The 63,280-nt window shown below is 50.8% G+C and overlaps 1 protein-coding gene across 1 annotated transcript; it reads right to left on the bottom strand.

Moving 5' to 3' along the window:
* Window positions 1–5,141: 5,141 nt before the first annotated feature.
* On the bottom strand, window positions 5,142–39,921 carry CASQ2 (calsequestrin 2). The gene is made up of 11 exons (XM_005433328.3): window positions 39,500–39,921; window positions 25,918–26,002; window positions 24,410–24,510; window positions 22,109–22,220; window positions 20,838–20,911; window positions 20,264–20,394; window positions 15,557–15,602; window positions 12,989–13,043; window positions 12,190–12,290; window positions 11,767–11,841; window positions 5,142–8,000 (listed from the first exon to the last, which is right to left on the bottom strand). Exons 1-11 carry the CDS (start codon window positions 39,731–39,733, stop codon window positions 7,797–7,799), a joined length of 1,218 nt encoding a protein of 405 aa, XP_005433385.1. The 5' UTR covers window positions 39,734–39,921; the 3' UTR covers window positions 5,142–7,796.
* Between the last annotated feature and the right edge of the window lie 23,359 nt (window positions 39,922–63,280).

Raw genomic sequence — 63,280 nt, 5'->3', positions numbered from 1 at the left:
TAACCTGTCTGCATGTAGGTAAGGACGGTGTCGTGGGGTGATTGAATAATTGCGTATGCATAAATCACTGTCTCTGAACAAGGTTACCTGAGTTGCTTTGAAATGCCGTAACGAGTTTTACAGCCCTGCTGTGAGTGTGTGCGCTGGTTACACCGACAACGTTGTGTGCAAAATGGAGAGGACTTCAAATGGGAAGGCTGTTTTCCTGTTTCTCCCCATCTCCCTGTCTCCCTTCATCATCAGTTTGGAAAAGGTTGTGGACTGGGTTTTTTTCCCCTAGCTACTGCTCATATGGACCCCGCTGCGAGACTGCTAGCCTGCTCCAGAGCCCTGAGCTGCTCCTCCCTTCCTCTAAAATCTGGGGAGCTGAACTAGGTGAAGATGGCCACTTTGTCCATGCCTTGGGGCTTGCCCTGGTTCCAGCTCAGCTGATGCAAATCCCCTGGGGATGCCAGGAGCCCTGACCAGCGGTACTGCTGCTTGCCAGCCTTCGCACCCATGGGTCCTGCCCGCGGGAGTGGGAGAAGCGTTGGCTGGTGGGGCCAGGACAGGGAATAAGCAGCCCTTGGGCTCCATGTGGGCAGCGCTAAATCAATTCAGGAGAAGAAGAAGGGATATAACTTTTACCTTGTGGGTGTGCATTTGGGATAGCTCAGTGTGTCCACCTTGCTTGTCTATTAAAATACGAGACGGTAAGACAAGGAGGAGGCAGTGTGTAGCTGGTGGAAGAGACCTTGGAGAACAGGGTGTGGTTTTTCCCTCCAGCATCCTTAGAAACATGAAGGTACAAAGAATTTAAAAACAGAGACACCAGAAATTGCTCTAGGCATGAAGCTGCTCTGTAAATTGAAACATTTTAAATCTCTTCCAAAGGCAAAAAACAGGCTTCCAAATGCTTAGACATCTACAGCCTTTTCTGTCTTTTATTTGCCTTTTTTTTTTTTTAATTTGCCTTTTTTTTCCCCCTCTACTACTTGAAAAAGTAGCATGAAGGAAAAGTGGATGCATAGAGAGAAGGGAGTTCTTGATAAAACACATTTGATTCAGCCTCTCTGGAAGTTTTAAGAGACACTCCGAACTTTTTCGCTCTTTGGACCTCTCTTCAGCATGAGTCGGATGCTCTGGGCAGGCTTTAAAAGAGAGAATGGGAAGGAGCTGATTGTATCTGGGCCACAGATGTGAAACAGATCTGCAAACCTTTTAGCTTCTATTTTGTAAAAGCTCATTCTTGAGTAGTCATAATACCAGATCCTACAGTTGATTATAATTTTGCTTTGTAAGTGGTTGGGAGAAACTGGTTTAGTAATTCAGTAACTAGACTGTGGGAAGCTGTGCAAATTCCTCCAGCGATTTCATTTTGCGGGGACTAAAATGTTCTTCAAACATTTAGTTACTTTTTGCCATTCAATAGCTTTTTTCTTTGTCGTTAGCAGGAGCAGGGCTTTGGCATGTTGGATTGAATTTTAAAGCAAAAATCTAACACCAGGCAAATTTCAGGGCTGCTCTCTGGTTGAACATAGTTTTATTTTTACCTGTGTTACTGAGGGAGAGGAGGGACCTGATTCAAGCTGGGCTTCCTCCGGATCCAGAAGTGGAGGATGAGGTCGCCCATGGCCATTTAAAGTAATTTTCCACCCATGACCGAAGGTGGGCAGGTAGTTGGTTTTCTGGCTGCTGTTGAAGTATGGGATAACACCGCCAGCAAACTCCATTTATTTAACCCTTGAGGCTTACTTCTCACATTGTGAAGTCATGCCAGTTGTCTTCTGCTCAGGTGGTGCAGTGGTATGGTCGCTGGTGGGAATGGGGGTTACTGTTCTCTTCCCGCAGTGGCAGCGGTTGGAGCGTGGTTGTAGGGTGATGGTTCCTCATCTGGATTTTGGGATGATGGGAAAAGATGCCTACCAAAAAAAAAAAAAAAAATCCTGGTATTGCCTCAGCGCCCAGGCTGGTGAAACAGCTTCACCTTGAGCAGGTCCCACCTGTCCCCCCCGCAAAAGGAAAGCCAGTCTCAGCCTTGTCCGGTTGGCTTTCTCCTCAGGAGGGAAATGTTACGCCCCGCTGTGTTCCCAGCCATGGCTCGTGGCATGGGGGTTCACCGTGGCTGGTTCCTGGCAGTGCTGTGAGGGATGCTGCTGTCTTCCTGGGCTGGGGATGAGCTCCAGCAGTAGCGACAGGGGAGGGCTGTGTCCTGAAGTGACCCTCAATACCATATGCTGTGGGAGTGGGTTGAGGAGAAGGGGAAGACGGGCTAGATAAAAATGCGAGAGAAAAAATATTAGGGGAGCCAGTGAAGATCAGAAGAGTAGGAAGTGAGTAGGGATGAAAGGTGAAAAAGCTACATTTTCACCCTGTTTTCTGTAGCGTTAGGGACAATACCAGAAACCGTTTCAGTGCTTTGCTGATCATCTTCATCACGGGGGCTCACAACAGAAGGGGGGGGGGGGGGGGGGGGGAAGGGGGGAGCGGGCCCCGGAAGGATCTTTGCCTCCATCCCAAAAGCTGCTTGTAATCTGACTCCAGAAATGGGTCTTCAAGCTCCTAAGGAAGCTCTGTGGTTTTGGGTTTTTTTTTTCCCTTTCCCTCCCTGCTTTAAATAGTTTTAACACCTTTTAAACCTGGCAAGGAGCATTCTGGCACCCGGGCCAAGAGGGCTGGCTCTGCCCTTGACCCTGGCCCATGGTCTCCATCACCATGAGACACCTTCTTCTGCCAAAGAGGTGTGAGAGTCGTCCCACGCCTGGCCCCGAGGGGTGCTCACCGCTGAAGGGCTGCTTTGCCCAAAGGCCGGTGGTAGACAGGAGCGGGGAAAGGCTGGGAATGCTGCAGCGCGGTGGGTTGACACTCAGGATCGTGGGTCTCAGGTAGGAAACCGTCCTGCCGCCTCATTACCGAGGTTAATTATCCTTCCTGCTGTGCTCTGCTGCTTCCAGTTCCTAGTGGACGGTGTTGCACTGCACAGCGTAGATGTACCGGGGGTGTAAAAGTAGCCAGGAGGCAGCTGGTTTTGCCCTGGAGGGCTTTGGTGCTCGTTGCCTGTTCACCCATTGCCCCCCTTCAGCCCCCCAGGTCCGGGCATCAGCGTGCACGTGGCTGTGTGCAGCCTCCCCAAGCAGAGGGGGACCCAGATGCAGCCCCGGCCTCTTCTCACAGGGCTGCAAGTCAGCGGCAGCTGGGAAGTGATATGTTCCTGTCTAATTAATTATTTCCCTGGGAATAAAAGGCAAAGTTTTTTTGTTTGGTCTCAGTAATGAATCAATCATTTCGGAGGTACGGCATGCAGACAGACGCGGAGGAGCAGCCGGTGTCCTCCACGGTGCGTGCATGTTGGCATCTGGCTGAGCAGCTTGGTTCTGGGATGGGAAGCAGCTGAGAGCTCTGGCTTCACTATGGGGCTGTTCTTCTCCCAAGGGCAGCACATGAGACCCTTACCACCCCTCAGAAACATCACAAAAACCACCAACCCTGAAAATACAGTAATCTGTGACTTCCAGAGTTTCCTCCCTTGTCCTCTCCTTCTGGAGTTGTTTCCTAAATGCTTGACAGAAGCTCAGAGCGGTTTTGGGTTCACAGAGCCTCTCCATCAGCATCCTTGGTGCTGCAAAGGCAAAAGCTTTCTCCTTCATGCTTCTGTTACAGCTGCAGCGCGTGGCTCTTGATGGGTTTCCCTCTCCCTCGGCCGGTGCCCGTGAGCAGTACAGACACAAGATACAAAACCCTCTTCTGTGGCACACTGGCCACTGGCCCCCTGTCTGGCACTGGGAGGAGGTGTGTAGGACTTTGTGTTCTTGCCACATATCACTTGCGAGGGGGGTCCTCGCTGTCGCTGGGGAGACCAGGGGTTTGGGCACTTTGAAGGGACTGTTCCACTTGAAGCACTTGCAGTTAGATGAGGGCAAAATACAGTTCCTTGTCTTTATGTGTATTAAGACCCATTTAATACAAAGTCTAACTAATGATTTGCAGAAAAAGGAACTACTGGCTAAAAGAGGGACAGGACAAGGGGCAACAGGCATGAAATGAAATGAAGACAGTTCCATCAGAATATAAGGAAGAACTTATTTACCTTGAGGGTGACGGAGCACTGGCTCAGGCTGCCCAGAGAGGCTGTGGAGTCTCCTTCCCTGGAGACATTCAAAACCCACCTGGATGCCACCGTGCAACCTGCTCGAGGTGAATATACAGGAGAAAATAGCTGATCTCCAGGGGTCCCTTCTCACCCTGACCACTCTGTGATTCTGAACAGACTTACCTGCAGAAACACCCAGTGCTGCCCACATGCACAATTTTTTTGTTTGTTTTTAATAAAGAAGGGATTTTGTTTATGGTTCCTCATCCAGACATGCTGACCTTTTGCTTTTCCATGTGTAGTGGGCAGGGTTAGGCTGACTTTGCTCCTTGGGGCCACCAGTGCCTTTCAAATGCCAGTTGTGCTGAATTCTGACAGAGGAGCCCCAGAGTGCCCGTGCCTGGGGTCCTGTGTGTGATACCTCCCCGTACCACCATCCTTCCTGTCCTTGCAAGGAAGACTCCCAAGTTCTGTCTTCTCCTTCACAGGGGGTATTTCCTCATTCAGTGGTTCGGTCACCGTGAACTCAGGGCAGATGAGGTGAAAGGCAGAGGCTTTGCTGCCCACTCATCTTCATTGCCGCAATCCTTCCTCTGCTGCAATGTTTTCTTAAGGTTTTATGTTTTTATCCCAAAAGCTGATGATAAGTTCCCGTTCCTGGGCGAAGAGAATGATGAAAACCATAGCGGGGGATGAGGGAAAGGTTTGTCCCATCAAGGGCTGAGCTGGCATCCTGAAGGAGCAGCAGCTGTAAGATCAACCCTTCTTCTCATAACTCCAGGGAAACTTTCCATAAACCACTGACACCAGCCCGCCAGCCTCAGTGGCCTCTGTATAAGCCTGAGCACCACTACATGGATTACTTTTTTTCCCCCAGAGCTGTTGCTTTATGCATTGGAACACATGCATGCCTGTGAAACACGTGCGCACTTGAACACGTGTGTAGTGCTGTTTGCAGGGTCTGCCTGTGTAAGCTCTGCCTCTCGGAGCATCTAGAGAGGGGCGCATCAGAACAGATGGGGGGAGAGGTACATGGAAAGTACCCAGGCAATCGGGATGTCCCAGACAGTGCCAGCTGGGAAAGGCAATAGAGCAACTCTTCCTTTATTCTTTAGGTTTATAGAAATTCACAGCATTTTGCAGTGACTGATCTGGAGTTGCAGCGTCTGGCCAGGCTGTTACCTTACGCAGGGTGAAACTGTGCACGTTTTACTCCTGGGAATAGCCCCAAGGTAGAGATAAACAAGTACTTTTCTCAGGTCAGCATTTGTCCGTTAACCACAGACTAGGAGACTACCAAAGGGCTGGTTTTGCCTGTTCTTGCTCCTTACGGGTGTGCATCAACGAGACCCTGAGTGCTGCTTGCTCCCTCCCTCTGAGCTGGGGTCCTCCAGCAAAGCTCTCGAGGAAACAGGTGAAAGAAAAGAGCAGAAGGAGGGTGCTGGGCACCCCTCGGGCCAGGAGAGAGGAGGGGGTGAATGGAAGAGAGGAGGAGACCTCGAGGCTGAGAGCACACTCTGCATTTTAAGGCTTTTGGAGGTCTCCACCAGGTCCTCTGGGATGGGGAGTTATGAGTTGTTCATAACCCCAGTGTGACCAGGTGGATGCTCTCCCCAAACACACTTAGTTTGAGTCTTCCAGGCGGTGCTTGTGTATCGTAAAGAAGCAAGAAAGGGCAAATAGTTGACCTGGGGGCTTTGCTGTCCTGTCTGTTCTTCTCACAGACTGTGCCTTAGAATCACGGGTTGAATGTTTGATGTTCCACGAGGAGCTAACGTGGCCTACAGTCGTATATCGTATAAGCACAGCATTCATTCGTATACATAGAGATGCACAGATATCCAGCTGTGTGTTGTTTGTGCTGGCAATTTCCACTGAGAGGAGATGGCACACATAGGAACATATTGGTACTTTTTTATACCAGTAGTTTCAAATTTCTATTTCAGCTAATGTAGAGAGAGTCAAAGAGACTGATCAACAGGCAGGAAAAAAAAAATAATCTATAAAATCTTGCTTTGCAGTTCATCTGATAAAGGAGATATATAGTGTGTAAACCTTGTTTCTCATCAGGCTGATTCACATTTGTATAACGAGCTCTGATTCTCCTGTCCCTCGCACTTTTATTTCCCCTAACGTCACTTACCTCTGACACAAGCCAGTATAAGATAGGTCAGAACAATGTTTTTCATCTGTAGCAAGAGAGGACATGTGTACCCTACCTATGCTAACAAGTCTGAACGACTGGAGAACATATTTATAAATGTATTTATAAAGATAAAACTACCTCCAAACTCTCCATTCATTGCACTATTGTCAAACCTAATAAGCTAAGACAACTGAAATCTGCCGGCACGGGGAAGCAGGGAGACCTAACGCTGTGGCAGTGACCTGCACATGGATGGTGCTGCGCTTGCCAGGACTGAGTTGCTGACCCTTTGCTTTGTGAGTAACCCCCTTGACCGAGCTCCTTCTCTGTCTGCAGTCAAAAGAGGCTTCTCACAGGCTACCACGGGACAGCCGAGTCTCTAAGCAGGGAGTAACTGTGCAACTGAATACTTAAACGCCAAACAGCTTGCATCCTTTCGCTGCTCATTGCCCGACGCACGTTACCCAGCATCTGATAGGGTTGGACAGATGTGTTCCCTCCCAGCATCTTGGTCATGGGAAAAGATGCTCTGCAGGCTTTGGGTTAAAAGTCAGCTAAAGCTGGTAGGTGATGTGGCATAGGAGGGCTTCAAGGTGGGCCCCTATGAATGTTTCCGCTGGCAGGAGTGTGCTGTCTGTCTCATGTGCACCACCTTCAATCCAGCTGAGGTTCCCCTAAAAGGGAAGCTTGGCCCAGCCCAGCCCTGGCTGCAGATGTTTGCAGCTGGCCTGGAGTCTGCTCTGGTGTTTCTTTGGGGTTAAGAGCAATGGTTTGGCTTGGTGCCATGATCTTCAGCCACAAGAGCGTGGGCTCAGACCTGGATCAGCCTTTCCAACAGTTCGGGAGCTCACAAGCTTTGACGTCCTATATCCCACCACCTGCACTTACCCTAGCTTTGGCCTGAGCCTTCAAGAAGAAAGAGGTTCAGACAGGGACCGTGGTGTTTGGTTTTACCTTGTGCTGCCAGACAAGAATATCCTGTCTTTATATGGGATCACTGAAAAATTAAATAGCGTCCCTAAAACCTTCCTCCCCTCCCAAAGCTTTTTGCTGCTCCTAGCATGTTAATGAGTAGCTACAGGCTCCCACAGCAGAACTTGCAGGGTTGAGTGGTCTTGGCAGAGTAGCTGCAAAGGGCATTGTGTTTAATAAAAGGACTGAACTTTACAGTCACCTTCCCTATGTCTTGAAGGGAGATTTGGTCTTTGGATGTTAAGTGCTGGGCCGATGAGCATGGAAAATACAAATTGGCTCCCTGTGTCCCTCTGGCAGCGAGCAGGCAGACACTTTTCTCCTGCCCTGGGACACTCGGGGCAGATTCCCTGCAGATTCCTATTGTCCTTACTAAGGAGGCATGATTTGCAGCGGTGCTGGGTGCCTGCAGGCAGTCCTGGCCGCTCAGCACCGCTGAGAATCAGGCCCGGGGGGTCCCGGCAACGGCAAGGGCAGGGAGAGCGAGGCAGGGGGGGAAAGAGGAGCAGCGGTGCTTGCTGACGCTCAAACACAGGTCTTCCGATGGAGGGACCTGCCACGGGCGGGGGGGCTCTCAGCCCCCACAAGTCAAACAGCACAGAGTCACAGTTAGTCATCGTCGTCATCGTCGTCGTCATCGTCATCGTCGTCATCATCATCGTCATCATCATCATCATCGTCGTCATCATCATCATCATCATCATCATCTTCAGTATTTATCTTCCCAGAAAGCACATCCTCTATCCAGTCCTCCAGCTCCTCGGCTGTGGGCAGGTCATCATCATCCCTGATCTCCATCCAGATGCTGTCAGCCTGCAGGGACAGGTCGTGGGGAGGGGGGGGGGGTTAGCCAACCTCAGAGACACAGGGAAGTGGCCAGGTTCGCTGCTACTGGTGGGGTAAGGGTTGGACCCGAGGTGGGATGCAGGGGTAGGGGGTGGCATCAGCTCCCTCTCTGCCACAGCCTGTGGGCAGGCTCAGCCACCGTGTCTCTCCGCCCACGCGTTGGCTGGGGGCAGTGGGACTGGGCAGTGGGTTCACATGGATGTGTGGTACTTTTTGCCCTGTTAGATGTGTGCCCGCTGCCTGTTCCTGTCCTGCACCACCTACACCTGTGAGCAAAAGCGTCGCCCACCTGATGCGTCATCCTCACCCTGTCTGGCCAGGTCTGTAGACTCCAGGTCTACACAAAGAGAGAAAAAAGAGACCTATGCGAGCTCCCCCTGCATCACCCCGGTTCACAGGACATCACAGCGTTTTCCTTCTCCCTTCCAGAACCCTTCCGGGACCTCCTCCTTTGAGCCTTTGCACCCTGCTGTCAGCACCCCTTCTCTCCAGCCTCTTTTTACCATCACCTTTTCCTCAGGACATTGCTCTGGACCCTCCACATGTGATAATGGTTCCTCCTCTTGGAAGAGCCTTTCCTCAGATCATCTCAACCACACTCCAACTGAAGCATGGTGAAAACCACCGATACCCTGGACTACAGGTGCCCCCTGCTCTTTATTTCCAGCTGTCTGCATTGCTTCCATAGACTGGAGGGGATGTGGGGATTTAGTAAGAAGATGCCGTCTAAACTGCAGTGAGAAGATGCTGTCCAAACCGTGGCTGTTACCCGGGGACAGGAAACATAGCTTAGGTGGTCTCTGAGGCCTGGAAATGAAAGATTTCTCTCTGTTTTGCTATAGGTTCCTTGGGTAAACGCCTGGGTAAACACTTTTCCCTTCACTGTCTCCCCTTCATAAAATAGGATCAGCCTCCTCTTTTCCAGAGGTGCTGTGAGGTTACCTCGTTTAGCGTTTGATGTTGCAGAAACAAGTGCTTTTCATATGTCAGAAGATAACGACTAGCTTTTGCAAACGCACCCGCTTTTTTCCCCGTCTGCGGTACCTAATTGTCTGGTTTATGGCTTGCTAAAAAGCCTGGCCGATTTCTGCTCATTGAAAGCTGTTTTATCCTTCCAATATTTTCCTCCTAAAACCCCAAAACTGTAATAAAAAAGATCCACAGCTCTTGCTTCATGCAAATGGTCTTGTCTTCAAACCTCAGGACCGTTTGTGTGGCAAAAAGGGACCCCTTTAAACAGCTGGAAGTGGGCCCATCGCACCTGGGCAAGATGCTGTGCAAATGAAGCGGCGATAATTTGCAGAGCATCGTGGCCCTGGTCCTGAGCCACCACGCTGTGATGGGCTGGTGGGGGCCACTGGGAGCCCTGCTGTTTGTATTGGCAGGTTTTTAGAGAAGCAATGGGGTCACAGGGGTTATGTCCACCTAAGCCAGCAGCAGTGTTTGTTTTTACTCCGTTGCGCAAGCCCCCCTTTGTACCTGTGTAACTTGGCTGAATGCGGTGATGTAACACTGAAATAATGCAATGAGCTCACTGTTTGCTTTAGATATCACCCGCCAACCCAGAACTTTCTTAAATCTCTCTCTCTTGAGGAATAGAAAACAGACTTAAGAGGAGTGAAATAAAAACTGCAAATACTATAATCAACAACCTGAAACATTTACTGTATCAAAGCTAGATAATGCATGAGTTTTTACAGGTCTCTCAGCGACTGCTGGATAATAAGGCATATATTCCTGCCTAACACTGCTTTCTATGTGCTTGTCTTGCCGCTGACAATCCTACTTCCATGAATTCCCATGGATAGCTGTTTAATGTAGCTTTGACATGCCTTAAACATGGCCAACTGCGGTAAATATAATGAAGGGAGATACAGCAAGCTAGTAATAAGGGGAAAAGACTGGAAGACTTGAGCTCTATTTCTGGCTTGTCTGTTCATTTTTCTCATGATCTTTGGTGACAGGTGCCATCTTGGCCCTCTTCCCTTTTGTCTCTCCCTTAACAATTCTGCTAACAAGTCTTAACCCACTGGGTCCTCACTGCCAGTGTCCGTCCCATGGTCTGGCAGATGCTGCTCTGACAAGTAAAGCCCCTCTCACACCCAGCCAGCGCCACGTCCACGCCGTGACTCCCAGGCCAGCCTCTAATTCCCCTCAATGGGACTGGCGAGACCCAGGGCTTCCACTTTCTTCATAACACCATCGCTCTGCTTTCCCTACCACGTCTCCCATCTTACACTCTTGCAGCATTTGTTGTAACAGGAGGCACAATCATCTAGTACAGCCTCACCACCCCTCTTTTTCTGGGGAGGTACAGGAGAGAGGATGTGGGGGCTGGGAGCAAGACTGGTGGTGGGGCCAGGACCAGCGCCCAGCCCCAGACAGTTGTCCCAACTCTAAGTCCCTATCTGCTCTCTTGTAATGAAACATCAGATTCCCATACAGCTGAAGCTTCAAACACAAAGTCATGTACCAAATTACAAACACTTCTGCAGTGGAAAGATTTCTGCTTCCAGACACATTTACATACCCACACAGGTTCATTTGAAAGAGATTAAAACACCCAGCACTTAACCATCAAAAATAGCCTAAGGTAATAAGCGAGCCAGGCTGGAGCACGCTGCACTATGTGCTCTCTGATCATCTGGACTGTTGTTGTCAGAAAGAGGAAAGACGGTTTCTCTCCACAGGTGTGTCAGGGCTGTGATGCACATTACATCGCGCTCAGCAGCTCTCCCCATATCTCTGCTGGTGGGGGTCAGCTGGGTCCCTCTCCCGTCTGCCTTAAAAGCTCACGGTGTGCGAGCAACCTGACATCAGCCCCATGGCTTTCTGGCTTGAAGGTAAAAACAGTAGGTGCTAGAAAGGCAGCCCGACAGGACAGCTGTGGGTGCTGTGGGGATCAGCACCACCGTGGCTGTGCCCAAGCAGCAGCTGCCTGTGCAGTTCTCCCTCTGCAACACTGCCAGCTGTGAGGTGGGGTGGGAACCCAACGCTGCCACGGGGCATGGGGTGGACATGTCTCCTCTTCCCACCAAATCCCTCCAGCACTAGCTGAGGAGGAGGAGGAGGAGGAGGGGGGCCTGCATGGACCCAAACATACCCTCTTCATCCCAGCAGGACCCCTCCGTTACCAGTTGATGTTGTACTCTTATTAAAGCTATGTATTTATTTGGGGGTTTTTCCAAGCTGTGCAGTTTCTCCCTGTCATCTATTGGGGACCATCTTTCCCTCCTACACTCAAGCTGTGCTGTTCTGCTTCTGCTGCAAACCCACCCTTCTTTTCCTCCTCTTCCCCTCCCCTAAGCATGGCTTGCTTCCCCTGCCCCGTCACACGTTGCTTCACCAACCCAGCCAGGTGCAGGCAGAGCAGGGCATGGACAAGGCAGCGCGCTGTGGGTCAGGGTGGAAATGTGAGACCCTGAAACAAAAACGGGGCAAATCCCTGAAGCTCAGGCCACAGGGGCTGGTCCTGGCCTCAGCCGATGCGGCTTGTGTGCCACTTGGCTGCAGAAACATGCTCAGACCCAAGCCCTGAAGCCCGGCATTGGAGGCATTATGAACCCTGCTGCACGTGCCAATGGTGAGGTCCTTACACTTTTTCCCTGAGGAAAACGCCTGGTCTACCTGCACTTAACAGCAGGAATCCCCGTGATTCCAGCAGACCTCAACTCCCATCCTTTCTAGCACCATAATCCTGGAGCGCTGGATTTTCTGGGCACATGCTACTCACGTCAGTCACGTTCACCACTCCAATCTGTGGCCTGAACAGGTCAATCTTGAAGGTCTTCTCCCAGTAAGTGATCAGCTGCAGGAGTGAGAAACAAAGCTCAGACAAGGGTGTCTGCAACACCCTTTGCATCAGTTCCGCCGGCTGGGCTGCGCTGCAGGGAGCGCGCATCCATGGGTGCACCCAGAGAGCTCGGGCTGCCACACACGGCAAAGTGACAACTCTGGGGATGCTCCCAAGACACCATCTTCATGGGAGGCAGACCCAAGCGAGCGGCTCTCAGGGATCACCCGTGGTCTGGGTGTCCCGTCCTTCCCCGTCCCAAATTCCCTGGGGCAATTCCTGCACTTGTGCACACACAGGTACACGCACACACTCTCCATCCATGAATCAAACCAAGAAAGGCGAGGAGCCCCCACCACTCACCAGAGGAAAGTCGTCGGGGTCAATCCAGACAATGCTCAGGTCGGGATTATCGGTGTTGTCCCTGGCAACCTGCTTCAGGATTTCCAGGAACTCAAACCCATCTGAAACGACACACAAACCGCTGCAGCTCTCTCCTGCAAACACGCAGGCACGTTTTGCTTGTGGGGTTTTCAACTTCCCTCACCCCACCATACACGCAGGAGTTGTTTATAGTTCTCATTAAAATGCTGTCTCCCAGATCTTTCTTCTGATAATAAGGCTTTTAATTTCAAGCATCCTCCCCGGCTATTGAAATTAGTTACACATGAATTAAGACTCGTAATCCTTCCATGGAGGGGAACAATGTCACTATTTTCTTGTGGCGAGGGAGGAACCGAGCCCCCGAGAGGCCAAAGCTTGTTGGCATGCCGATGGCACCGAGAAGCATCCACACAATGGCTTTTTAGGAGCTGATGCCCACGGGTTTCCCACTTTCCCATCACACACCCAGCCCTCAGCATTTTCCTGGAGCCACACAGCAAGGTAGAAGCAGAGTTAGGGAGCAAATCCTGGCCCCAGGATGGAGGGAATGACTTATGACATTTTTATCCCAGTCAGCTGGCTGCTTATAATCCAGAACTTAAATCCAGCTGGCACACCTGCTAGTGTGAACACCCAGAAGCATCCCAGCTCCCCAGCCCGGTGGGCTGGGGCTCCCATTCCCAGCCAGGGCACGAGGCTCCACAGTGCAACCAAAGCACATGAAGCTGCGCTGTCCTGAGTGACGGAGAGTCACACACAGAGGAAAACGTCCTCCTACCTGGGTCATCTTCTTCGGCAAAGGCCACAATGTGGATTCCCTCCATGTCATCCTCCTGGAAACAACAAAACCGTTACTGATGGGCCGTGAAGGGAGGACAGAGTCCCGGTGGTTGCTGGAAATGAGGAGCAGTGGGATGTCATCAAACAAACCCGACAAGGCTTGACTGGAGCCCCACCAAGACACCAGAAATGGGAGCCGAGGTGAGGCCAAGCCATGGAGGTATTAGACACCAAAGCGGGTCATCGGGCTGGCGATGCTGAAAGCCTTCAGCTAAAAATGAGGTGGGCACCACGATGGCAAAGGTGAGGGAGCATCTGATGGTGTGGGGCAAAACCTTACCAGCAGAGAAGGTCAAGGGCTCTCTAGCATGGGAGTATGGGCTCACCGTCTGTGCCTGAGGCCACCTGCCCTCATAGATTTGCAGCTGCCAGGGAATGGATTGTAGGGAAACAAATACCTGGCACCATGCTCAGCCCCCCAGCATGCTCCTTCAGGGCCAGCAAAGGAGGTTTCCTCACACTGTGAGAGGCAAGGTGGCTCACTTGGGCCCCTTTCAGAAGGTGGCGGGTCTCTGCTCTAGGTGCAGGTCTCCATCAGCAGCGAAGGGAATGGAGTGGGAGGCTCATTTCGGGGCTCCAGTGAGTGGAGGACAGAAATGATGGCCTGGCTGACTGCTTTCCTCCGTGACGCGTGAGTAATGGGTAACAAAATTGGCAAAGGCCAATGGGTCTGCCAGCTGGTTCATCATCCGCCTGCTATGAATGTCATCTCTGAATTATCCCGCGGATCGGCTTCGCCTTCCTCGCCCGCTGCCAGTCCTGGTTTCCATTTCAATTGGTTTTAATGTGAGGAAAAAAATTCCCATCTAAATGCTAATTTCTTTTCCCTTCTGAGCCCAGAGGTGACAAAGTCACCATCAAAAACTGAAAGGGAAAAAAAAAAAACCCCTGAAAGATTAAGTGGAAAACATTATCTTTAAAAACAATAGCGGATGCTGGGCCTTTGCTGGCATCTTCAGGGAATATGTTTTCACCGAGGCGTTCTAGGCAGATTTACTTGGTATTCAGACCATTTACAGCTGGGAAAACCTTCACTGTTGTTCTTTCTCCATATTTGCTGGCAGCATTGTCAGACAGCAAAATAAAATACATACATACATATATATATATATATATATATATATGCACGATATATAATTACATACACAGCTATATAATATAGGTCTATTCTGACTTCCAAGGCAGCAAACAAAACTGGAGTAACTCCAGTAAAGGCACCGAGGATGTTCTGAATTTGCAGCGAGATCAGAATCCAGCCTGTTGTCTCCTGTAGGTACGAGTTTTGTGCTTGTAGCAGAGGCAAGCTCCGTATTCCCAGGCTGCTGGTAAAGCGAACAGCCCACCGCTGAGAATTCACACTTTTCCTGAGGTTATTTTAGAATATGTTCAGCATGAAAGCAAAACCACTGTGTGTGAAATTTGGGTCCCACTGAAACCCCATGAAAAAACTTTGAGGGACTTCAGGTGGATGTAGGAAGCTGCCTTCTATACAGGATCTGTATTTCAAAACAGAATTTAAAGCTATCATGCCCTTAAGTGCCTCATAGGTCCTGGTTCAGTTTTATTACTCCTTGCCTTGTGTTAAAGACTCCCAAGGTTTTGGTGCTTCAGAGTCCCGCAGTGTTTCATGCTACACAGCCAAGCAAGGTGGTCTCTGAATGCTGTTAAAAATGTGCCGAGGTTTTTAGAGGAGTAACTGCATTTTCTTTAGCGCCTGTAAAGCACGTGTTCAGCTTTGGTTTTCAGCATTTAGCTGGCACTTGAAGGTCCCTGAGTGGCTATTAACATCGTACTCACTTATGGCAAAAGGATAATTAGTGATGCACAGATTTTCCTTCCTTTTCCACCCTTCCTCACCCTTGCAGACCAGGAGAGTCCTCTCTGTGTGATAGGTGCCAAACTGCTGGTTAGTTCCTCATAATCGCTGACTTGCGCTTGCTCACACTGAGAGAGGTGCAGTCAATGCACGATTTGCTCCATAATCTATATAATTAACTGAACTAACCGCCCTCACTTGCATTTTGAGTGGTACAACTGCTCTGGTACAATTTCCATGAGTCATCTGTTCGGTACAATCTCTGTAGCTTGCCCAGTGAGCAGGCTGCTGAAATCACCCCACCAGCAGCACTGATGCCCATGAAGTGAGACAGCATCCTTGGGAAGGATGCTCTGCTTGCCGAGGATGCTCTCCACGGCTATATCACGGCTGCTGCAGGGGCTCACCACCTGCCTAGCACACTTGGTTAGCTTGCCCAGTTCCCTCTGCAGAGCTAACAGGACCCAGCTCAACTGTCCACGACTGTTGAGCAAAGGAGTTGAGCGCACCGCTCGAACTCGGGCACTGGGCATCACAGCCAAGGCTTTCCCTTCTTCCCAGAGGAGGGAAAGTGGCTTTCCAAGGAAGGAAAGATAATGTTTTGCCCAGCCAGAAGCCGGAGGTCTCAAGTAGTGTTTTTTTGTTGGAAGCTCACAGGGGATGCAAGGCTTCCCACCCACACATGCTTACCCACGTCTCAAACATGTCTTCTGGGCGCAGCTTCCGCAAGGTGGCCCTGGAAGGAAGACAGAAACGCTCTTTGAGGACATGCCTAGCACCATCACACATGACGCTGCCAGCATCACGGGGGAGGTCACCGTGGCACGTTGGGTCGGTGGCTGGAGTCAGTGCCGTCAACCACTGTGTTTTGAATGCAAGGACAGGGGCACAGGAGGTCAGCTTATGCTTTTATTTATGGTGATAAAACCCTGCCCTTGCCCCCATGGAGTCATTGCAGCCACTGTGCTTGGGAAGATGAGACGCCTCTCTGTGCTGGCATGTGCTGGTGATTTAGCCCACACATGGCAGATTGTCCTGTCCACCCTGAGAGCATGAGGTGACCCATTCACTTCTGTCTTGCAGTCCCTGGGACATTCCTAGTGGGCTCTGTTCCCCTTTTCTCCTGGTTTTACCCCAGCATAATTCCACCACAAAAATCCTCCCAAACTCTGCTGCAGTAAAGAAGAGAGAATAACCTCAGGGAAGAAAATTTAGATCCTAACAACCACTGACAAGAAAATCTTAAACATAAAACTGGCCAAAGCAATTTTTTTAGAAGTAGTCCATAAAGGACAAAAAAAAAAAAAAATTAAATGTTTTCAGACACATCTGCAGCAGTCAGCCTGGCAGAAAGCCTGGTAGGCTGAGAGCTGGCTGGGGTGTTAGAGGGGCACCAAAGGAACACGAGGCCATAGTAGACAAGCCCAGGTAATCCTTTGCACCTCTGCTCACTGTGGCACCAGAGACTGGCTCCTCCAGCAGAGCAAGTCTGTCTCCCTGGCTGACCAGCCCCAGGAGCTGTCACAAAGAGAAGTGTTGGTCAGTGAGGTCCTACAACAGACTGGTAAAGGGGGCAGCAGCGTTCTGATGCCAAAACCAGGTGGCATCAATGAGGTGTGTAACCTGTCACTTCAGTTTGCCTTACAGCAGAAACAAGGAGCATTTTTCAGAGGTTCCTAGTGCCACAGATCTGGAAGGGCAACTTCCTTATGGGCGTAACGCTACCAGCAAAAGTAGAGTTAACAGGCATTTGAAGGAATATGATGCGATGGCACAAGAGATGCATGGCCTTTAAGAGGAAAGTCATGGCCATGGATCTGCTGAAGTTCCGAGCAAGTCAATGAGCGGGTGAAGGTGTCCTGGTCCATGCAGTGAGCTGCCTTCAGAGGCCCATTGGACAAGGTCCCTTCCTGCAGGCTCTCAGAGCAGCTGAGCTGCAGTTAGATCAGAGGAGGGGTCCTCCTGTGGCTGAATGACATTGGGAGATGAAGGGGGGAGATGGATGGTCAGTTTTCACAACAGAGGGAGTTAACTGATCAAGATTCATAGCATATGCTTTGGCATGGTCGTATGCATAACATATTCTCATATAATCTGAAAAAGATGGGAAATAGGAATATGGAGGCATTTGCTTATCATATTCGATTCTTTGACGACCAACACAGGCCTGACTGTGAGGAGAGACAGAGAGATCTCCTGAGGCTTGAGTGTCTGCGTGATAGATAGACATATAGGAAGTAACGCACTTGCAGAAAAATTACCCTGATTAGACAGGTGCAACAATGGGTTCTAAATTAGTTATAATTAATTACTGCCTCTCAGAAAAGGGGCCTGGGTGTCACAAATTGAGAAAGCAGAAGCTCCACAGGCAAAAGGCAGAAAGAAGGTTACAAACAGTCGGGAAGTGACTAAGGAGTAAAACACACCATACTGTTATGGTGATGGACAGCTGCACTACGCACCTCCAGGGTGGATGTACGTGTGGCTCTGGTCATCTCATCACAGAAATGATATGGAACAACTGAAAAAGGGATGTGGAAACATGCCAGTGGTGAATGAACGTATGAAATGACCTCTGTTTGATGGAGATTAAATAGAGCAGAACTCTTTATATTGTAAAAGAGGTGACTGAAGAGGGATTTGACAGGGGGTCTAAAAGAATCGGGAATGGTAAAAAAGAAAAAAGTGAAACAGGGAATGGCTAGTCATTGTTCCTCTTAACACAAGAGCTGATAGGTGCACAGCGAAATTATTAGGTAGCACATATAAACAGAACAAATAGGAATGCTCTTTTGATGCAATGCATAATTCAGCTGTGAACCCATTACAATTGGATACTTTCAGCATCAAAATAGAAATGAGATAAAAAATTACTATAGAAACGAAAGAAATAGCCACTAAGCACAAGATCAGGGATAGAATTTTTGATCCAGCATGTCTCCTCATTACTGATTGTCAGAAACTGGAGATTGTATCGGGTGGATGCGTAATATGTACTTATGCATACTTGTACCTGGCTTTCAAGCCACTTTCTCTAGCCTTTCTCTGGGAGCAGCTCTTGGAGGAAGAAAACTCAGTGAGAAGGATCCGTTCACACCCACGTGTACTGATTTCTGTGGAGTTACTCAAGATTTACTCTGGTTACTTCCCTGTGCTGGAGGGAACAGGGTAAGTGGAGTTTGGGTGAGTAAGTGGGAGCAGAATCCAGCCCCCACGTCTCTACACCATAATCACAGAGAACGGGGGTAGGAGTTGGGTGTCCGACCCCAGCTTTTTGTGTGTGAAAGAGGCGTAAACACAGAGGCCTCTTGCTGTGGGCAGAGGAGCTGCCGTGTAACTTGCATTTGCACGGGTTTTTTGGCACAATTGCAAATTTTTGCACAATTGCAAAATCTGGATTGAGCCCTTGGAGTCACAGCGCCTGGCCAGCATCCCCAGCTGCACACCCAGCTGGCTGTGCAGCCTTGGAAGAGTCACCCCACCGTGCTGAACGCTGCCTTCCTGACCTGCTGGGGAGGGATGAGCTTTCTCACCAGCGCCTGCAGCTGCCCAGGCTGCGTACGGGCTCCTCCTGGGCACCTGCTTCAGCTCCTGCCTCGAGGCCGCAGTGAAAGCTCAGCACATCCCGATTTCTGTGCGGGGCTGGAGGAAGAGGTGGTGAAGCCTGCCTGGGCACAGCAGCCGGGAGCCCTCACTGGAAGGGCTGTTTAAAGCATGCCAAAGGGCCTGGTACTGCGGACCACTGGGAGCTTTTCCCAGCGAGGTGACGGGGCTCCTGCTATGGGATGGAGAGGTGGCAGCAGGGCTTTGCAGCTCAGTGGAGGCATAGCCCCTGCCCGCCGGCTGGGGTGGAGTGAGTCTGCTGTGTGAGGGGGACGAGGCGAGTGGTCCTCTACACCTTCCTGCAGAGGAGAAGATGCTGCTGAGTTCTCTACAGGGAACAAGCAGGTGGCAGCTGCTGAGGTCATTTTGTTTTTCTTGACAGGCCTGATCATCTCCGTGCCTAACTCCACTCCCAGCCTTCAGCTTTAGGCCTTTTACTGGTGGCAAGGCAGGAGAAGCACTTTTCTCTGAGGGACTTCCAGCACTAACTGCTGGGAACATATCACTGTCATCCCAGAGTCTTTCCTCTGCCATGGCAGCATCATGAAATATGTAAGGGGGGGCGAGGGGTTTCCACTACAATTTTGTGCTGGCAAAGACCTTGCCTTATTAGCCTGGCGTTTAGCTGCCTGTGTTTAATCAGCCTCCTGATGCTGCTGCTTGACAGAAAGGGCTTGTGAAAAAGAGATGGGAAGGACTGAGGTCAGGAAGTCCAGGAGGTCAGCAAAGTGACCTCTGAGTACATGGGAGATAGAAGACCCCTTCATATTTCAGAAAAAGCAGAGATCTGTTTCCAAGTCTGGTGACTTGTGGATTCCGGAGATGACCTCCTGCCTCTAAAGCCCTGGGTGCGAACACAAACCTCCAGCTCAGCCCGGTTTGGGGTCCCCTAACCCCGGTTGATGGCCCTGCTTCTCTTGCACTCTTTTCTGGTCCCTTGATCGTCTGCTGCAAAATGCAGTTGCAGGAGCAGCAGACAGCCCGTGTCACTATCCTGTGCTGTATTTTTAAAGGTGTAAAAATACAGCACTTCATCGGTGGTGGTGCCCTTGTATTTAACCCTGTGCTTTTACACGGGATCAACCTTTCCAGTCACTTCCAGACTGTTGGTAGCTGAGTCCCTAAGCACCTAAACTATCCAATAAACCTGACTGCAAAAAGCATGGAGCATCCACAGCTCCTGTTGAGATGTCAAACACTGTAGGTGCTCAGCACCATTGCCACATGAGGCCCAACACAGCCAGAACAGCAGTGCCTTCCTCTATGTGCCTGTGGTCACCAGGAGCCTCTCAATCCATGATGGTTCCTCCGAGCTTGGCCCAAGCTCAGAGCCCACCTACAGACACATCTGACATCAGGAGAGGGATGTACCATTAGTGAAACTGTTTTGAGGAAAGTTGGGACTGGGCAGAATTTGGATTTGGCTTGAGAGGCCTTGGAGAAGATCATCTTCTGTACGGACCTAAACTAAAAACATGGGCAAGTAGGGCAAGGTTTCAGCTCTCCACTGCCTGCAGGCCTCCCTGCTCTTTGGGGGAGGACTGGTCAGGGAGGAGGAGGAGGGTAGCTGTGTTGTCACAGCCCCATGGTGGTGGGCTCTGATGGTGGCACAGATAGGTGCACCTCTGGTGGTAAGAAATGACCAGCCAAAAGCTCAAACCTGGGTCAAAAAATCACCAAAAAGTGGTCGTTATCCTAATTTTTTCTGAGAGGGATGCCCTAGAGAGGCAAGCCTGTGATGACAGACACCTTCATTTGCTTCCCATGGCCAGGAGGGTCCCATATGCTACGTACCTTTTGTGCTCCTTCACAAATTCAACGAGCTCCTCTTCTGTGTAAGGCTTATCAGGGATGTGAACAGGCTCGTCCATAAACGGTTCATAGAAGTCCACCTCGTTCATCTTCAGACCCAGTTTCTTGGCAACCTGTTGCAGTGCAGATGGTCAGAGGTGAGGAGCCTGATGTGCCTCTTTGCCTGCCCAGCATCTCTCCTGGTGGCAGAGCTGAGGCCAAGGTGCTTGCACTCTTAGGGGTGGCCAACAAAATAAAAACGGATGTTTTCCTTGATTAAAAACACACCAATGCTCTCGGCACTACTGGTCTCAAGCACTGAGGGCAGAGCAAGGCCAGATCAAGGTCCCACAAACCTAATGGGGCTGGTGTCCAAACCTGGATCAGGACCTGCCTCCACACTGCAGGAACAGCCTCTTGTGACAGGGCCAAATCCAAACGCGGACACCAATACCACAGATTACAGGAACACTGACAACGAAAAGCTGGAGCCAGATATTAAATCTGGGAACAGCCTGAGCTTCTGGAAAACAGGTGGTGGAGCCTGTGAGCTCCCCTGGAGACTGTGGATGCTTACCCCTTTGTCAAAGGTGGCAAAGAATTTGATGTAGGGCTGGAAGTGTTCAGCAGCTTCTTCAAATGCCTTGTAATCTGGATGGAGAAAAAGGGAATGAAGAAAAGATTTCACAGACAGCTGGCCGTGCTTTGATCAGCACAGAAGGCATCAGGGAAGAACAAACATAAATTACTGCAAAATACATCAGATGATGGGACTATGTTTCTTCCACCCTTCCAGGGCTTACAAACAAGGACCATTTCATGTGGAGCGAACAGGACACGTTGCACAGACCCACAGTGCTTAGGAAAGCTGCAGATCCCAGCATGCCACGCTTAACTGGGGCTGAAATCAGCAGCCCTGTGAAGCAGGTCCGGGGGCTAGAGCTCCGGGCTGTTGATAAGGGCGTTTGCCGCTGCCCTCTTGCACGAGCAGTAGTTCAGCCTGGGAAGAAGATGGAGTTGCTCCAGCATTAGCAATTGCTGCCATTCCCTAAACAGTCAGCAAGCGCCATGAGGCACGCTCCCCCTGCTGCAGGAGGAGGGGGCAGGGGGCCGGAACCAGGGGCATTTTTACTGTTATTGGTATCAGATTCTCAGCTGGGGTCAAGGAGGATGCTCCGAGCCTGCTGGGAGCTCTTTACAACAGGTATTCCCCACCTTTCTTCAAAATACTTATTACCGAACAGCGTTACCTGCCCAAGCTGCCCATTCTGAGCGGGTGGGGAAGCTGAAGAGAGAGGTGGATGGACTGTTGTGGTGCAGCAGACTTGGTGGCTGCTTGTTCAGGTAAGAATACCTGTCTTTTTGCTAAAAGCAAGCCTTGCAGGCATGGGGTGCATGCTGCCAGCACCGTCCGGAGAGCACAGGGCTGGCAGAGGAGGCTGCCAGGGCTCGTTAGTATTTTATGTGCAGCCTCCTCTTTCCCTTTGCCTCTCTCCCTCTTTCTTCGACCTTTTGGGCTGACTCCTTACAAGAGGGAGAGCTTTGCTCCTTTTAGGTGCTCACCCAGTGTAACTGTAACCTCAGCTGGTTTGGGGTGAGGCAGACTCGCTTCAGGAGCCCCTGGATCATTGCCCCCTTGCAGACGGGTCACCACTGTTGGTGTAGGAATGGGCTCAGGCATAGCAACAGCAGGAACTTGTCTGCACCCCATTTCGTCCTTGGGCAACTCTGGCACTGTCACAGCCTGCCACATACCCCTCACACCCTTAAGGTTCATGCAGAACCAGTGCCCGGCCCCCGGAGCCCCCAGCCAGGCTCCAAGCCCCGTGAGGAACATATTCATCTTACGTTCAGAGTCTTCTCCTTTGAAGTAGCCGATGAGTTTGATTTCCTCGTCGATTTGGTCAAAGGCCTGGAGCTCCAGCTTGCTGTTTATGATCTCCACAGGGTCTTCTAGCAGCTGCCATGACAAATGCATTTGATAATGCAACGGTTTGCAGCACCAACCTATGCCTGGCAGGATGTGTCACTAGCAGCCTAAGTGGGGAGAAAGAGGTCACCCAGTTTCTCTGCTGCTGGGAGCCCTACTCAGTGCTCTCTGCTGTAACGTGAGGGACCCAGAGATGTGGGTCACCTTCAGAGGGAGCCGTTAGTAGGCTCACTGCATAGGTTGAAGCATCAAGAGGGAAGCTGAGTGAGCTCTGGGTAACCCAAATGGATGCTGAGGGACCTGCTGTGACGAGAGAGAGCAGGGCAGCAATGCAGCTGGTTTTAGTGAGGCTGAGAAGAAGGGAGAGCAGCTGAAAGGGGCTGGAATGGGGAATATGAGCTTCTGTGAATGACGGATATATTTGTTTTCAAGTGTCATTTGCTGGAAGAGATCATTGCAAAGGACTTGCTCTTGGAAAATATTAAACTCAGCATGCTAGAGGGTGGCCAAACAGCATTTGGGAGCCACAGAAAGTCTGGATGTGCATTTGCCTGGCTGATCCTCCTACGCAGAACAGGTTCAGCCTATGCTTTGGCCCCAGACACCTCACAGTGTTGACGAGGAAGACCTACCTGCTGCTTCAGCCTGTCATTGATTCAGACTTTGTTTCTGTTTTCTTAACTAGTCACTGCTGGTGAAAAGATTCGGTCTGATTATTTTGCCCGGCAATACTGGTGTAAATCAGGTGTGGCTTTGCTAGTACAAAAAATGCAGAGAGGCCACTGTAGAGCTCACAGAGGAGTAGGGAACCTCTGGGTTTGTTTTCTTTTGAGATCAGGCTGCCAGGGAGCGACAGTTGTGTTTGTTTTTATTTCCCTGCTTTGCTGGGTATTTTCCCTCTTGAGTGGAAAACACACAAACAGAAATCTTTGTTCTCTACCTTTGTTCACAGAGCACGAATTTTCAGTGGCACACCACAAAGCACAGCAAGCGAAACCTCACAAAGAGCCTTACGCCGCTCTCCTTGCGAGAGGAGATGCTGCGGCGTGAGGCTGTGCCTCTGCTGTGTCCGCAGCAGCCGGTGCAGCTCCCTGCTCCACAGTGGCCTGAGCCATGGGAACCAGGGAGCCCACCCCTGCTGGCGTCACAGCAAAGCCCTGTCTGTGCCACTTCTGGTGGGGCAGATGCCCCTTTCTATCGCTGAAGCCACTTGCATCTGTTTGGGCCACAACATCTGATGCACGCAGCACAGACGTTGCCATAGGAGAGCTAAGGTCCTAGGGAGCTGATTCTCTTCCCTGGCCATGCCTCTCCCCACAGCGCTCCTGCACTGTGGGTGAACATTTAGGCAAGGTGCCACCCTGGGAAACAAACCCTGCCAGCTCCGCTGCTCATCTGACCTCCCTTATCTGCATTATTGCGCGGCTGCTCATAAAGGGAGCCTGATATCAAAGGAGAGCCAAGCTGCTGTAAAATGTTTCCACTAGAAAGCAAAGACCATGTTTTTGGGCGGTTGCCTCTCCTAGGAATAAAACATAAAGAACGAGAAGTGCAACATATTGATGAAGGAGTCAGCACCTCTTTTGCATTTCGGCACAACAGTGAGTTGGTAGTTGTGCCTGGGCACAAAATGACCCAAAAGCACTAAATCCTGGGACCTTAATCTTCTCTAACTCTGGCCGTGCAATTCAGAAAGTTTACTGAAAAGGCAGTAGTACACTACGTTGTTTTTGCGATCGTGTCTAGGAAGAGGCAAACAGCAGCATATACTTTTTTCAACAAATTGAGGTCTTTCTAGCTGCTCTTGAGAATGCTACCTCTTAGATTTTTATTTTTTTAAAAATAACTCTTCCTTTTAAAAAAAAAAAAAAGTGAGATTTTACAAATGGCTAAGCATTTGCAGGCCAGCTTGCCGAGTAAGATTGGGTGACCAGCAGTCAGTTACGTGGCACTGTTATTTGCTTCCAATCAAATCCTTCATAAACAGGAAAGAAAGCAGAACATCTTTCAGATATAAGTGGTTGGTGGCATATGAAGGTGCCAGCTTTCCTGGGAACTCATGGTCAGGCAAGTATCTGGGAAGCTGGCAAATGTCATCTCTACCAGTGTGTAGCAAACAGGGATGGAATTTCAAATAAAGATAAACCTGTGGTTTTCAGCAAATTATTTGCAGTCTTCTCTAAGAGGCTTTATCTAGCTCTGAGCTTATCTGTGCTTACATCCAAGAGGAATTCCACCAAGACATCTGTGGCCAGTTCCCCATCAAATTCAATCAGCCGCTCCTCCTTAAAGACATAGAGACTTCCCTCTTCAACCAAGCCTGAAAGAAGGAGACAGGAAACATAATGTGGTCAACAAGTCACTAAAAACATTTTTACTATGGAGTATCTTACTTGTTGTTCTAGCAACACCTCCTGGGAAAACGCAATTGCCAATTCGCCGTGTTGGTCCAGTTAGAAACACCCTGTGCAATCTCCTGCCTGATGTTTTATGGCACGAGGGACAGACCCCAGCCAGAACTTGTGCTAGATTCTTCCCTTCCCAAACGCTGAACTTTTAATTCAGGTCACAGGTTGGCCTCAGCTGGAAAAATTCTGTACCAGGAACTTTTTTTAGCTTGGCTCTCTATCTTGCAGTAAGTAATACTGGGCTCTAACTGACATCCCAAATTTTAACAGCCTGTCACTAGATGGAAATGGATTTCGATGTAAGTTGTGCTCACTGCCCAGAGAAGGCTGAACTATGTGGACATAAACAGTGACCTGAAAGCCAAAGTGAGCTTCAAACTCTCAGGGGCTTAGCTAGCCTTGGCAAAAGGGTTAGAAACCTATGGCAGAGGTGCTGCAGACGGCAGGCTGGCAGGTTTGCATGGTGGATGGCTGGACTGAGGGCTGGATGCCAAAGCATCTCGGTGGCAGGGCACCACGGGGTAGTTTGCTCCGTCTTGGAGAGGCAGAATCTCTCAGCTTTAGTTTAGCTTCCACCAGCATACACAGCCTCTAATCTAGGAAAGAAAACCGCAACCGGTGCACAGTCCGGTATGCTTAGTCTCTGACCTTCAGGCTAGTGGTATATTTGTGTAATGTTGTATTTATGTATTCCCATATTGCTTTGGGGGCTAAAATATGAAGGGACTGCCAGCCCCTGGATGGCAGCTCTTACAGGGGTGGGCAGTGCAGCAGTCGTTCACCTTTACAGCAGGTTTCCTCTTCTGCTCCGGGGAGCAAAGGGTTGGCACCTGACTCCCAAAGCACTGCAAGGCTGTGGCTCCTCTGTTAGTGGCCGGGGATCACCCTGCCATGTGGCTGGTGACATCTGGGAGCCTGTGTGATTTCCCTGTAGGTTTTGGTTCTGAGATGCTGTGTCAGACCTGTCTCTGCGTAGGAAGAGCACGGAGTTACTCCATGGCACCTATTTACAGTTCCTGCTCAGCGAGCTGTGACCTTCCACCCTGTCATCGCCATGGCATGAATTGGCTTTCTTCTCCACTTGGTTTTGGTTTGGCACTCCCAGCCAGGAAGCTTTTTGCTGTAAGGCTCTCAGCTCATCGCTTTCATCCTTGACCCCCCAGCTTGATGTTGCCCATGTTGGGGAGGGCAGGTGGTCAACGGAGTCACCCTCCCCATCCTGGTGACAATGATTTGGCTGTCCTCTACAGGGCTGGCTGCTGGGCATCACTCCCATTCTCTCTCCAAGCTATTCCAGAGATATCAGACATGGGACTCACCTAGCTTTTTGGCAAGTTTGGCATCCTTCTTGGAGTCCACCATCCCGAAGCCAATGCTCCTGGGCTCCAGGACCTGAGCTGCCAGCTGTGGGAGGAACCAGAGAGCCCAACATTAGCAGCATTAACACCACAGGATATCTAAAGGGCATCGTGCCCTGCTAGCATGGCACAACAGACACAAGCAACCCACACTCTGCTTTCGGACAGCACCAACGGGTGCAATGCATCACATGCTGCCTCCTTGCTGAGATAACGCTGCCTGGAGGCTACAAGGGTTGAGTTCCTTCCCACTGTGTCACAGCACCGAGTTTGCTGGTGATACCACATGCTGTTAGCTGCTGTTTGTCATTTGGGCGTCGGGAGAGGGCTCCCAACCACACTGAGGGCACCAAAGCAGAGGGCATGGCTGGGAGAAAGACCTGTACCACCAACACAAAGCAAAAACTGTCTCCTCAGTTGTGTCTCAGTGGCCTCCTGAGGGAGAGTGTGACATGTGGACACTATGGACATTTTAGCTCTGAAAGTGTTTGGTGCCAGGCAGCAGTGGCTGAAAACTGGATGGAATGCAGGGCACTGCAGCACCACATTTCCTTCATACATGTGACGGGGTGGCCAAAGCAGGCTTCCAGCAAAATAAAGCAGAGGGACCTGTGGCTGTGCAAAAGCAGTCCCTTCCCCTATGAAATGCTCTAAGTCACATCTCCTGTCCAGGCTTCAGTCACCCCTCGAGTTCCCAGTCCCCTCTTTTTCCTAAAGAAACGAGTTTAATCCCAGGCACGCTCACGTTTGCCTCCTTGCAGCTTTGCAAAACCACTGCCCCCCGTTCACACCATTTTTGACGAAGGGGCCTCTTGAAGGTATCGGGTTCCTGCCTGTTTTGTGAAAATAGATATCTGAGGAAAGAAGAGACGCTCTGCAAGTGCCCCATGGTGGGAGCGGCCGGGTGAGACCCTGTGAATTCCAGATGGGCTCCATAGAGAACGCAGTGACCCTGGGAAATGAGCCCACTTACTCACCAGATGATTGACTTATCCCCACCACAAGCATGCCAGAGATCATCCAAGCCAGCAATGATGCTCTGAGACCACCAAGCAGCTGTAAGAACCCCGTCCTGCTCCCTCTCCCTTCCTGCTCCATGAATGCCTCCGATGCTGACAGTCTTCTTGCTGTCTCCCCTTCCTAACCCTGCCGGATGTGGGGGGATGATGGGGGTGGGGGGTCAGGGGCCTCCGGGACAGGAATGTCCCTATTAGGGCACAGCTGCCTGTGCTCAGCGGTGGGAGGCTGGCGGAGGGCAGAAGAAAAGCCATATCCAGAGAAATGGCGGGCTGATTTATGAGGAACATGCTCCCCCAGGACCCATTTGGCCATCCCCTTCCAGCCTCAAAGCCAGTTTGAATGTCACCCAGCAGCGCTGCAACCACAGTTGTGCAGCCCCTTGGCTTCTCTGCTATAAATAGCTTCTGCCTGTGCCCGGCCATGGTGAAAGTGAGGGATAATTGAAAGCATAGGGGAGCAAAAGCAGTGGGGTAGCCCCCTTGCCTGTCCGCCAAGGTGTCATGGGGCCAGCCAGCTCCCCATGCCCAGCTCTTCCCTGAAATCCTGGGGGATGATGGTGGGAACCCTGGCAATCAGGGTGCTTAGGCAAAGGGGAGCAATGGAGAACGTGGTTGTCTTCTTTCTTCCACCAAATACACATCCCCAGGCCAGTCCCAAAGTTCTCCAGAAGGACATATTATTCTCCACCCACCACCACAGCATCACTGCAGCCTTGATCCCACTGTGGCTACCAGCTCTGCTGTCTTTATGGGGAAATACCACCATCTGAGGCAAAAGGGGTGCTCATGTTATGCGGGAAACAGGTGATCTCACTGTTCTTTCCTTGCTTTCTGCCAGTGACTTGAAAAAAAGGTGAGGCTGCGTGTTCAGGGCTTGTGCTTACAATGGATACTGCCTGGACAGGGCAGAGCACTGGCCTGTGCACATCCATTGATAAGGCATCCAAGCACTGGTCAGACTGGTCTGGCATCCCATCTCCTGGCTCAGGCCATGGCTGTCCATGTCAGAGCACCTGAGAGCAGCTGGTACCCAGTAACGCGGGGAGGGATGGACACCCCTTGTGAGCTCCCCAGCCATCCGCAAGCAGGTGGTGGTGAGAAGCTGCTTTCTGCTCCCCGTCATGGGGATCTGCTTTTCCTGGACAAAAGGATGGAGCCTGTAGGATCATCAGCTTTTGGGGACTTTGTCAGCGTGTCCCCGCTTGTTGGTAGTTGTGTAGACCATTCCTCAGAGTCAACACCTGAGGTTCTGGCTGCACGGTGACCGGAGGAAAAACACAGAAAGCCCAAAGGGAAGAAGGCTCTTCAGTCACGTCCAGTCCAGCCCATACCTGTTAGCCACGTGCCAGGCAAAGCCCAGGCAGTTCAAGCCCACGGGAGATGGTTAGGGTTTCTTGGGGGTGTTTGAAGCAGCTCGGAAATGTGCACAAAAGCTGCAACACCTGCCACAGACAAGTGGTTGGGTGTGAGCGGGGGAGTTTGCAAGAGAGGAGGCACTGATCAGCAGGAACGTATGTCAGCATGCAGAAGGTAGCTCGTCGGAAGGGTGTGGGTGCAGCCGTTTAGCTGTGAGCATGGGATCTTGCTGGGAAAGGGTAAAAGTGTCAAGAAAACGTGGGTGATGGAATGAAAGCCTCTTGGTGAGACTGTGGGAGTGTGCACCTCGTTAGGGCTTGGAAGGCAAAAAAGGTCACAGTAATGCTGGAGGTGTGCCCGTTGGTGTGGCAGGGCTTGTGTGGCTGTATCTGGCGAGACTCTCTTGGGAGGGGTATGTACTGTGGCTGCAAGTGTTTGGAGATGTGCCTCTGCAAAGGTTCATCTCAAGACGAGATGTGCAATGGTGCGTGTATATAGGAGGGTGCATGTGCGCATGTGCCTGGGGCTGGAGCTGGGAGCGCAGCGGGAAGCCTGCCTCCTTCACTGGGACCTTCATGCTAATGGGATAATAAGCTGAGTGGTACAACCTGTGCCCATCCACAGAGCACATGGGCCTTGCACTGGGGAAATCTTTATGCAATGTGAGATCTTGGGAGCTCTTTCCACCGTGGCAGCACCTGGAGGCAGAAGACCTTTGCAGCGTGTCAGTACCAACGGTGGCTTTCTCAAATGCAAGCTAGGCAGGGGCTGGACATTACTCCTGCCCTTGCTGTCTCTCCTTTCCACTGCAGCAGCTGAATCTGACCACTGCTTAGGTGAGGATGTATTCCCACACCTGTATTTGAATCCATAAGGCAGCAAAATACAGAGTATGCCAGAGGCAGAGCAGCTTGGCTAGTTGCCCCCTGCTCATTACAGTATCCAGCATTTATATATCCCCTTACAGTATTTTCTGATTCCATAAAGCTAGTGGGATTTGAATGCAGATAATGTTTCTAATCTTGACAATCCTCTTGGCTCAGGACCTTGGGAGAGAAGCTACTGTAATGTAAGAACACAACCCCTCCTCCTCCCCCTCCTCCTCCTTCCTTTAAATTCATATCGCTTGAAGCCTTGGCCAGCCAGATCCCTTGCCTTTGTGTCAGCCTCTATAGCAAGTAATTGAGCTTCAACAGCTGCATGGGGAGATGGAGGGGAGAAACTGCCCTGGAAGAACGGGACTTAACTGGTGATGCAGTCCCTGAGGTACAGCAGGAGCTTTGGGCAGGCAGAGCTGGCTGAGAGCATGAGTGAAGATCCCAGTAGCCTGTAAGCTCATATCCCATGCACGTGTTGCAGACTTCCTCATGTGCCCGAAGCCTTTGCCATGCACACTGTCCAGCCACAGGATCACAAACTGTGTCCTGTGCAGCCTTGGGAAAAGGAGGTGTGGGTTTGGGAACACTCCTCCTTTCTCCCACGTCCCTCAGGTAATAGCTATACTGGAATTTGGGTAAGCACGAGGGATTGCTTGGCCCTCTGGGATGTGAGAGGTGCCAGCCCAAAGTGAAGCTTGAGTACCAGCAAGTAAGCAGCATCACCTCCTCTCGGGTGGTGTCAGCAGTTACAGGCAATCTGAATAATGGGGGTGGAAAGAAACAGCTCCTGGCCAGAATGTCTCACCTCCACACCTACTGTAGTTATCTGAACTAGGTGTGATGCTGGGAAGCTTTCGGGTGATTTAAGTCCCACAGGGTCATTCTGAAATTCTAGATTATAGAGCAACAGAAGCATCACCAGCTGCCTGACCATGCTCCTGTTCCAGCCATGGACAATGCTGATTGTGCCAAACCTTGCATTTGGTGTGAGTTTTGCTGCTAAATGGCAGACACCATCCAGCAGAAAGGGTTACAAATGGGGATGGGAGGGGTGGGTGTCTCAGCATGGTCAGTTGTCATTGTGGAGTGACATTATGGCTTTCTGGCCTGGATTTTCTTCCCACTTCTCTAGCAGCTGCCTGGAGCTCCCACAGCCAGTAAAGGCTCATCTTCCCCAGTGGCTCAGGCCGGGAGGCAGTGTTCTGGGGATGTTTGGGTCTCCATGAGAGCCACCATGAGTAAATTTAAGTGTAGGGAGCTTTCTGTTTCCCCAGCTAGTAGCAGTGGAAGAACAAAACTCAAGCAATGCAAGGAGGAGAGCGACAGGAGGTGATGAGGGAACGTCCCTCAAGCAATCTGTGTTTCTCTGCTGTTTTTCTCCTATTCTCTTTAAAGCTGCAGTTTATGTTGATGGTCAGAACCTGGTTGATGTAATGATGATGATTTTCTATCCCAAAATGTTAGGGCTTTATTTTCAGAAACAGCAGGAGGGGGTGGCAAAAACCTAGGGTCTTTCCCCAAAAGATCTGAATCTTTATGCAGGACTCATGCCTTCTACGCTACAGTTGGCTTCTCTGTTGTGCAAGCTGGTGGGCAGTTTGTTGGAGTAGAGGGGGTCACCTCTCCTTCCAAATGCTGTGCTGTCTCCTCTAGCATCCCCTTGCGTACCCCACTAGTAACTTTTTGGATTCTTGCATAATTCAGCCTGGTGAATTAGGGGTCCTGAAGCATCGTGGTTGTCAAGGAGAAGGGGCAGAAGCTTGGTGAGCAGCTACCACTTGAGAAACCACGTTAGTCCCATGTTGATCCCACCTTCCTGCCCTTTTCCACCACCTGAGCTGCCCGGCGAGGCTGTTTATTGCTGAATCTGCTTTCCCAGGGGGTCACTGCTCCTCAGACTAAAAGGCAAGTCCCCAAATAGGGAACAACCAAAGGTCACTCCTGCAGAGGTGGCTTTCACAGGTAGGACTCCAAGAACGCCTCCCTGGGACTTTAATTGCTGCACACTCGCTCAGCCCGGTTAGACATACAATGTGCTCTTTGGCTGCCTCCCTAAAGGTTTCACATACTTAGGGATGTATTTTTATCTGCACCGACCGGGCATCCCTAATTTTAGCGAGCTGTAAGCCAAAGTGCAGCCCCCCCCAGCCGTGGAGCTAACCGGGGCCGATGCCCGTGCCACCGAGCACCCATGGGTGCTGGGGCCACCTGCCACTGCTCCCGGCCAGTCCTCGCTGGCACCGCATCATAGATGTTTTGCCGACTCGGCCAGGCAGCTTGCACGCCGAGGACCGCCCAGGGCATGCGTGTGTGCCTGCATGTGCCGAGCCAGGCTGTGGGGTCTGGGACAGTGGCCAGGGGCCACCCCACTAAGCTCCCCTTCGACAGAGCAGAGACTGGAGGTGCAAGGTGGGGGCTGTCCTCGGCAGCAGTGAAGTTGCCTCTGCCTTGTGGCCTTTCTGGCCTCAGAGAAGCTGCTTTGAAACTGAAGGGTGGATGCTGCCGTGAAGCCCATGCAGGGCACAACTGGCTCCTTTCAGGAGGTCCTGGAGGAGGGGAGCATGCTTGATACTCAGCCCGTTCACCTCCGCAGCCCATGTCATTCCTACGCCTCCAGCTCCCAGGAACAAGCCAGATTTCTGGAGTTCCTGCCCGAGTGGGTGTGAGCCAGCACTTCTGGAACCCCGGAGGGTCCAGGATGCTGCAGGCAAGAGCCAGGACCTCCCACTCTCAGTCCGTGGGAAGAATCACCGATGGGGGGCTCTGTGGGAATGGAGGGGTCCTTGAGGCAAGAAAGGTCTTTTACCCAAGGAACGAGCAGAAAGAAATAAGAACTAAGGAAAGCTTTAAAAATGCACAGCCTGCTTTGTGCAGGGTTCGAGGTGTCGGAGGTCTGCTAGCTGACAGCAGTGTCTCCTGCCAGGGCCGGACAGGGTTCCCAGAAAAAGAACATATCATGTACGGCAGCTGGCCTCGGCCAAAGCTGTGCCAGAGAGCGGGCAGGAATGAGCCCCATCAGCACTGCCCAGGAAGGAGCGCTGGGGAGGGCAGGAGCCGCCGTCCTGCTCCACGGCCACCCCTGGGAACCGAGTTCCTCGCTGCCGCTGCTCGCTCTATTTCCTCGGGCAAGGTTTTGTCTCATGTATGTAGGTAAATCCCAATGTGCAAAGGAGGAAAAAAAAAAGACAACTTGGACCTTGCTAAGTCACTTCTTTCCTAGGCCATGGGTTCCTTGCCTGTAATTCAGGGACAGAGGACATCTTTGGTCATCAAACCTGGGACCGTGTCATTCAATCTCCCTCACAAACTAGTCAACGTCCGTTTAAAACTCATTGGACCGTTCTCCCCTTGACGTCTTCCTCCTCTGGTGACTAGGGGCTTCCTAGTTTCCAGACTTGGTTTATTCATAGCCCATTTGTCCTTAGGCTTTGCGCTTAAATAGCTCTTCTCCCTCTTGGGTGTTTAAAGAGAATTATCGTATCCCCTTTCCATTCTCCCCACAAATGAAGCTCAGGCATAAAGGAAGGGCAATCGTGGATTTTGATTGGTTTTAGTTGAAGGGCACTAGCAGACCAAGCTCTGCAAGAAGGTCACGGTGGGCAAGCATGGCGTGGCCCACCATACCCCGTCTGCCTTGCAGAGCAACAGCTGCCCCAGCCCACAGGCAGGATCATGAGAAATGTCAAGGTCTGGGGCGAAGAACATGAAATGATAACTGAAAACACCACCCATGCCCAGTGAGTAGGCAAGTGTGCGCTCAAGCTAGTCCTTTTAAGCTGCCCCACCCCCTGCCCACTCAGGATGGGGCAAAGGGACCTCGTTATACAAGAGTGAGACCCTGTCCACTGGGAGCCATCCCAGCAGTATGGCACTGGGAACCCTCACTGGCACTTTTTTGGGAAGCTGGCCAGTGTGGCAGGATGGCTGAGAGCTAAGAGGACGGGCTGTTCGATGTTTCTCCTCAGTTGCATTTCTGAAAGGAGGAGTGACACAGAAGGGAAGGAGATTCCATGCAGCTTAAGGTCTCGTGTGGCACCTACAGAGGTTGTCTACAACAGCTGGACAGTGAGAAGATCTCCTCAGCTCCCTGCTTCGTAGCCAAGGAAGCCAGCAAAACCCAAGCAGACTTGGCCTTGCACTGAGTCAGCAAGCCAACACAAGCTCATGGGGCTCTGCCATGTCTCCAGCTGACATTTGCATAAAAATTGGGTCTCTGGATGAAACCAGCTAGGTTTTCTTTAGATCCTGGGATTACAGCCAGTCTGTGCTCCGAGAACTGTGGTCAGCACACCTCTCCCCACTCATACTTCAGCAGCTGAGAAAGATGCCTTTCGAAGAGTGGTATGGCATGGGAAGTGGGGTCCTACACGAGGTGCTGCTCATCTGAGCAGACTCACTGCTGGGAACTGATGGAGGGACTTCAAAGAAAGAAACTGGGCAATAACAGGTAAAGCAGCCTTGGAAATTGTTTCTGCCACTGTTCTACAGAAAGACCAAACCACATACTTGTTCCTGGACGTCAGTGTGCCCGTCTGTGAAACGGGGAGCTCTCTGTAACTGGTTTTTGTGACTGGCTTCTCAGTGAGTGAATTGCTCCTAGGTGCTGCTGCTAAAAATCCATGCTCTGCTGACTGTTGGTGAATTGAAACCTACTTACATGGTCTCGAAGGGCAAAGTAATCAGCACACACTTCTTCCTTTTCCATCCCTTCCTTCCTTATTCTTGCATTAACTTAGCTGTAGTGGAAGCCACTGCTTTAGTAGCCTTGGGAACCAGAACACCTCTTTTATTAGAGGTACGGACAAGGCACTGGCACTGTAGGCTCCCGCACATACCTGTCCAGAGGTGTGCCTCATCTCCCACCTGAGGACTTGTTCCGTAGGGACCCAGAGACCTGACAGTTTCTGTGACACTCAGTGAACATGTCTTGTATAAGGCGTCTACCCAGCCCACGAAATTATGTTGAGGCACTGTCTCATGAACATGCCCTTTTTCAAAGAAATAGACCGAAATGTGGGTCTGTGAAACAAACAGAGACGGGTGCTTAAAGAAAGGGCTTGGGTGTATGTTTGTATTTATGTTTATACTCTACCTACAGATGGGGATAAACTAGAATCTTGTCTCCTGGCTCCTATGAATTTCTTGGATAAACTACACAGACCTGAACTTGTGAACCTTTTTTCTGTGTTGCATCTGAAGCAGCGAAGGACTTTCTGCTGTATGTTACATGGCTCTGAAATCCCATGGGAACATCTGCGCCCAAGAGATTTCAAGACCCTGTGGGTGGAACTACCCCAAAACCAGCTGATCTTGCACCAGTTTTTCCATCCTGAGCTGGAAGCTGCAGTTGTTTCAACACTTGAAAATAAATCCTTGCTCTCCAGCGAACTGGGAGGTAGGCTTTATGCACAGTTTAACCCTCGGTTTTTACTGGATTCAAAATCTGACTTTCCCTCTCATACGGCAGGTAGCCGCTGGCTGTGTCTGGGCACTGGGAGGATCTCATGCAATGTAATCTCATGGATTTATACTTTCTGGTTCGTAGGAGGAATTTTCCCTTGTGTTACAGAATGGGCCAAATACGAGAGGAGTTTCACTTTGTTCTGCCATTTATTGTTAGAGGTCTGGATGATGCTCGACCGCATCTGAAAAGGGGAGCACCACATCCCTTTTCTCTTACCTCTAATCAGACTGGTATGTGCTAGGGCAGTTATTAATGAATTTTCAGCCCAGGGCCACTGTTGCATTGAAAAGCCTACAATATCTGGGCTTGACAAACCTCTTTTTTAAGGATATTTATTATCAGACATGCACACAGATGACGAGAGAAGAATGACAGGGGAGCCAGGACTGAGCGAGTTTCAGCAGAGGAGAGGGTAACAGTGCATTGCAGGCAGCCTGCTATGGTAGTGAGACAACCTCAGTTGCTGGGGGGGGCTTCTCAAGTGCAAAAGAAAAGTCCCTAACCCCGCTGCTCGTTATTCTTGCTACATGATTCCTAGAGACAGGGGCTGGCCCACTGGCAGGTGAAACTACTCCAGTATTTAGGAGATTCAGAGATCAGAGGGAGAGAGGAGAAGGTTTGAGAAGTGGTGGTACAAGACAGGACAAAATAGGGTAGGGGAATTACAAAGAAGAAAAGCAGAACAAATGTTTCTCAGCTTTGCTGGTTTGGTCTTTTCCTTATTTTGCCTTTCCTTGTTACAACCGAGACCTTTTAGGACAAGTAGCTTTTTTTCTTACTTACCTAGTAAATAATTATTGTCAAACCTTGTGCCTGGCTGTTGCATTTGCTTCTTCACTGTGCTCAGCTCATGGGGCATGCAGGGCTCTTGCAAACATTGCCACAGAGCAGGAGTAGCTACTGCCCGCGCCAGGCTGCCTGGTTCAGCCTCTGCGTTGCCCCAGTCAAGCTGCTGGTGCTTTTCAGTAGTCACTGGTGCCGAGTGGAGTCATTGAAGAAAGGCATGCAGAGGAGAAGAGCCCTTTAACCTGAGCTGTGAAACAGCCTGTGCTCATGCTCTCTCTGCCACGGGTTGTCTTCTAACAACCCTTCCCCAACCCTTTTCCACCCTAGCCAGAAGGCAGTAGGCAGCGGCATCCCCGAGCTCTGCTTTGACTAGTTTCCTGACAGCCTAACCCAACAGCCCCCAGCCTTCCCACCCTGACCTGACGGGCTGGCACTGCCACTCTTGGAGCTGTTGTCATGCACAAAAGATGGTCCGAAGAAGCTGCTTTTGCTCCCAGAGGGACCCGCTTGTCCCTGGCCCCTGCCCTCACCAGGCAGCACCCAGCAGTGTAGGTGGCAGGAGCTGTCAGGGCTCCGTCACGATCGTCATCACCTTCATTCCTTTTCTAACCTGGAAAGGGACCCTGGGCTCTGTAGGAATCTGGTAACGGTTCCCCGTACTCCTGGGAGCTGAAGACCCCATGTGCTGTCCCACTGTAATTTGTCAGCTCAACGGTGACATCCCTTCTCTGGTGATAGCTGGTCTGCACCCTGAGCTTTTCACAGCGTCAGTCAGTCCTGCACGCTGGGCTCCTGTCCTGGGAGGGACATTTTTCCTACCAGATCACTTTCTTCTTACCCTGCTGTTTAGAGTTACGGTTTGGGGAAGTCCTCAAATATGTGCTTAATTTTACCCATGTATGTCAGGTTTTCAGCTTGATTTCCTAAGGATGAGACCCTTGTGATTCTCTTCTCTCCCCCCCCCCCCCGGTCTGGCTGTCAGCTGCCTCCCTTAACAGTTTTTCTAGCTATTGGCCCTTTTCAGCCAATTTTTTTCTGGAGGCAGGGATCTCAAGCATAACAAAGCTATTGCAAGTTTCATGAAGAGGGACTTGGAAGGGAAGAGACTGAAGTGCCCTGAAAGAAGGCAGTGTTGTCAGGTGAGCTCAACCCCTGTAAGACACCAAAGGACCCAGTTAAGAGAGAGCCTCATGTGCTCCTCGCGTGGGAGAAGCCCCAGTCAGAGCTTGTTGCTGACCATGAGCTACATACTTCAAGGAAACCATTCTGGATCTCTCCTGTTCTCTTCCTGGTGTCTGATATTTCTTCAAGGCTTTGGAATTCTACCCTCCTCATAAGGTGCGTGCGGGAGAAACAGAAAGGGTGGACTCTTCGGGGGGTTTCTGGCCTTAACAGCCATTAAGCCTATTCCCTCCCATGTGCACACACACCCATTCATCAGGCAATAGGACGTAACAACCCTTAACCACCCAGCTCAGATCTTTGCTCAGCTCTACACCTGCCTGTGTTTTAGACGAAGGTTCCCTATTATTCCTAAATGATGGAGACCAGTGCCATTCTGTGGAAGGGGAGCTAAGGACATGATGTTTTCCAGGCTGTGGAAGCACCACATCTCACTGTGAATCAGCAGGTGAATCATCAGCACAGTAAGACGGAAAACCAGGAACTGCTCCAGAAAGGAGCATCTCACCACAGGCAGCACCCTGCGCCAGGAACCTCTCGTTCTGTCCAGCAGGGAATAGCGAGGGCTGGAGTGGTTTTGCCTCTTGGATATCTCATTTCAGGCGTAAAGGACCTTCAGTGCTCAGAGCCCTGAACCTCTACTGAAATTAGATACGTAAAGCCTTCCTGAGTGAACTTTTCCCAGGTTTGGCTGGGAGGAGAGGCCCTATCGCTGCCCCTGTGCCCACCCAGCAGCTCACCATGCCGAGTACTTGCTCAAATTACGGGAGAGCTGGGTTCAGCTGCTGGCTGCCTCCGGGGGTCTGATCCCAGGCAGTTCATCTCCCAGGTGAGTGGCTCCCACCTCAGCCATGGAGCCACTGCAGCCATTTCTTTCCTTCTCCCTGTCCTGGTGAATACGTGGTGGGGTCCACAGCTGGATGAGCTCTGGCAGGGGAGATTGAGAGTGACCTCCATGGCACAACACGTTCTGGCTGGAGGTGAGGGAGTGTATGCTGTCACAAGATGGAGCAGATTACAACCTGGCTTGCCCACTTGCTTGAGTTAGTACAGAAATTGGGAGCACTAACACCTTGCTGGGCTGTGTCCTATGCAGGATAGGACACATGCTATCTTCTCTGTTGCCTCCTGAGCCTCTGTCCCCATGTGATTCCCTTGGGCGACAGAGGCAAAGGAGTGCTCAGTCTGCAGATTGCTCTTGCGCTTGGGCTGTCAGATTGCTGCTGCTGCAGCTCCCAGTCCGGGGCGGGGGATGGGACATGGGGAGTGTGAAAGGTGCACTGAACCAGCATTGCAAGTGCTTGGGAAATTTTGAGGTCAAAGCCACAAGTGCCGGCTGATGCGTGGCACGCTTGGCTGGTGGCTGAGCCTTGGTGGGCTGAAGCGCTACGCTTCTCTAAAGCCTGTGCAGATCTAATCCTCAATCTCTTGCCCAAGGTCACAGAAGAAGTCCATGGCAGGGAGGCAACTGGAAACCAGATCACCCGAGCCCTAAGCTAAAGGACTCACTGCTGAATCAAAGCCTGCAAAATAAAGCTTTAAGCCACATTGTGTTGTAGCCATCGCACCCTTGATATGGCTGATTGTTAACGGGTATAGGTGTCATGGGGGCTAAAACTGATAGGACACAGCAGATACCTGCCTCTGTCAGGTTTCTATAAATACATATCTAGTAACTGCTTGCCATCTATCAGGCATGAAATAGCTATCCTGTTAAATAACAATGCAATTATACTGCCAACCATAAACATTTCAGCTGGAGCACCAGTGTTATTTTTTCTTTTCTTTGACAAATGTTATTTGATTGCTCACCTGAAGCAACTAACTGTTTCCTGACAGGTGAGTAAAATCTGTTTAGGTTTTTATCTTCCTTCTTGTCAGCCTTGCCGAGGACGTCAATAAACTTTGAACTTGACAATGGACTTTGTCAGATCCTAGCCCTCAGCAAGCATATTTCCTAATTCACGTTTGCTATACTCCTAGGGGTGAGATGCATTTTCTCTCTGGATCTGATAAATATAGCTTATGTGTTTCTTCTGCAATTCTCACTTTCTTTCCAAACGTGTCTTTTAGTTAAGAGGGAGTATTTGTAAGCCCCTGGTAGGAAATGAGCACCTAACAATCTAGGCTTGCCGCCATATGATTCCCTAGATTTTCTGCAAGAAATAATACTATGAATCTACTTTGTAATTTTTACCATGATTTATTTTACTGAGGAGTGATTAATCATTCTTTCACCAAAGAATTAACAACACTCTTTTTTCCAGCACATAGTGAATGGTTGCATTAACAAATGACTACAAACTGATTCCAAGCAGGCAACCAAGTGTCAGAAAAACCGAAAGGGATTTAATGCTGCACCAACAGGGAGCTTTTGAGAGAGGGAGCTAGGACACTTGTTTGCAGCACAGTTTGGTAAGGCTTCTTGGCTGATTGCTCCTAGTGACAAAGAAAATGGGACCAAATCCAGAGTACAAAGGGGATACTGGCTTGCACAGGATGAGAAAGGATCTAAAAAATTCAAGCTACAGACTCGGGTCTGTGCTGAGATTTGGGAAAGTTCAGCTCAGCTGAGTTCACGTTGCTGAGGTTTGCAAGGTTGCTTGCTTTTCCCTGCATTTCCGACGCATGATCCAGAGAGACTCTTTCCCGGCAAACAACTCAGAAGAGCACCAAAGAGCTTTTCCCTGGGCTTTGCAGAACTCAGGAGCCAACTTAAATCCAAGTTAACAAACGCAAACTTTTGGATGCTCAACCCCCCCATGCACATGACCCTTTGTCCCACCCCGTAGCTCCTCTCCACAGCTCCAGACAAGGCTGTGGTACTGACCCCAGCTGGGACATGCAGTGGCGCTTACCTCCAGGACCATCTCTGTCATCTGGAACTGCTTCTGGGAGACTTTGTCCGAGCTCACAGGCTCATGGAAGAGCAGGCAGAGCATGTCGTACTTCTTCAGGGCCTGCTTGTAGTTCTTCTCGTTGAGGTCAATCACTCGGTCTTTCCCATCGTAAGTGGGGAAGTTCAGTCCCTCTTCTGCCTTGCAGCAGAAAAGCAGGTAAAAACCTGCCAGGATCCAGCAAGTCGCCTTCATGGGGGGAGCCCTTGGTGTGCAGCGGAGGGCAGGTAAGTGTCCCCCTCCTTCTTAATTTGAGAAGAGGGGGAGACGAAAGGGTCCAGGTGAAGTTCGAACCGAGTTTCTCTTTCTGCTGTCTTCCTAGTGATCAGTGCAAATGCAAGGCTGGTGGGGAGCAGCCGCCTTCGCTGTCCTGGGCTCACAACAAAGAGACAGACAGGAGAAGCTGTCTGGCCAAGCCCTGGATACCTTACATAGCTGTGTCCAGCTCCCGTGTCATTAGGAACTCCATTTTTAGGAAGCAGTTGTTTCAGGCTAAAAATAAACCCTGCAATGAATAAAAAGGACAGATATGACACCATTGAGGGACTTGCTGGCACGCTGCATCATCTGAGAGAGAGGGAGCAAGCAAGAGGGAGGGAGTGGAAGATGTCAGTGCTGGGACTGTGCAGGCAAGGTTTGCAAAGGGACAGACCTGACTTGTACAGGGAACCAAGGCACAGCCTGTCCTACTGGGGCTTAACAAAAATAGAAGGTATTTACCGCAATTTATAATAAGGGTATCTCTCTTCGTATCCCCTCGGGCATCACAGTGATTAGGCTTTGGGTAACAGATCTCAGGTTAAACGGTTTCAGAGCCTCATCTGCATTGCTAGAGGAAAAGTCCTGCTTCCTCAGCAGCGAAGGAGGTGAGCGCTCATGGGACTCCCTCCTCCTCCTCCTCCTGCCTGGGGCACCAGCTGGAGCTGCCAGCTGACATTCAAGCTCTTTGCTGAAGCACCTTCCCTACCTGTGGGGTACCAGGAGAACTGCTGGCCCCTGGACCTGTAATCCCAAAGCTGAGGGAAGCTTCTCTTGCAGCCTCCCATGCCCACAGGAATTACCAAGCCCATTACCATTGCTGGTGAGCGGTTAAACCCTTGGTGTGCTATGGGGGATGAAAGGCAGGAGGCATGTGCCCAGGCCAGTGGTTTGGGACAGGAGGCAGTGCTCTCCTCGAGGTGATGGACAGATGCCACCATTGCTGCTGGCCTCCCTTTCTGGGACCTGCCTGTTGGCCTGGAGGGTTTTTTTGACACAACCCTGTTGCATTTCCCAGCAAGCCATCCTGCATGTTCCTTCCTCTTCATTTCCAGGGAACGGTGACAGGTTCCCCCTTTCCGGGGAGCTCAGCACCGGCTGCCGCTTTGCTGCATCACCTGCACCACGCTGCTGGGGGAGAACGGTTCGGTGGCACAGGCTTTCACCTCTTCCCCTCCTCTGACCGGGCTGTCACCACTGCCCCATGATGGGCAGCGACAGGCAGGTGGAGGCAGGCCAGCTGGCTGCAAGCCAGCCCCGGGGCTGGTGTGGATCTGCAGGAGAAGGCATGCGGAGGGGCTGGCAGAGAAGAGCTTGGCAGGGGGCACGCGTCTCCCCGCCCATGCCAAAGTGATGGTCTTATCAGGCCTCCTCTTTGCGTGTTGCTCCATCACAGCCTTGCTCCATCCATGACGGGGAAGAGATGTCCCTTCTTGGTGCATGCAAATCCTGCCCCAGCCAACTTTTCCCATAGAATCATTGAATGATTTAGGTTGAAAAAGACCTTTAAGATCATTGAGTGTAACCATAAACCATTTAATTGTATGGCTGGGATTATTTCAATATTTGGAGTGAAAAGCAAGCATTCCTTAGCAATTCTAGAATCATAGAATCGTTTAGGTTGGAAAACACCTTTGAAAAAAAAAAGATCATTGAGTCCAACTGTAAACCTTACACTGCCACGTCCACCGCTAAACCCCAAATGCCACATCTACATGCCTCTTAAATACCTCCAAGGATGGTGACTCAACCGCTTCCCTGGGCAGATTATACCCATGTCCTCGTTGACTTAGGAGCACGTGTCCCCCTCAGCTTTCACTTCCAACCTGAACAGCCCACCACACACTGACTGAAACTCTGTGGGCAACGGTTTCCAAGTCTCTCTTATTTCCAAAGCCTCCTCTTAGTTTCTGCTCATGCCTTCCCAGAAATTCAACATTTGCCTGCAATTTGAAGTCCTAATGATGAAGCCTGAGGAATCCAGGTAAAAGCCAGGGCAAGACGACATCCAAAATACACTCCCTACTGAGGAGTTCAGGAGTACAGGGGCGTTCATTTTTAGAGGGAGATGTGACAATCCTGGATGTCTGGTTGCTTTTAGTGGGAGCCACAAGACTTGTGTCACAGTGGGTGGCAACGGCTGGCCAGGCTTTTGCTGAACGTTTAGGCTGCAAAACGGAACTGAGCTTGTGGGATGACCAGCCGTACATCAGGCTGGTGGTTGCCTTTGCATGAACCCATGGATTTGGGATGCAGGAGCAGGCTTCCACTGGCATCAGAGTATTTTTTAAAGCAGGCACACATCAGACAGGGCTGTAAAAATGAAATGTTCACAGCTACTTCAACATTGGCTTCCCAGGCTCCTGCCCTCCTTTTATTCTTGTAGATCTTCAGCAATTGCTCCACTTTCATGCTGCTCAAGCTATTTTTGAGGCGCTTTCTCTCTAGTCTGAATAACTTTTTAATCTGCCTAAAAATAGACACAATCCCATTTTCATTTTCTGCTCTTTTTGCTGTCAAAAGAAGGAACAAAAATGCTTTCTGTTCAGAAAAAGTGTTGCCTCGTTACCCCCAGACACATCTATTTTATCTTCCCCTGGCATGAGTAGCAAAGATCCGTGACTGTTCGGCTTCATCTCCGCTCAAAAGGGGATTCCTCCAGCAGGCCAACAGTGGATGTCATGGTCATCCGGAGGGTCCATCTCCTGGTCTCTCCGCTCAAAACCTCAGTGGGACTCTTAGTGCTAAATTCAGTGGACATTTTCTATGGTCTTTAGCTCTAGCTGTACCTATCTGAAATTCAAGATACCTTGTTCAGTAAGCCAGGAGTGGTTTAAATGTCTGTACGCTTCCTAGAACGCAGAATTTATGTGTTTGATTCGAAAGCAATAAACCCATGAAGACAGTCAGGATGGATTCCTCAAAATCTGAACAACTGCCTCGATCACCTGAACTTCTTAACTCTAATGACCTTTAGTGAAAGCAGATGTTCTCCTTATAACCCTGCAGATACAGATCTGAAATCCTGGATTCACGTGTTCTGGGATGTTGAGAACAGCAGTTAAATACAAGTCTGAACAGAGCTGCTTTTTGTCCTGGGGGGCTGTAGGATGCCAATAGCAGAGCTGGGACTGAAGCAGATACTCCCACAGCCTGACAAAGGCCCTGAGGATTGTGTCTTTTTCTTCACCATCTCTCTGGGTCCCAATCGCTGCACACTGAAAGGTGCCCAGCTCTGCCCCAGAAGCAAATCTCCTTGGAGTTCGAAGCCGTCCAGCCACACTCAGATAATAGTTTAGGTTGGGAATTTTGGGGCAGGCTCACTGTCGAAAGGACAGTGTGTAGACCTCACGGATTTGGGGATCCAGAGTTTTGTTGAAGGACCATTTCTACAGGGCGCTGACATAAGGTTTCTCTGTGCATCAGATCCTCCCCCACGGGGTAGGAGCAACAGCAGATGTCCATAGGAGGGAAGGATGAGGGGGACAAAGAGCTTCTCTGCAAAATCTTGGATTTTGCACTCACCAGCTCACTACAAATACCTTGTGCTATCTTTTTGCATAGTCCAAGGTCTTCCTGATCTCCTTTAGCTGCCCACGCTTGCACCACATCTGTTTTTGTGCCATGCAAGGGAATGAAATGGTCAGCGCTGTATCCTGGGCCACTTGCCTTTCAGATCAGGTAGCTCGTTTCCTGGCAAAGCTGGCATTGTTTGCCCTCTGATACAAGTCAACTGCCAAACTCAGCCTCCCAACTCTTGATTACTTAGCCATTGACTCCTTCAGACATTCTGCTACTGCATCTCTTCGTTCTGCCTTGAGAATCCGGTACAACGCTCTCCCCTCTGAGACACTGCCCTCTCTCTGAGCAATGTGCTGACCTGGCTCCATGCCCGTCCACCCGGGCAGGTGCCCACATCGTTCGAACAACCTTCCAAATTGGTGCCAAAACTTCAGGCGGAGAAAGAGAGAATGAAAGGAAAAGCTTGCTGTTGGTTTACCCACTGTTCTAGGCTCTTTGGTGTACATTCATTGAGCAAAATCCTGGCTCCTGGGAGTAAGGTTGGAAAACTACCCCTGACATTTTCATTGAAGCAGGATTTTACTTTGTTTCTTTGCATTTTGTGAGGATAGGTAGGCAGCAACAGCAGGCTTGCAGAAATGCTGGGTGGGGACATAGGGTAAATAAAAATTTCCTTCTTGTTGGCTTTTTTCCCTACTTGTATTATAAATTAGGGATATACATTTGCTGTTCTGCCCTCCTGGCTGCTGCAGCCACACTCCACACTGCCATCTCACCTTCGTTGTCCTTTCTATCTCACACAGTAAGAGAGGTCCCCAGCCACCGCTGATCCAAATGCTTCGGTGAGGCTTTTTTCCAGGGCTTCAGGATTTAAGGTTCTGCTTTAGCTAATCTCTTTTCAAGCTTCTAAGACCTTGTATGTTTTGCAAGATAGGAGTGTTCAGAAAATACGCCTTTTGCCACCAGCTAGCCAAGCAAGGTCACAGCTTGTAATAACTTGCAGTGCACTGCTCTCATCCGGGTTGGGAGCCTCAGAGACACACTGAACCTTCCTAGGGAGACCGAGGGGATCACTATGATCCCGAGGAAAGCTCTGCAGTGCGAGAAAAACTAGTTCTCTCTCCCTTCCCTTCAGCCCTGAAAGGTGACAGGTCCTTTGTGGTGCTTTACGTTGCCTGTACTCCAATGCAGTCATGTCACTGATGGCAAATACAAGGCAGAGAAGTTGTGTCATTTGCTCTCCCTCCCTTTTTCTCCCATTTTAAACTGCCAGAGATCTTTGCAGCACCTGACAATGTTTTGTATATTTTGACTGAGGTGTCCTGAGACCTGCCATGTGATAAGAAGATGCTATAAACCCTTCTGTTTTCTGACACACAGACACTGGCTTTGATGAGGAGAATAAAACACAGCACAGACAAAAGCACTTGCTTATATTAAATTATATAGAAGTTATAAAGGGAAGATCAACGAGAAGACCCAGGAGTCCTGACTCAATCTCAGCCACATAGACATTTCAAAAAAGTCCTGTCTTTTTTAGGCATCGTGTCCCCCAGAGCAAAGTTACTCTGTGCTACCTTACGGGGATCATTGCACCTCTCTGCCTTTGGGATCTGGTCTGGCACCTGTGTCTTCTAGAGGTCAGAAAGTACTTTAGAAGGTCAAAACTGATCCCAGAAGGATTGGGATAGTTACCTCCTAATGGGATTATAAACCCTACACAGCAAGAAAGGATTTAGCTAAGACCTCACTTGTGGCCAAATGGAAATGGGCCCATTGGCATGGATGGAAACTGGGTGGGGAGAAGAGCAAGAAAATGAAAGTGAAAAGTGTAAGGAGAAATACTGGAAGCAGACAAGGCTGCTGCTTCGTGCAGAGGTCTGACAAGGGACAGACGAAGGCAACCTGCTGCAGCCCCTGGGGGACCCGTCAGGTGGGCTGGCGAAGGCTGCAGATAGCCTGCAGCAGGACACGGGCAGCGACCTGCCTGCTCCTCCCGGCCGGGCTGGGAGCTCTGCCAGCCCCTGGGAGCAGGGTATGGCTTGTCCGCCTGCAACCCACCCTGGAAAGGATGGAGGGGCTCCCTGGAGGGCTTCCTGCAGGTAGCACTGGGATGGGAGGATTTTCTGAACTGTTTCTGTTGCTTATGCAGGTGCCAGCAAACAGGTGCTACCTCTAATACACCCCAACAATTTCAAAGAAAGAAGAGCTTAAAAATGGCATTATTATGAATTGCAACCGGAGGGACGGCTTTGCGCCTGGCCGTACCTGCGTTGTGGTCAACATGTTAGTAGAAGCCTGAATCCTAGCAATGGGTGGGCAGAGATGGTAAAAAAACCCACCAGAGCTGCAAATGTCCCAAGAAAGACCATTTCTTATGTTGCGGGCTCCAGGTAGAGCTGATAAGCTCGCAGGGCTACGCTGAGGTGTCCCATTGCTCCCTGTGCTTTTGTCTGCAAAACCGCCTTTCTCATGGAACGGAGCAACTGGCACCCTGCTCAGGGACACCAGCCCCAGGTTTATTCCCCTGAGCCCCTAACGAGACCCCACGTTTGCAGGACGTTGCCTCTGCGAGGCCGGGCAGCAGGGAGCTCTGTGCCTTGTGGGAGCCTTGTGGGAGCACATAACTGGCATTTGGAAGAGACTTTCAAGCTAGTATCTGGTCTTCTGGTTCTCTCTAACCTGAAAATGGGGAGATGTGACAGCCATAGCCTGGTTAGTAAAATCTTCACCTTGCCAGCAATCACGGTGAGCTGGGGTCCTACAGGTGTGACCCAGAGCTCTGCCGATCTCATGCCCGAGGCAGCCCGAGCAGAGACCCAGCACCCTGCTGCCTGCAGCGGGCTCCTGCCCACCTCCTCTTCTGCAGCACCTGGGAGCAAGAAGGGGCCTGACACACATTTCGCACTGGGAATTTCGGGCGGTTTTTGATGTATGAGCTCCTAAAGTCATTCTGATGCCCGTGCAGGTCTCTGCAGAGCAGTTTTAAGCTGGTTGGTGAGAGGTCTTTTTTTTCCCTAGATGTCTCTAATGCACCCTACTTAAGAAAAACTCAAGTGCCACACTCTGAAAAACTCTCCCCTAGGACAAATCCCATGGCATGTCACTGCCACCCTGCCCCATTTTATGTCACCGCCCTGTGCTGTGATGTTAAAGCTGTTGCCCCTGAGACAGGGGCATAATGTCCCCCCTGGGGGAAAGGTGCAGATGGGTGCTTCAGGGGGGACAGGAGGTGATTGTCGGTAGGAGATGGATGTTAGAGTTTTTCACTGCTTCAGGCTTCCCACAGGGCTTCTGAAAAACCCTTCTGTGTCTCAGTTCTCCATGCGGACCATGCCAGCAGGGTGCAGGGATGGGATGATGTTGCAAGATGCTTAGGCACTAGACTGAAGGGGATTAGTGCCTTAGGCAAGCAGGGAGCCTGGGCCAGGCTCCTGAAGGTTTTGTCATCCTGGAGAGCTGGAGAAGGGGATGCAGCTGCTGCTGGCCATGTTTCCAGGAGAGCTGGTTCAGAGACCAGGCCAGGTGTCTTCTACTTAGAGATGCTGAGAGCTGACTTCTGGGCGGTCTCTGTGCAAACCCAGCGATCCACAGCGAAGCTCTGAGCTGGTTTAAAAGTGTGGCCCAAAGCTGGTCTCCCCTGAGAGCTGGGGTGTGAACAAGTGCAGGCTGAGCTCTGGCCCAGGTACCTCAGCAGTTTCGAATAATATAGTAATAATATAACCACTAATAATAAAGTAAAAAAAATAAACCACATGGTCTGACACAGTATGTCCCCTTCTGGAAACCCTTAGGTACAAACAATCTGGCCATTTCCATCAGTCTCCTGCCTTTTTCTTGGAGGAGGTGGGGTCCCTGGACTCCTGCCTAGCTTTGGCCATGATCAGTATGCCCGAGCATATGTCCCTGCTTGCACGCACCCATGCACACATTAACCACCAGTGTTGCTTCCACCCATCCCTCCGGGGCCAGGGTCTAAAACGGGGATCCCATACCAGGCAGAGTCGGGGTGGCCAGCTCTGGGGTGCCACTTGCACCTCGGGTTTCTCCTAGCCATGAGAGCACTGGCGTATTTAATAACATCGTGATGATTGGAGGGTGTTTAATTTAGCGGTGTGGCGCCGGCTGCTGCTGACAGAGCTGTGCCTAGCAGATTTACACCTGTTGCACTGGAGTGGTAGCTCAGTAGCTCAGTTCCCCTTTGCTCCCATCCTTCTGTGCTGCCCCTCAAAACCTTCCCCCTCCCCTTCCCCTGAGCGTGACGCCTGCGGGGCACAGCTGGCAGGGCTGAGAAGAGCTGGGATGAGCTCACTGTGCCACCAGGAACCTCATTCCTTTTGGATGATGAGCTGGACAAGCTTAGCGTGCTCCTTAATTTTGTAAGGGGACAGAAAGGATTTGCTGCTCTTGAATTTCTTCTCCGTTTTAACCTCCCTCTTCTCTACCTGGACTTTGTACAGTCTGGGACGTGCCAGAATCTCTCTAAAAAGTCTGTTGGCAAAGCCAGGCACTGCCATTTCTAGGGTGAATAGGTTTCCAGGCAGTACTGATGTTTTACAGGCAGCCCTTTATGCATGCTCCAGGCATGCCTTTTTTTTTTCTTCCCCCCTTAATGCCAGGCAAATTTTTAATCCAAATTCTTCTATGTGAATAAGCCCTACTGGCAGCAAACCTGCCACAGATATTGGTATGTAGCTGGGGTACAGTTACACAGTGCTCCCAAGGATTCAGAAGTAATGACTCAGGTATCCCCTTCCCTCAGATCATTAAGTCAGCCTAGAATCCAGGGAATCTAAGAAGTGTTTTGCTTGTGATATTTTTTCCCCGCATGGCAGCGTCTGGGTGCCTGTGCTCAAGCTTTTGCTTGCAGCCACAAAAGAGGGCAAAGCTTCTTTATTAAAGCTGCTCTGAAAATGGAAGCTGAAATGCTGGAGTAATAAATAGCACAAAACCTGCTGTCAAAAGCCACACAAGGACCTGAAAAATCACAAACTAGATGATGATACCGTTGAAGTTAACAAAAAGGTGGAGATTTTGCCTCGCTCCTTAGGGATGGCCAAAACCTGCTGTTGCAGCTGATGGTGGGAAGCAGCATGTCTCTGCCTTACTGAAAATGAGCTGTGACCCGTGACTCGGGGTGGCGAGCAGCTTTTTGGCTGGAGGAAACATTTCACCAGCTCCTTTTGATTCTTTTTGCACCTCTCCTTAGAAATTGTCACCCATGCTTGAAGAGGCACTGGTTTGTGTTGCTGAAGAGCCTCCTCATCCCAGGACAGAGCACTTCTGAGCCTCATGAGGCTGGAGCCCAGCCCAGCCCACTGGCCATGCCTTCTGTGAAAAGCTGGGAACTGGAGTCATTCCACGTGGTGTGCTCATCTTTCCATCCACCCGGTGAGGCTGAACGCTTCGTGGAGCCCTGCTAGAAGGGAGAGACCCCCAGCAGCAGCCTCCTGCACCAGCCCTGTCCTGTGATACAAAAAAAAAAAAGCCCAACACACCCCAAAACATGCAGCCAGCACTTTCCTGGAGAAAAGGCTCTAGCTGTGTCTCTCCAAGCCCAGGGTGTTGTGCCGGAGCATGGCTTTGCTTGGCTTTCTAGCCTGGGCTCCCTAGCTAAGCACCACCTGGCAGTGCCCCGAGCTGCAGCCCGCGCCCTGGCTGCCATAAAGGGCTGCTGGGTTCGCTCGTATTTATAACACTCGCCTCTGCTGCGGTGTGCCAGCTTGCAGAGGTCAGCTCTGCCCCGGGCACGGGGCTCATTCCACCGGGGGTGCTCCTCTTTCCATCCCCGCGTGCCAAGGGGCCCCCCACCTGCTGGCAGATGGGACTGGGGGTGGCCGGCTGGGGGGCACGGCAGAACGCTCCAAGGGGGGAAAGGGGATGGGGCAAAGAGGGTGCACAGGCGGTACGGCACCACGTTTCTGGTGTAACCTCTGGGAGGTGTGTGGCTTTCTCTAGGGGTGCAGGGGGAGCATGAGCCACTGCACCCCCGTGGGAGACAGGCCGTCTCCAGGCAGGTGGAGAGTTTTCTCCTTCGGGTGCATTTCAGTTGGCGCTGTGGGTAAGGAGGGTCTCAAAAACAACGGGCATGGCTCCGGCACCGGCTGTGGCTTGGACCGTTCTCCTCTGAGTCTGTCAAAGATGCCTTTGGACTGACTTGTACCGCTGCCAGCTGTACAACATGGTACACTCCAAGTGGCGTGATAGCAAAGAACTTAGGCCACCAGATGCCAGCCTGTGGCCAGCATTCAGGTATTCCTCATGGTTTGCCAGGGAGAGCAACCTAGGACATTGCTCTTAACAGGTCCCTTACTGCGTGCAGTGGCCCTAGTGAAGGCTGGAGACCCCTGAATGGGGGCTATTTTGGTGGGCAGGAGATAGGAGTCAGCTCAGAGGATGTGAGAGGTTTTTGGTAAGGAGTGAGGTTGTACGTTGGTGGTCATCTTTGTCCTGTCTCAGAGCACGTGCGCGGTGTCAGGGACCGGCACTGCCAGCTCAGCTCTTCCTCCTCGGGAGCCGCACGTCACCGCTGTGTGTAGCATCCGCACGCTGAAGGCTGCAACTAAGCTCCTACAAAGCTCCCCAGATTAGCAGGTGTGGATATACAGGGCAGGGAGGGAGTAATCTGAGCCGGAGGGAGTTAGTTAGTGCAGTCAGGCAAATGTCATATGTGAAAAGAGGATCTAAAATGATCCAGCACAGCCATTTGTGATCAGTTCTTACCAGCCAGTAGCAGGAAAGAAATTGCTTTATTTTAGTAAATATAACTGATCCCCACCCTTCCTTGGTCAAGATCTTCTTCTTGACCAATTTTTTGCCCCTTCTATTTTTTCTCTGGTTTGTTTTTGGTTTTGTTTTTGGTTTTTCCTTTCCATTTCAATCTAGTACAGGGGGAAAGATTTGCAGGAGGATTACAGAGCTTCTCTTATGCTGCTCAGGACATTTTGACAAAGATACAAACGCCCGCCTTGCCATAAAGTGACATTTTCTGGACTACTTATATTACTATTTTGTCTGAGTTAAACGCTGCAGATTTATGAACACAATGCCCTTTTGAAGGCCAATTTCAGGCTGCAGTCATTTCTGGATCACTATTCATTTGCAAGTAGCAGATTTGCAGGGTTTAAACAGGCAATTAGATATATAAGGCTAGTCTTGGGAAGATGTGAAACTTCTTTTATTTTCTGCTCCCACAGTTTGTTCTGATTACTGTTTGTCCAGATTAGGCCCACAAAGCAGAGATTTAGGCAGCTAAATGAATCAAGACAGGGCCTGATTCAGTGATGCATTTAATATTTTTCAAATCTGCTGAAGACCCCAAGTACTTAATACTTAAATAAGTCCTTTTGGCTTCCATGTGTTGTGAACATACACGGAACTGTGTGGCTGAACAGCATCATTTATGCTGACAGCGTGAACCCAGATAATGGCACATGCCAAAAAGGGAAAGACTACCTCAGAATCATCTCAGGCAGGTCCTCAATTATATTAGTTGCAGTGCTAATTGAAAAATATCCAGCTAAAACTCTCTTGTGGCAGAAAGCACAGATCCTGCAACATAACGGACTCTACAATTATGTTTTAATTTGACAGAACTGTTCCAATAAAACAGTGACAATATTTCTTTTGACATTTTTAATTGCAATATTTTTATTTTTATTCAAAATTTCCTTCCTGTACTTAACCAGATGAGAGCTGGCAGACCGCTGCTTGAGTATCAGCCACTAGCTCCCCCCCTTTACTGGAAGCACCATGAAGGGAACCTGGAGATCCTGGTACCCAGGGTAAGGGTTCAGGAGTGACCAAACCTGCCCTGAGTCCTCAGGACCTGAAAGACTTCACTTATTGAACCCTGTGGCACCAGACACTACGACCAGCTGCTGTCTATAGCTACCCAGTGACAGTAGATTGGCTTTTTTTTGCCTGTAAATTACTGGACACAGGTAGGGAATTTATTAGCATAAGTAAAATTCGGGAGCAGCACTCCATCTGCCTCCTCACTGATGCTGACATGCTGCGAGACGTTGACCTTCTCCGAAGTGTCAGCTTGTATTGCCCTGAACCCAGCAAAAACACTTAGACCTGTGCTTAATATTGCATCCCATTAGGTTTGCCCTTGCGCTAGAAGTTAAGCAAGTGGGTCAGAGTTTTCCTGGATCAGAGCCCAACTCCCCAAGGTCCTTCAAGATTTAGCTAGATAGAGCTTCTTAAATGATATGGTGCAATTAATACAATGCGATTCTGCTCTCTTTTCTATTAGTGGCTGGTCGGTGATGGGTAGGCTGGGCTGGCCAGGAGCAGACATCCAGTCATCAGCGCTTTCTCACAAACTATCAGCTGTACACACATCACTAATTTCTAATTAACGAAGTCCCTTCTGGGGCGCCTTTTTGTAGCTGACCAAGGCTGTCCCTTCCTGCAGAGCCAGTGCCCGCTTGCCGGGGTCTAAATCAGCACCCCAACTCTGAAACTCAAAAGTGACTTTGCTTTAGCTCGGAGTTGTGGGAAGACTGGGAGCAGCTGCTGCAGGGTGGCCGGGTCATCGGGCTGAGCTGGTGGCTCTTGGGTCTCCCAGGCGGTGGGATACAGCCCCGTGTGACTTGCATGGTGGTGTGCCTGCGGCTGCAGGAGGCAGGGACCCCTCATCTCCTCTGACACAGGCAAATAGGCGCTGGGGTGACTGTGGCCCCTGAGTGGGGTTGCTCCCTGCAGCCTGCTGGCCTTGGCTTCTCTGCCCTGGGCCTGTTCTGTTCCTCAGGTCCTGCAGGGTCTGTGTCCTTCAACAGGAACACAGCGACCAGGCGTCCCTCGCACGCTCAGGGCGCGGAGGAGCCCGTCCGTGAGAGCAGCCACCCATGGCACTGGGTGCTGGGCGCTGGGCGCTGTGCAAACGTGGGGCAGCAACACCGGGAGTGGGGAGGGACACACGGGGGAGGCCAGAGAGCCCCGGCTCCTGGCCAGCACCCACATGGACACTGACACCTCACTGACCCCTGCGCCGTGACGGGGTCGCTCTAGTTCCACGGTTCTGCGTGGGCCACGGCACTGCAAGCAAGGCTTGGTCCTGGGGCGATAACCCAGCTCTGCCCCTGCCCGGCCGCTCCCTCCCCAAGCCTGCAGGCGCCGTGCCGCGGGTTTGAGCCCTCCCTGTTCCCCGGTGTGGGATACCCGTCCAACCAGTTCAGAAGTTACGGGGACACGGGCAGGGGGCTGTCACCCACGCAGCAACACAACGCTCAGGAAATCACCGCTGAGCAAAGACACGCCACGAACTCTGTCCTGTGTGTGTGTCCCCCGCTCCCTTCCACCCGTGTGGGGGCCCTGACCCGCCGCCCTGTGCCCGGCGCGCCCCCGCGCCCCCCCCGCCGAGCAGCCGCTGCCCCCGCGCCCCCCCGCCGCGGGCAGGGCCGGGCTCCCCGCGCCGCCGCCGTCCGCCGCCAGGTGGCGCCGCCGCCCCGCGCCTGGGGCTGCCTGCGGCACGCACCGCCCGCCGGCTGGCACCGCCCCGTGCGAGGGCCAACAGGTAAACCCGTGCCTGGGCGGTGGGGGGAAACCCGTGCCTGGAAGGTGAAGGCAAACCTGTGCCTGGAAGATAAACCCATGCCTGGGAGATGAAGGTAAACCCATGTTTGGAAGGTGAAGGTAAACCCATGCCTGGAAGATAAACCCATGCTTGAATGGTAAACCCGTGGCTGGAAGGTAAACCTGTGCCTGGGTGGTAAACCCATGCTTGGAAGGTGAAGGTAAACCCGTGCCTGGAAGATAAACCCATGCCTGAATGGTAAACCCATGCCTGGAAGAAGCAGCAGCAGTAATGTCCTGTGAGGGATGCTATCTTCTTCCTCACCTGCCTCTCCAGCTCAGAGCCTCCTGACCCGTAACACTGTTTGGTCTGACGGCTGCTCCCTGAGCTGTGCCAGCAGCCTCTCATGGGGCTTACACCACAGTCCAGATCGAAGAACAGGCCCTGTCCAAGAAGGACCTTCTCCTTGTTCCATTGGGTGGTGTTTGAACCAGAAGATTTTCCAAGCTGTGGGCACCAGGGTGATCCCTGCAAACCAGTGCTCGCACAGCCATCAGAGCGGCTAAGGGGTGAGGAGGAGCAGCTGGGTCAGGGGACCTGTAGAGGTGACAGCTTGTATGAAGTTCAGGTCTTGGCTTTCCATTTTTAAAACCTAAGGTTTCCCCCAGCCCCAGCAGTTGCAGAGGGCAGCTCGAAATCATCATCCATGGCAGGCTTTAAAAGTTCAGAAACCAAAGCATAACAGAGCTTGGTCCCTCCCAACCACCACCCCCACCCCCCCCCCCCAAAAAAAAAAGTCTATTTAAATTAATCTTACAATTTAAAGTTGGTCATGTAATTTTGAGGGCTATGATTTTGGGGTGGGTGGGGGCGAGTTTTAAAGGTGTGATAAACCCTTCTCCCCAGGTTGAATCCAGCAGCCAAGCAGAGCCCTCCCTCGCCCGCGGTGGGACGTTGCACAGTCTCTCTTCCAGCACGGATGGAAACAAGGCTGCACGGCCGGCTGGGCTCAGGTTTAGCCCCGTCTGCTTCACCCCAGTTTCATGCCAACTCAGCCTGGCATCACTGCCCTTTTTTGTAGACCAGAGAGAGGAGAAAGTCAGGGTGAACCGCAGGGGGGTCTTCAGGCAGCTCTGGGCGAGGGCTTGCAGGCACAGATGGTGCCATGCCCCCCAGGGCCGGGGTGCCCGCAGCTATGCTGGTGTGCGGCTGAGCAGCACCCTGGGGATTTGCAAGTGCCCTTTGCACGCCAGGCGACAGCGATTTGAATGACAATGGGGTGAGGGGTAGGTTGGGTGGAAAGATGTTTCCACGTCTGCATGGGCTGCTGCTGGCAGCTGCAGTCCATCAGCCACCCTCGCCTCCCCTATCAATATCCTTTCCCCTGAGCTGGAAGGACTAAGGGATAATTTAGTCTTTATGCTAGTTTGGACTTTGCCTGATTACCAGCTGAGCCTGATTAAATAGGCCTTGCCGTCCCTTCTGGGAAATACTCCAGACAGCATGGAGGGACCGTGGCTCCTCCTGCCAGTGCTGCCACTGCCAAGCCCTCTTATTTCATTTTGGATTGCGAGGTGGGCTGCTTGTTCTCTCCGCTATCTTCCGTGTGCACCCACCATCTAAGACCAAAGGACCAAGTTTTTTCCTGAGGACCCTCAATCACATAGGCAGGGCTTAAATGCAAATGCATAGAGCCAGCTGCTGGGGAGCTGAGCTCTCCTGACTACTGATAACACAGCTACTGATGGAGCTGGGCCCTGGAGCGAGAAGCAAGGTGGAGCCCATCTTCAGGTGGGCCTCCTTACCCACCTCAGTTTCCCTTTTCTTTGACAGCTTGGCATCTAAGCCCCAGTCTGTGCCATAGCTACACTGGGTGTCTTGTTTTTTCTGTGTGACTGGGAGCAAGAGTGAGCTGTCAGGTAGAAAACGGTTCAAGCAGCAAAGCCGAAGATCTGTTCAAGCTGGATATCCCAGCTTCAGCTCTTTTGGTGACAACAGAGCGCGTGGCAGGCTGGGCAGAGCTGAAGTACCGGGAGCTGGCAGCAGCTAGCAGTGGCAGTCCAGCAGCCAGCCCATCCTCCCCCATCAATAGGGGATTGCCACTTAGGAGCACTTGGATCAGCCAGGCGCAAGATTCAGATCTCCATCTGTATCAGCAGTTCTGCAGAGTTCCGATGAATGCAAATTTTGGCTTTGGACTTTTGCAATTTTCAAAGTTAATTAACGTACAGTGCTTTACTTGCTGTCTCCATCGGCTTTGTATTAGCTGGGATCCAAGTTTAAACACTGTAGGTGGATTAGAATGGTCATGCTCCCACAGCACAGGGGAGCTATGCAGGGCGGTGGAGGGAAATAACTCAAAACTAGAGCCAGAACTGGTTTAACAGCATCCCTGCACAGCTGAGGTATTTCTGGAGCAGCCTCTGCTGCACAGAGGAGTTACCACAACTTTTGAAGCTCAATGAAAACACTTGACCCTTGACTTGCACTGAGACCTCTGGCTATTGATCTCAGGAAAACTTGGGAGAGTGGGCAGCCGCGTCCTGCAGCGGCTCCAACCCCTGAGCCGCTCTGCCTGCTGTCAGGAGCCGTCACCGAGAACTCTCCCTCCAGCCCCTCCGCACCATCTCCGCAGCCTGTGGGTAGCTGGGACTCTGTGAGGGTTTGGCTCCATCGCCTCTGGAGCTCCCTTTGAAATAAGCACAGGCTGCTCTTACATTGCCTAGCAGTGTCTCTTCACCAGGGTACAAGTCCACCTCCTGTAACCTTTTCTCATAGGTTCTGTGCTCCAAGCGCCTCAATGTCTCAGCTGATGCTTGTAAGTTTCTCAATATCCCCCTGGAACTGGGGGGGATCCAAACAGGAGAAAATATCCAGGCACAGCCTCACCAGCGCTGAGCAGCTTGGGATAATAATTTCTCTCAATCTGCTGGCCACCTTCCTCCTAATGTAGCCCAGAAGGTGGGTGGCATTATTTGCGATGAGGCCACTCCGCTTGGCCTCCACATGTAATCGCTCGGTCCTTTCCAGCTGGACACAAACGGGTATTTCTGCACTAACAGATCATAAAGGTCCAAGGAGTGCTGCTGATGGCACTGAGCCCCCCTCCCCCCCTGCTAGCTGGCATTTGGGATGTAGCCCCCTGATCCCCATTACTGGTGGTACCCTGGGGCTGTGCCCGTTTACTGTTCCAGGCATCTGAAAGGATGCGGGAGCTGGGGTACGCCAGGCTGTATCCAGCTGCTGACAGCTGCTGTCCCAAGCAAGTGTGAGAGGATGGAGCTCAAGCAGCGGTGGTCTGGGAGCACCAGGACACAGCCTGGCTCAGGCTGACCCCTCCCGTGGCACTGCAGGCTCAGGTAGCACCGTGCTGTCCTGCGCTCAGAGGCACAGATGGTCTGAAAGAGAGTCTCTGGTACATGATGGAGCAAAACATCACATGCAATTTTGTGACAACTTTATTGGACCAAAGAGCTATCTTTCAGCATCCTGGTTCCAAGCCTGGCTAGTAGCAGCTGAGTAGGGAAAAGGTATAGCTACCAGGAGGAGGATCGCTTTCTACCTACCAGGCTTACTTTTATAACTTTGGGGCATTTTGGAAATACCCACGGAGAGGAGTTTGATCAATCTTCCTATGTCACAGCGTAACTGGAGCAGGACACTCTCAGCCCAAGCTATTTGCTGGCTTTGCAGCTGCACTGTGAGGAACTTCCCACCCACCCCCCGCCCCAAATAATTTAGAGGTGGAATATCTCCAAGTTATTGAAATGTTCTGAATATTTCAAATATTTCATTTTAAAGAAGCTTGTCACTTAGGGTTGTTTGTTGTTGGGGTTTTTTTAAGGTGAAGCAAAATATTTTCATTGACCTGAAATTCATTTCTTTGCAAAGAGATTTTGTTAGATGTGAAACTTAACTGGTTTTCTGGCATGCGGTGAAAGCAAGAGTTGAATTTGTAGAATTGCCTCTGTCAGGAAGGTGGAGGAAAAGGGAGGAACCACAGTACTCCTAGACTTCAGCTGACCCTTCTGACTTGTAAGTTTTGATTTTTCTGGATTGTTGGGGTTTTTGAGTATTTTTTCCCCTTGTAAACAGGTTGTAATAGTCTGGCTGAAAGCATTGCTGGGAAGAGTGAAAGCTGCTGAGCCATATCATGTTTGCCGAGCCCAAACTTCAAGTGTTTTGCTTTGAAAAGCTTGGGGGCCTGCGTTCCTTGGTTGGCTGACTGGGTTTTTAAGAGCAGGAACTATTTTCTATTCCTGGTGCCGTACAGATGTGCTAATGGCAAAGTGTCAGCCTAGAGATAATGATGTTGTTCTTACAGGCTGCTGAGAATGGTGGTTGGTGGTTTGGTCTCTTCTGCTAACCATTGCCTGCCTAAAGTGCTGTGCAATTAAAGCTGAAGTTCATTGCTTGTGGGGTGGGGCAGACCTCGGGGGGGGGGGGGGCGGGGGATGCTGCTAACTGCAGGTGTTGGTGGGGAATGGTGCTAACTGCAGGTGTTGGTGTGCTGCAGCCCCAGTCCTGGGCTGGGAGCACTGGGAGGTGTGCTGCAGAGATACAGGGGTTTCTCCGGAACTTTTGTGCCGGGTGATGCTTCCTGGCCCTGGCTCCCTTTGCTGTGCTACTTGCGCTGCGATCTGGAGAGGCCGTGCCATGCCTGCTCGCTGCCCACATGGGCCCACCAGGGTTTATGAGCCGTGCTCTGCACCGCGCTGAGGTGATGCTGCTTCAAGACACCAGCGGTACTTCAGCTAATAAGAGCAGTAAGGCCCGAGGTGGCTTGTCACGGAGCCTCCACCTTCATGGTGCAGCTCACGTGCAACCTGGACCCACCACCCACAGAGCCACCCATAAGCCTTCAGCTCACTCCGTGCCAGCTGGGTGGCAGGGGGCTGCACTGGGGCTCTGCCCCTGCTGCTCTTATTTGTGGAAACGGGGCAACTGCACGTGGAAAAAAGTCAGGAGAGGGTACCTTGCCAGTCGCTCATCTGCTGGCAATAATCTGAAGCTCACATGTCGCAGCAATGATGTGCAAAGGAGGTATGTGGCTGTGGAAACCTGCCTCTGCATGCCCAGAGAACACATGAGAGCTTGTGAGCAGAGGTACTAATGCTTCTCTGCCGCGCGCCCCCCCCCCCCAACGTGTTCCTCCTGCAAACAGCCCTGTGGGGAGAACCACTTCATTTTCTGCTCTGCATTCGCTATACTTGCCTGGGGAATATATATTTCCCTGGGGAAAAAATGACAGCTATCTTTTCTTGAGACTACATGTCAAATGCCTGGGGCTGTAATGAAATATAGATCTACCTGATGCTGGCCATAGCACACGGGTGTTTCCTTATACACTTGAGGAAAGAGCCTGCCACATCTCCAGCTTGCAGCAGCCTGCAGCAGCTGGAGGAGAGCCACTCTCAAGCTTCGCTCACCTTGTTACCCAGCAGCTAAATAAAGATATGACGTTCGTTAGGGTATAGTAAGGCTCCTGGGGAAATATGATCAAATACAGAGGTCAGCCGGGGGCTTTAACCAAGGACCCTGTTTGGGGAATCGGTTCCTGACTCTACTCGTTTTCACCAGTTCTTGTTTCAAAGCCACCAAGTGCCCATCGTGCTTCTGATCTGGGGGCACTTTGTTGAGCACCTGCAGATGTCTGACATGTATTCCCTTCAGGCCAGACCCCGTTAGAGCTGGGGAGGGCCGGGGGGCGCACACAGAGCCAGAGCTGGCCTGGAAAGGAAGGAGGAGGCACCAAGACCCAAGTTGCCCAAAATCCCTTTCCGTGCTGCAGTGCAGGTTGCCACCAGGGAAGGGGAGCAGGAGAAGCTCTGGATCCAGAGGAGCATAGTCCGAGCACAGTGTGTGGCTGTGGTACAGCAGCTTAATGAGTTGCCGTGTCCCAGCCATGCCGCAGTAGCCACCTCTGTGTGCCCCGCGCCCCTGATGGATGTGTGGTGTGCGGTGGGGTGTTAAGGAACCCACCTCACCTCCCCATCTTCACAAGCCAAGCTAGTTCAAATGGCTTTGGGTTCCTCGCAAGCTGTAGGTGGTCACCTCTGCTTGGCTGCTGTGGGATGGTGAGCCACCAAGCTGCAGAGCTTGGAGCTGCTTGTCCATCTCTGAAGTGAGGAGTCAAGCTTTGCTGGAAGGAGATGTTTCCCCATGTGCTGCCACAGGAGATCATGAGGGTCAATGAACATGCACAATTTAAAAAAAAAGCATTAAGTATTTGTTTACATGGTGCTTCCAAGACTTCTACCAGTAAATATGGAAAAACTATGCAAAAGCCATGATGGCAACAGAAGAACTCAGCTTTCAAGTGTTACAGCCTACCCTGGCTGCAGAGACTGTGAGAAGATGTTCTCAATGGACAGGTGGTCCGTCATGGCTGATAGCAAGTTTTTGAGCACCTTTTCCAGAAGAAGCAGCCTTGGCCCTTGCTGGGAGGCTGGGCTGGATGAACCTTGCCCCTGGTCTGGCAGGTTCAGCCTGATAGCTCTTCGCAAAAAAACCCACAGTAAATGTTCCCAGCTCAGTTTTTAAGCTAATTTGATGACAATCTTTTTCAAGCAGCCTCAACACCACATCAGTTGAAGGTTGTTTTTTCAATTGTGCAGCTGAAAAAAAAAGAAATTACCTATGAGGGCTTTTGAAAAAAAGATATTTTTAATTAGTTGGTGAGGAATCATCCTTGGTAAATGCCTAGTAGCTGGCTCGATGTGGGTCTTCTGTCTGCCTTTGTGTGTGGGTACATATGGTCTCGGTGGATGTGTATGGAGTGGAAGCAGTCCTGTTCTGTAAGGTCCCCAGTGCTCAGGTTTGTGTTTGTGTACTGGGAGCGTTAATGAGAACAGACTGCCTTTCTTTCCCTTCATTCCCCAATCCCATCTGTTCAAACAAAAGGCTGAAAGGGAGAGAGAGCCGAGACCCTGCTGGTCAAGAGGGGATGGATAATAACACATATCCTTGGGCTACATTTCAGCACATGCAACCCTTTCAAGCTGTGCTAAAGCTTTTATTCAGGCAAGAGAAAGAACAACCAATATAAAATAAGTTTTTTTTCTTCTTTTTAAAAAAGCTGCATCAGGCCTGAAGGTTGCTACATTCTGTTCTATCCCTCTAACATTTAAAAAAACTGAATTATCAAAAAAGAGTCTAAACCAGCACTGATTATATATGTGTGTGTGTACAGACAGAGCATGGCACTGGGCTAGAGCAAGCGGCATATGCAGAGGGGCCAGGGATGGCTTGGAAAGTCAATTTTCACTGTGTTTGCACATGGTAACAGTTCCAGATTCGTGTAATTAACTATACATCAAAAGGGTGTGAAGGAAGATATATTCCTCTCCACCTTGGGGATTTGATGGGTACTTTGCAATTCATGGTTAACCCCCATTCACGTATTTGTCATTATGGTCGTGCCAAACAACTCATCTGAAGATCAAAACAGCTTTCTCGGGGACTGTTACAGTGAGAGCAGCACAAGAGACGGCACCTCGAATCCCAAAGCGGGTACTGAGCGGCAGAGAGGGATGCAGCCCTGGATGGCAGCGCTGGTGCTCAGCCCTCTGCCAGCCGTTCCAGGGACGTCGTAATGGTTTACGGGAGAAAAATGGTCTCAAATGCCATTAGTTTAATGCTTCATAATGTCGTTGTGTCTGTTTTAAATGCAATCACGGAGCTCAGGGGACACCCAGGACTAAAATAAAAAGGAGGAAAAGAGCTTCCAGAAATGTAACGATGCAAAGGGAGGCAAGGGAATCTTTGATGAGTAAAGAATGGAGATTCACTGGTTCTTTTCCATAGAGCAGGTAGCACATGAGTCATCAGTGCAGGACTGTTAAAGGGATATTCACCTTGAGAACCAGTTGCACCCAGGTTGCAATCAACATAGCAAAGTAACAGAATCAGTCTTGGGGAGGAGAAGAGAGAGTTTTGCAAAACACAAGATCCGGTCCTGGCCAGGATTTTCAGAAACCATCATTTCAAGTGAGATTTCTAGAGCTATGGTAGCAGTTCTGCCTTGTTTTCAGAAGCGGCGCACAACAGATCCCACCGAAGGTGTCCATCACCCCCTACCGATCCAGCAGGTTCATTGATGTGCGTGCGGGTGCCTCACCCCAGGGTGCCTGACGCCCACCGGCTCAAAAAGAAGGAGCCAGAAAAAACAAAACAGATCAAAAAAAACGAACAAGATGAAGCTGACCTGTTCATGCCAACAGAAATGCAAATAAATACATTTTAAAAGCAACGAGTGCAAGCAGTGGTTATGCTCATGTAAGCTTTAGAAATCTAAGTGCCTCACATCTTGTTTCAATCGCACAGGTGGAGCTGTTTCCTTATGGATGAAATCCTCCCTTGGCTGGCATCTCCCACTCCAAGCGAGGCAGGTACATGCTCCTTTCAGACAGGAGCTGTTCGGCTCCAGCAGGCATCACTTATTCTTCTCCAGGGCTGGATTAGACAAGGTGCAGGGATCATAGGACTGGCCAGCACTGCTCCTTTGTGTCCCTTTCCTTTTGAATCCTAGCGATCGGGAGCAACCTGCTTCTGTGCCTCCATGCTGGGGGCTAATCTAATGTAGAAAATTTGCATGAGCAGCACACCCCCTCTCCTCTCTGCACCTCTTCTCGCAGGGGATCCATCTCACACACCGAGTGCACGCCATGGCTGCTCTCTTGTCTATCATTTGAAAGCAGACCCCTTGAGCCCAGCCTAGCCACACGCTATTGATATATTAGCAGAACGTGCCTCTGCTGAATTCATCCATCAGGCAACCGCAAGAGGCGATTTCGAGGGATTAATGCGCTGGTGGGTGTATGCAGAGGTTGAAAGAAGGGAGCACCGTAGTAGCTGGTTTACTGAAAAGGCAGCAAAACAAATGTGGCAGAAATGGGGCCCTTAGCATTGCAGATAGGGACAGATCAATAGGTGGTTGCTTTCTGCTCCTCTATTTGCTCTCTGCAACAGCTATTTGTAGAAAACAAGAAAACGCAGGTTTTGACAACGCTTTCTACAAGGCTGGTTGCCTTGTAAGAATCTATTCCCGATGTCCTACAACAAAGCCAAACGTAACTTCCCTAATATCCTGAAAAACTGTCCCAGCCTGGCCAGATCGTGAACCTCCAAAGAAAATCAGACTAAACCTCATCTGCGCTTGCCCAGTGGGGTTTTGTCAGACTTTAACAGCCAGACTGCCTGTCCACCCTTGGCACGCCCAGCCACTGTGCGTGACCCATCCCTACTGCTTTTTCTTGCAAGGTGCTTCACCATGTGGGGCTGGGTACCACAAGGTCGAGCATGAAGCACAGACTGTGGGAGTATAGCTGAGAGGTGCACAGAGGAGCGTTTCTTCTGCATTTCACCAATGGCCAAAAGCATAGCCAGATAGACTTACAGCATCTCAGCAGTCACTGAGCAAGGAGAAAAGTCAGTTAGGCAGATATTTGCTGTCATACGTGAAATAGATAAAATTCTTCCTTTAGTTCCTGATGTGAGACAAACAAACTAAAGGCAATATTTTTCACTGCAGGCCCTCAGAGGCAGTTTTTGTGATCCTCAAATATTTTACCTGAACGTGATGTATCAGAAGGCTTCTGGCACAAGGCCTTAGGAAAACAGAACGCTCACTGGCATGTGTCCAACACCCTTTCTGGGAAACATCCCTTCCTTTGAGTGACATTCGGGCTGCGTTTCACATCCTACCCCCCTCCCAGGAAATAGCAGCGAGGCTGGTGGTATAATGTTACTTAGGTCTGCAGCGGTGATATGTGGGTATGGGGAAGAACAGACAAATAGCATGACTGGTGGCTTGGAGGAACCTTGGAAAAAGCTGGGTTTCCATCTGAACAAGTAAAACTGTCTATTTCTTATGATGGAAATGATGTGCCTGAAAGAGAAGTTAACACAGCCAGGTAGGCAAGAAAAATATGTTCGAAGTGATACATCAAAGGTATTCAGGAACTGAAAAAATCAAAGAGGAGCCAAAGGTGTTTGATGATGGCATCAGAAGGCCAGTGGCATCAAGGAAGCTGATGAAGCTTGTCGAGTATCTAGAGATAAGTAGCAGAAATAGTAGGGTTGCCATGAGTGAAATAGTAAGACCACTGCGAATGGAAATATGAACAGAAAAATGGATCTGTGTGAAACCACAGGGAGAAGAAATAGAGCAAGGGTGGAAAGGCTGGTCTGTATTGGGCATCAAGGGTATGATGGACAGCAATCAAACCTGTAGACACTGAGGAAGATGCTGTTTATCTCAGGCCTGGACTTCAACAGTGCCCCAGCACGGATAGGTATCTCCTCAGCAGATACGGGCTCTGATGAACAGGAGGACGGCAGCGAGATTACAGCACATCAAACATGTCATTGATCTTCCTGTTATCCCAAAAGGAAGGCAGGAAAATAACCACAAGGTGCCCAAAATGAGAACTCAGAGG

This window comes from Falco cherrug, chromosome 5 (assembly GCF_023634085.1).
Source record: "Falco cherrug isolate bFalChe1 chromosome 5, bFalChe1.pri, whole genome shotgun sequence".
Classification (NCBI taxonomy): domain Eukaryota; kingdom Metazoa; phylum Chordata; class Aves; order Falconiformes; family Falconidae; genus Falco; species Falco cherrug.
The sequence above is the reverse complement of the archived record's forward strand: the minus strand, read 5'-3'. Positions and strand labels throughout refer to the sequence as shown.

Excerpts from the sequence above, each read along its gene's own strand:
- CASQ2 (XM_005433328.3), bottom strand. The coding sequence starts at position 39,733 with ATGAAGGCGACTTGCTGGATCCTGGCAGGTTTTTACCTGCTTTTCTGC. Across the intron at positions 12,291-12,988 it reads TGCCGAAGAAGATGACCCAG|ATGGGTTTGAGTTCCTGGAA; the intron begins GTAGGAGGACGT and ends GTGTCGTTTCAG. Across the intron at positions 8,001-11,766 it reads GAGTGGTGAACGTGACTGAC|GCTGACAGCATCTGGATGGA; the intron begins GTGAGTAGCATG and ends CTGTCCCTGCAG.